Source organism: Panthera pardus, unplaced genomic scaffold (genome assembly GCF_024362965.1).
Source record: "Panthera pardus isolate Hobbes unplaced genomic scaffold, ASM2436296v1 HiC_scaffold_6, whole genome shotgun sequence".
Taxonomy (NCBI): Eukaryota; Metazoa; Chordata; class Mammalia; order Carnivora; family Felidae; genus Panthera; species Panthera pardus.
Window position 1 is genome coordinate 34,585,413 of NW_026526991.1, and position 72,089 is coordinate 34,657,501.

Here is a 72,089-nt window from a genome sequence, read left to right on the forward strand (position 1 = left end):
GGGTAGAACTGACTTCGGTGTAAGCAAAGAGCATAACTGGCTTAAACCGATTAGTTTATACTCTATCCTTGAATAAAGGTAATCTAACAAACAATACCTAATCAACCAAAGACAGTGAAATGGAAGATCTTTCCTTCTGATGCTTTGGGGGAAAGAGCAGCTTGCAATTTATTTCAGGTCAGGTGGCACAAAGGTATAAGATTTGAAGCTGCTGCCATTAGTGTAATGCCACAGGCTTGTACAGAAATTTAAGGCGCAGATAGAGGTAGACCCAAGATAGAACGACCATGTAAAATCCCATCATGTGAATAACTGATTCAAAGATTCTTTGAACTGGTTCTTCTCCTGGACTTTCAGCTTTTAATAAACATAGTGAATTGCATTTCCTGTGATTTGCAATTGAAAATAATATATTCCAATCACCAAATCTTCGAATTTTCTTTTATTTGCTTCTATTTGTTCTATTTTAACCTCTATTGTATGGAATATTCTTTCTTCTATCAGACAACAAAGCCTGCAATTTTCTCTGGGTCACACCTCTCTCAGTTTCTCAAGAAGTTTTTCAATTTTTCCCTCACTCAGTTACAACCTTGATTTTTGTCTTCTTCTATAATTCCTGTGACTAAAACCTTCCAGTATCTTCACTCTGAAGACCAACCCCCTAATACTAAATTTTCCTTTGTCCTTACATTATCCCCCAAATGCCATTACATAGCTCTGCTGTGTCTTAGCAAAAAGGTGAAGTATTGTCTACACTGCAGCTAATCACTTATTCTCTTTTCAGAACTCTCTAATCCTGCTGTCATCATTTCCACTTTACCCAGAAGCCCCCATTTTCCAAATTGAAATCACTCTCCTCTGTTGCCTCATTTCCCTGTTTCAGTAAAGTACTTTTCATAAAGTATTATGCACAAGTTTTTCTTCCTCTTACCTTACAGGCTTTCCTTTTTTATTGTATTTTGTTCTACATTTTAACATGCTTCTGGGATTCAATTCTAGTCCACTTTTCCTCACCTTCTTTTTATCATTTCTTCTTTTACATCTATTCTTTTCTCTCTTCTCTCTTTCTTTTCATTAACATGATTTTTTTAGGCAATTTTATTTAATCCTACAATTTCAAATGATGACCATGCTGCTGTTCTCAAAATGTATATCTCAATGCAAGACCTGCTCTCTGACCTCCAAGTTTATAAGCCTGAGTGCACAGTAGACATTTATTCCTACAACACATATTTATTAAGTACATATAAAATGTCAGATACTGTGGGTTTTTTTTTTTTTTTTGTACTTGGGATATATCTGTGAAAAAAATGTGAATCTATAAGAGGTTCAGTAAACTTTTTCTGTAAATGGCCAGACAGAAAATATTTCGGCTTTGCAGACCATATGCTCCCTTTTGCAATTCTGTTGTTGTAGAGTGGAAGAAACCAGAGACAATATGTAAATGAATAGGAGTGTCTGTGTTCTAATACTTTACTTATAAAAACAAACAGTGGCGCATACTTGGCCCATGGTCCATAATCAACTGACCCTGGTCTATAACATCTCTTGATAAATTAGCTATGGGTATCTCAGATGTTTCTTATCTGAGACCAGAACTCTTGATTTTTCCTGTCATATCTTTTTCTTTAGTCTTTACAAACTCAACAACAAATGGTATCACCTTTACTGAGTCTACTCAAACAAACAAAAAGTAGCATTAAATTCTACTTTATTTTTTTAATTTAAAATTTTTTAACACTAAATGTTATATATCTTTCATCACCAACATCCAATGTCTCAACAAGTCATGTGAATTGTATCCACAAGATTGACTTCATATCCACCCGTTTCTTTACATCTCCAGATCACCATTATTTTTCACAGGCCTGGCGCAAGCAGGATCTTGTTTTACTCCCTACTGTATCTCCTTTCCTCTCCATGCATTCTCCACACAACAGCTAGAATATTTAAAACTATAAGTCAAATCATGTTATGCTTCTACTGCAAACCACTGAATAAATTCCCTTTGCCTTTTGAAATAATTTTGAAATGATCCAACTCTACTGGAATCCTTTAAGTTTCCTGAATATACCAAGGTCTTTCCTGTCTACTGGAGTTTGCATCCACTATTTCTACACCTGGAATAGTCTCCCTACAGTTCTTTGCATGACTGGCTCCTTATGAAAATACTTCCAACGTTTATCTCCTGTGCCAGTTTCTATCATATCATGCTGGTTATTTGCTAACACTTATCACAATCCACTGATTTACCAGTTTGTTATCTTTCTCTTCCTTTGATATATAAGATCCTCGAGTACAGGATGCCGGTTTAGTGTAGAATCCTCCCCCTCTCCACCAAACACAATGTCTAAAAGTCAATAAACACTTAATAATTGAGTGAATAAATGAATCTTTTTGTTAAAGGAATTATAAAGGAAAATAATAAACTAATAGAATAAAACCTTTTGTCTATTCACATTCTTGAAGACTGTATTATTTCATAATACAAAAATAGTTCATTCATTAGTTATTGACTTATTCATTCAGTAAATATTAACATGTAAAGCAAAGTTGCTCAGCTCAGCACTATTAGCATTTTGGCCTGTGTAGTTTTTCTTGTGGGTGCTGGCAGTGAATTGTAGGACATGTAGCAGTATCTTTAGTCTCTATCCACCAGACAGTAACAGCACCTTCCTTTTTTCCCCACCTCATACCCAGTTGTGACAAACCAAAATATCTCCAAACATTGCCAGGAATGCCCTGAGAGAGAAAAATCACCCTCCACACAATTGAGCACCATTGATGAAATGATATCTGTAGCAGCCTACATATGTTGCTAGATGCCGAGATTACAAAATAAATGAGATACTTTCTTGCTGTCCTCAAAAACCTAAAATCTAGTAGCAAACAGAGATATTAAACTAGTAATTTCAAATACGTGCTATGAAGAAGTATAGGGTAAAATTAAAGTATGTAACAGGGAAATTTAACCTAAACCAGGGATTGGGAAAAACTTCCCTTTAAGAAGTCATTGTAAGCTGAGATATTAGTGTTCTAAAAGAATAGGTTAATTAAAGAAGATTGAGAATGGAGGTGGGTATAGAAGACAAGAGCACCCCAGACAGAGGAAGAAGCATGTAGAAGAACAGAGTATGGCCCATTTGAAGAAGTAAAAACAAAATGCCAATCTATCTAAAGTATAGAGGGCAATCCATCATATGAAACCTAGAGAGGTCAGCAGGTGCCATGTTATATTTACACAGGTGCATTCCATTAGAGATTTGTGACATTATTCTACAAAAGCCGTAAAAAGGGTAGGCATATGATCAGACATGGATTTTAAAAATTCACTCTAGAGTCCCTGAATAAAATGGAACAGAGGGAGAAAAAGGGCCTATAGACTGAACACAGAGGGCATGACGTAGTGTTTCAGATGCCAGGTAATGGTGAAAGCAGTAGAGAAGCAGAGGAGTCGTGGAGATAAGAAAGTTTCTGAGTGTGAATTAACAGGGCTTAGTGATTAAATAGATGTTAGGGGCCAGGAATAAAAGAACCATGATGTAAGAAACTGAGCAGATGGTGGTATTTTGTTATTATTAATGCTAAGTCCACACCCAAATAATACAGAGAATATTTCAGAAGATATAAATATACTTTTGGAGACAGAGAAACTCTTCATATTCACAATTTATGACATTTTAAATTTTGCTTTTTTAAATTTATTTTCATTGTTATATTATTACATGCATTCATTATATGTTATGACCTAACAAATTACTATAAATTCAGTTATTTCAAACTATGGATATATATTTCTTCATAGTTCCTGTTGGGCAGGAATCGGCGCATGGCTTAATTGGGTCCTCTGATCCAGAGTTTCTCAGGCTGGAAACAAGGTATCAGTCAGGGCTGGAGAATTATCTGAAGGCTTGAGTGCAATAGGATCTGTATTCAAGCTCATCAGTGGTTGTTTACGGGACTCATTCAGTTCTTTTTGGGCTGTTAAACTGAGGCCCTTGGTTCCTTCCCAGGTGTTGGCTGTAATGTTTCCTTAGTTCCTTATTGCAGAGGACTTTCCACAGGGCATCTGGCTTCATCAAAGCCAAAAAGAGGGAGAATCTGCTAACACGACAGCATCATAATCTTTTGTAGCCTTATCATGGAAGGAACACCCTCTGGGTATTTCCATATTCTTTTGATTAGAACAAATTAGGGGAAGAGATGACAAAGGCCATGAACACCATGAACTATGGGCTCTCGGTGGCATCTTGAAAGTCTGCCTACCACAATTTCTGTATTATATCAAGCATATAGATTAAAATAAAATAAACATAATATAAACTGGCTGGCTTTTAGACACAGTGAGTCTAAAATCAATATATACTTGAAATTAGGTCTTCCCAGAAATAAATTTACACACATTTTAGAAGCTAATATGTGGCATGGACAAAGAAATATAGGTTCAGTAAAGAACATGCAAGTTGAGGGGCACCTGCGTGGCTCAGTCAGTTAAGCGTCCAACTTTAGCTCAAGTCATGATCTCACAGTTTGTGGGTTTGAGCCCAGCAACTATGCTATGCACTGACAGCTCAAAGTCTGGAGTCTGCTTCAGATCCCATCTTCCTCTCTCGCTCTCTGCCCCTCCCTGCTCATGCTCTCTCAAAAATAAATAAATATTAAGCAAAATTAAAAAAAATAATATGCAAGTTGAATGGAAATAATAAATTGGGAAAATATTTATAGCATGGGATTAGACTAAGTAGGTGCTATGGAGAAGAGACCTAATGATAATTGCCAGTGACTATAAACTTAAAAGCATACATTGTTTTAATTTCCTTTAAGAATGTCACATTATTCCTTTTAAGAAATAGCTGTTTTTGACAATTCTAGAGCTTGATGTCCCAATGTCTTTATAAAAGTTGGGAAACTCAGCACAACATCTTTTTTGCCAAGTATCTTATTTTACATAACCTCCTGCACATTGTTTGGAATTGATCTAGACATACTTTAATCAGGTTCATGGAACTCTGTAAATTGTCAAGCATAAAAACGTAACGTTTGGTCTACCCATTTTAGAAGACTCTTATAATGAACATAATTCATCTGTGGCAGTAGGAACAAATGTTCAAGAATGGCTTTTTCTTTTTTCTACATTATCCTCAGAGTTAGGTGGTTTCCAGAGAATGAAAACTTCCAGATATTTTGTTTATCTTAACATGACATCTTATAATGGAGATATTTGCAGTTTATTGATGCTGTAAGCATGTATGATTTAATTTTTTTCATTAATATTTCCCATTTATTTCAAGATGATGCATGAGTGCTCTAAATATTGTTTTTATCATTTCCAGCACACATTTTTAAGCTTTAAAAATAAGTCAGTTCTATTTCATAATTCATTTTAGTAAGAATTTTCCATGTAACTAACTCAGGAAAAGACTATTATTTTTAAATATCAGTTTCTATGTTCTGTATTATTCCTGAATGTCAGGTCAGCACTGCCAATTTTATGATTTAATTATTTGATCCATGATGTCAGACACTTATTATAAATAATGAACAGTACTTCCTTTCATCTAGAGCAAATGTTATTCATGTGGAAATTGGCCAATTTGGAATTTAACAAGAAGGGAAGTAAGATAATTTATTAGATTTCTTCTAACTTTGTTCACGTCCAATAATGGGCAATGTGTACAATTAATACTGTCTGCTGTAAGTCAGTAAGATAGTAGTCTCAGGTAAAGACTCGGTGAGTTCCGAGACACTGAGTTCCCAGACTATCTCTCTATTTACATTTCTACAAACTAAAATATTAACAGATCAAACCTCCTATTTAAAAAAATTTTGCTAGTGTTGAACTGTGTATGTTATCATGTAACAAGAGGACCTAGAAAGAAAAACAACAACAACAACAACAACAACAACAACAACTTGGATTTCAGCATTTTTAACCTGCTTTCAAACAATGGGGGACAAAAGAGACCAATGTTGGATTTCTAAGGTTTCTTTGAAGGGGAAATTGTGAGATATTCAGACTTTCATCACCAAAGAGAGAAGATATGGAGGAAAGGACATATAGGAAATAAATGGAAGCTACCAATGCTGGTGGTGGGGGGGTGGCGGAAATGAAAACATTCCTAATGCTGAGAAGGGGATGATGGTTTACTCCTTACAGCCGGACGTGAGCCCAGCAGAATAGTGCCACTATAGAATGGTAGTAAGACCTCAGAACAGAGTGAATCCATGGACCATGGTGAACTTGGGAAGGTTGGCTGTGTAACATGAACTTCCTCTTATGGCAGTGATTCCCAGTGGACACTAATACAGTGGAAATGTCCATCACTTGGGGACAGTATAAACTTACATAATTCATTGATCAAATTAGGGAAACTAGCTTCACCTGTGTTAACATGGGAAGGAGCTTCAAGACCTTCTCAGGAAACTGGTAAAGAGAGGGAGAGTCAAGGACAGAGTTGTGGTTTGCTTTTTTTTTAAAGGGATCTAGGCTGAGGCGTGGCTACGTAGAGGTAGGTTTGACTGGATTTAGAGGAACAGTTGCTGGGAGGTTTTCCTTTTGGCTGTTCAAAATCTTTAATATTACTGTGAATGAATTTTGTTAGCACGCATTTGAGGAATATAAAGAAGTATAAAATGATCTTTGCCAATATGGAATATGTATGCTAAGAGAGAATATAATAGTAATGCATAAAATATATAGCTCCCTATAAAAGGTATTGTATCATAAAAGACAACCAAGTAATATTGAAAATTATTGCTGCAGTAGATGAAAGGAAAATACTTCAAACTGGTGAACTAAGAGAGCCTCCTAGAGGGTGAGGGAGATGCTATTTGAAATGAAATTTACAAGGTGGATCTTCTCTCTTCCAACTAAGAGAAATGGAAAGACATAACAGTGCTTGTAAACAATAAAGGCTAATAAGAATTGTTTTGACAACTTGTCTTCTCAGCAAACTTTCAATTCTAGTATAGCTTTGATACTTTAAGATTGTTTTAATTTCTGTATGTATATTAGATAAAAATAAATCTGAGAGAGGGAAAATCTATTAGATCATTTCATTAATCGGTCAATTAATTTAATTAGTTCAAATAAAAGTCTCTTGCCTTGATTAAAGATAATGGATGTGAATTCAAAAATAATGTGAATTCCACATTCACTCACAAATCAATGTGATTTATAAAAGTATTTATTTATTTATTTATTTATTTATTTATTTATTTATTTATTTATTTTTGAGAAAGAGGTAGAAAGTGTGTGTACTTGGGGGAAGGGGCAGAGGGAGAAGGAGAAAGAGAATCTTAAGCAGACACCACAACCAGAACACAGGTGGACATGGGGCTTGATCTCACAACTGTGAGATCATGACCTGAGCTAAAATCAAGTTGAGTGCTTAACCGACTGAGTCACCCAGGTGCCTTTATTTATTTATTTATTTATTTATTTATTTATTTTTTAACGTTTATTTATTTTTGAGACAGAGAGAGACAGAGCGTGAACAGGGGAGGGGCAGAGAGAGAGAGGGAGACACAGAATCTGAAACAGGCTCCAGGCTCTGAGCATTCAGCACAGAGCCCGACGCGGGGCTCGAACTCACAGACCGGGAGATCATGACCTGAGCTGAAGTCGGACGCTTAACCGACCGAGCCACCCAGGCACCCCTATTTTTTATTTTAAGTAGGCTTCATGCCCAATGTGGAACCCAACATGGGCTTTGAACTCATGAACCTGAGTTCAATACTTGAGCTGAGATAAAGAGTTGGATGCTCAACCAACTGAGCAACACAGGCACCTCTATAAAGGAGTTTTTTAAATGAACATTCTCTCCCCTCTCTTCGTAAAATCTCTTGCTTCAAACTTGTTTGTCAGTGAACTATTGTAAAAAAATTGCCCTGCCCATAGGGCCTGAAATAGAATTCCTTTTTTTTTTTTTAAGATAATTTGTTTTTAGAGTAGTTTTAGGTTCAGAGCAAAATTGAGAGGGAAGCTCAGAGATTTCCTATATACTCCCTGTCCCAACATATACACAGCCTCCCTCATTATCAACATCCCTCATCAGAGTGGAACATTTGGTACAACTGAAAGTATATGGACACATCATAGTCACTGAAAGTTCATAGTTGACATTAGAGTGCCCTAAAAATCCTTTGTGCTCTGCCTATTCCTTCTTCACCCTACCCCTTACCCCTAGCAATCACTGATTTTTTTTTTTTTTGCTATTTCAATAGTTTTGCCTTTTCGCCAGAATGTTAATTATACTCATATAGTATGCAACCTTTTTAGATTTACTTCTTTCACTTAGTAATATGCATTTACATTTTCTTCATGTCTTTTCATGGCTTGATAGCTCATTTCTTTCTAACTGATGAGGGACCATAATCAAGCTTAGGGCCAAACAAAAGCTAGCACCCAGCACTACCTGCCCCTACCCCCAGGTAGGATATGTGTGACATTGCTCAGGCACTCTGGGTTGCCTGAGAACAAAGGAAAGGACAGAAAACAAATGATTAAACTGATAGACTCTCCATCAGTTTACAATATTATGTAATATTAAGAAGAAAAGGGCAATCTTATCAATAGCCTAACATCCAGGAACTCTCTCCTGTCTTAATGCTTTGTTAGAGAGAAAAACAACCTTAAGGTCTCCAGTAATCTGTGAGTCCTTAGCATATGAAAATCTCTTTGGAACTTCCTTTTTAACTTTACCTCCCCCAAGTCCATAGTATATAACCAGTCATTCTTCACAACCCCAGTGCAGCTCTTTCTGCCCATGTGTCCTGTCCCCATGCTTTAATAAAAGCACCTTTTTGCACCAAAGTCTTCTTCAAGAATTTGACTTCTTGACCATCAGCTCCGAACTCCACCATCACCCCAAAACCCCATAATAACATTGAGTAATATTGTTTTCTGGATGTAATACAGTTTATTTATCCCTTTACCTGAAGGACACCTTTGTTGCTTCCAAATTGTAGGATTATAGGTAAAGCTGCTATAAACTTCCACAGGCAGGTTTTTGTATACACATCTTTTGGGCAAAAGGCAAGGAACACCATTGCTGGATCATGTAGTAAGAGTATGTTTAGTTTTATAAGAAACTGCCACACTGTCTTCCAAAGTGGCTATATTATTTTGCATTCCTGCCAGCAACGCATGAGAGTTCCTGTTGCTCCATATCTTCACAGCATTTGGTATTGTCAGAGTTTTGGATTTTGGTCATTTTAATAGGTATGCAGTGATATTTTGTTGTTTTAATTTACATTTCCCTGATGACACATGAAGTGGGGCATTTTTTCATATGCTTATTTGCCATTTGTATATCTTCTTTGATGTGTTGTCTGTTAAAGTCTTTGGCCCACTTTCTAATAGGAATGTCTGTTTTCTTATTGTTGAGTTTTAAGAGTTCTTTGTATGTATTGGATAACAATCCTTTATCAGATGTTAGGGACTTCCTTTCTCAATCCTGTGTCCTACTGGCAATAATTGTTTGAAACAACCAGGTCCAATCTACCAGCAATTAGCCACCTAGTGACTAAATAGATTCTCTTCCCTTCTCTTTATCTCTAAAAGACAAGGTTAGCCAGTAAGCTGACACAGAGTATGGATCAGCGTTAACACAATGGCTGTGCCAGGTCAGATTCAAGTCCAAGTTATACTGTGTGTAGAAAACTTGATTAAGCTGAGAATGACAGTTTTCAAAGAGAAATTTAGTAAATTTTATAGAGAATTCCCAACCACAGGAACCTCAGAAGTAAAGAAATACAGTGAGTAGCTTCTTTAGAAACGGGCACCTTCTTGGTTCCTTATTCTAGATTCTGAAGACCTAGCTAGGCTTATTTCCTCTCATGATTTCTGCCTGTTTTATATGAGTTAGCCTAAGCTAGTTATGTTTCCTACTATCAAAAGAACTTTGACTAGAATATGTCAGAGATGGATTCAGATTAAAAAAACATGGCTTACATATTTATGTGAGAAAAAGCACTAGGTTTTGGAGGAGAAGAGCCTTACAAAAGAAAAGAAATTCTAGCAAAATGTTCACCCATGCCTACAATTTTGCTTCAGGTTTCTTGCCCAAAATAGATGTTACTTTATCCAAATAACCATTCTCCTGGTCTGGTTTTAGACTTGAAATTTTCTACCAAGAGTTGAATTGTTTCATTGTTTGTTTAGATTAAAATTAACTATTGAATTAAGAAATAATGTTTATTGGAAAAGGTGCTATTGAGACACGGAAACTGAAGGGACCCCATAAAATGGCCCTTTTTTCCTTTGCTCCTTTTCCAGCTTCTATTCTTGCTATGACCTGTATCCCCACCTCACTCTACACATGCCTTGTAATGCAAATAGTGTATGTCCTCCTTGCAAGGGACAAAGAGATAAAGATATCTTTGGAATCTTCCAGTACAATAGATAACATCTAAGGAGTGACTGGGCAGGGTTCTCCAAGTCCACTGACTCCAAACACCTTGGTGCCCAGACCCCTGACTTAAGATAATGAATGACTTATGAAGGACACCTGAACCCTGTCCTTGTTCTGACCAGTTCCAGGGTGCCTAGGAGGACACATGCACCAGAATCCAAGCTACAACTAGACTCATGCTTGGGGTCTATGGGTGGCTCAGTAGGTTAAGAGTCTGATTCTTGGTTTGGGATGAGGTCATGATCTCAGGGTTTGTGAGTTCGGGTCCCGCATCAGGCTTAGCGCTGTCAGTAAGGAGCCTGCTTGGGATTCACTCTCTCTCCCTCTCTCTTTGCCCTCCCCGCTCTTGCTCTCTCAAAATAAATGAATAAACTTAAAAAAAAAAAAAAAGACTAGACTCATGCTCTTCTCCCAGATTCTCACTCTGTATCTATCTGTCTATGCATATATGTTCAATATCCTCTGTTTTCACCTCCTCCAGGCTCATGTCTGAATTTCATCCTTCGGGAAGCCAAGGACCCTCTCTGCTAGTCCTGTGTGACTCCTCTGAATCTTCTGACCAGGGCTGTCAGCATCAGTATGATATCTCAAGGAATTCAAGGTTGAGGATATGTGTCAGAAACAGAAGTAAGTGAACAGAATACTGGGGAGACCACATAAGTTCTCTCTCTCTCTCTCTCTCTCTCTCTCTCCCTTCCATCCTCACCTCTCCCTCTATTTCATAGTTTTCTTTCCTCCACTCCCCCCTCACTCAGATTCACTTACTTTACTTCCTTCTGTATATCTGTTCTAATCTTTTCTCTAATTGTCAACTACTTTCTCCTGCTTGTTATTCTGCATAGCAAAATGTGGCCAAGAATAGCTTTTGGATTTACCTATGCTCTGATTCAGCTACCTGAGGAGAGAACATCTCTTCATTAGTTCCCAGAGGAGACCAACTCAAATAAATGAACTGTCAGTACATATTTGTACCCACCCTCCAAGTTCCTTTATACCCAAAGGTTGTCAATGCAAATATTTCTTGTTTTGTGGTTTGTTTATGATATACCTCATGCGGTAATTGCTATATTCTAAATACATTACAAATGCAACTTCATCAAACAAGTTTTTGCATATTGCAGTTAAGGTTTTGAAGGCAGATTTTCTGTTGTATTAATCTTATTATCTGTTCAACCTAAAGTAAAATTGTAAAAGAATAGAAACCACTCAATTCATTAAAAAAATAGTATAATGAAAAAACACATACTAGTTAATTATGTAGTTCAAACCAGCTAATCTTGTTTCCTATCTTGTTTTTGCAAATGATTTCCTCCTCTTGAAGAATGAGGACAACTCTGAGAAACCAACTTCATGCCTAGGGTCACATTAGCTATGGGAAGATAGATGAGTTATGTCTATGAAAACAGACTGTAATCCTAAAAATGGTATTTTTGTGTAGTTACATTGTTTTATTTAAATATTTAGGGCACAGAAGCATTGGTTCAATGTTCTTCCCAATGCATTTCATCCCATGATACTTTTAATTATTCTAAGGGAAATGAGAGCACCATTAAATATATTTTCACATGTACCTGTATGTACATGTATATATACATATATAGTATATACATACATGATAATTTTTTTCTATAGGATTTGATATTGTGCTTGGAGTTTAATAGACTACAAAATTTTCTGGTGGAAAGAATGTAGTGGAAATCTGCTTTTGTTCGGTCAACAGACCTCCACTTTTCATCTAGGTGACCACCTCTTCTTTTTACCTGCAGCCATATGTTTACATAAAGCTGTCTGCCAGGACACATTTGTTTTAATCCGTATCATATGTTATCAAATAACTTGGCTTATTAAATATTTTAAACATTTGATAAACTGGAAATGCAGATGGCTTCTATTTATTGCTCCTTTATTCAGTGTTTAGGAAATATGGCTGGCATAGTCTTTCTTGTTTAAACTCAGTTTATTAGAACTAATGCAGCTGCACCAAAGATCTTCACAGTCAGTGTTTCAAAATTTATTTCAGTCTTTAGCTCTAAACAGCCACAAAGACCCAAAAGGAGGGTTGAACTCAGGGGAAAAGACAAAAATACAGGATCATTAATGACGTGAGGTTTCTTGTTCCAACAATACCTGGGGCAATTAGTTAGCTACTTCAGACTGTGCTCAGGCAGAGAAAGAGAAGCTAAAAGCAAAGGTTTGTGACAACCTTGCAGCTTGTTGAGCTCAGCCAAGCTCTGTCTGCTGTCTTTTGTGCTGAGATCCTTGTAAATCTTACAACTGTTTTACTACCTAGCTGAGCCATGTCAGAAGTGCACATGGACTCTTATTTCAAATTCTCAGCTACCTAGCACCAGTGGAGGCTTTTCTAACCTTCTTTTGAGATGAAAAATAGTTTGAGATGTTCACTTAGATATAACAATGGTGAAAAAGAAAAAAAAAAGTTTCAAGAGTCAAAATTGTTTTAACAAAGGGAAAGAGCACAAGGTTGTCTTAGGCATTTGTGAGGTATACATACAGAACTTTGATATTATTACTTATAGGTTAAAAGAGGCAGTGAGGGTCATTACATAATGCCGAAAACCAGGTTCACACTCTTGGAACCAGTCCAAATGCTCCTTTAATTGACCTGTAAAACTAAGACAGGGAAACTGAAGGGACCCTGTAAAAGACTATTTTTTTTTGATGTTTCTATTCTTGCTAGGACTTGCACCCCTTCCTTGCAGCCTATGGTACTGATAATGTATGTTCTCCTTATAAAGGTCAAGGAGTTAATGATTTCTTTGCAGTCTTCCAGCACAATAGATAACATTTAAAGAGTAACCAGGCAGGGTCCTCATGTACGTTTTTTAGACCACTGACTCCCCAAGACACTAGGCTCTAGGTCATAAGTGACTTATGGAGGACACCTAAACAGTCCTCTTGGTCTTAACAAGTTCCTGGATGCCTGAGAAGACATGTACACCAGACCACAATCTTCAACAAAAACCCCAGACCCCAGGCCAAGCAAAGACAAGAGTCATTCTCCTTTCCTTTCTGAATCTCCCAAATGCTCTGTATCAAGACTCTTTCTATGTCTTAAATAAATTCTGCTTTTACTTCTTTTTGGCTTGTATTTGATTTCCATCCTGCATGGAGATGAGGACCCTCTTGGCTGGTCCTACAGGACCCCTTCTGGATCCTTGACCCAGCCAGCCTGCATCAAAATAAAAAATGGAAAAATGTGGTTTTTTTGTTTGTTTTTATTTTTATTTTTTTAATGTTTATTTAATTTTGAGAGAGAGAGAGACAGAGCACAAGCAGGGGAGGGTCAGAGAGAGAAGGAGACACAGAATCCTGTGTCAGCACAGAGCCTGACATGGGGCTCAAACTCATGAACCATAATAAGATCATCACCTAAGCTGAAGTAGGACGCTTAACCAACTCAGCTACGCAGGCACCACAGGAATGGAAAATGTTTTGTTGACTCATCCCTCTTCCCCCACAATGCCTTCTATAGTACTAGAAGTTCCATCTCTATGGACGTTAAGATAATTATTAGCTTGCAGGTGCCTGGGTGGCTCAGTTGGTTAAATGTCCAACTTCGCCTCAGGTCATGATCTTGCTATTCATGGGTTCAAGCCCTGCTTTGAGCTTTGTGCTGACAGCTTGGAGTCCAGAGCCTGCTGCAGATTCTGTGTCTCCCTCTCTCTCTCTCTGCCCCTCCCCCACTCGCACTCTCTCTCCCTCTGCCTCTCAAAAATAAGTAAACATAAAAATTTTTTTAAAAGATAATTATTAGCTTGTGTTAACTATTATTTCAAACACTTATAGTTCTAATTCGTCACAAGTGTTTAATATTTTATCACAAATGTATTGTTTACATTCACGTAGGGGAAAAAGTAAATTTTTTGTTTTGTTTTGTTTTTTTGTTTTACGTTAACTTATGTAGGGGGACAATAATTTTCCCTTTACCCTTCTAGGTTCTTGGCTGAGACTGCCATGTGATAAAAGATAGATTAACACGATAAAAACAAACAGAAGTTTAATAACACATATACCTCTTGTATAAATGGGAGATATCCAGGAAAACTCAGTAATTTCCTAAAATGGACAAAGCTACCACCTTAAATATTATCTCCTGCTCAAGACAAAAGAAGATGTTGGGGTTGGAAAGAACCAGTTAATGGAGGTTATCAGACAAAACACAGTAAACAAGAATATGGTTGTTACGCAAATTTAAGTCTGTCTTCTCCATTGATAAATTTCTAGAGATTTAATGATCCTTCTCTCCCTGTACAGAAAGGGAGAACCCCTTACAAATGGAGGTTTCCCTTATAAATATAAATATCTCCTACAAAAGAGTACCTTTTACTCAGTTTTCAGAGCTTCACCTGTGTCTCTGTTTCTTGAAAATAATCAGCTCAAGATAATCCTTATCCAAAAAAGGCATATTTGGGCACATCACATTTGCTTCTCTTCACTTACTAAACATAATAATTAAAAACAAAACAAGCAAATGGTTGTTAGTAACATGGTATGTTAGTAACTAACCAAAAATGAAATCAAACTGATTGTTTAAGTGATGTAGGGAATTTCTTAGTTAATTCTCACCCTCCTCAGTCCATGGGCAGAAAAATTTGGAAGTAAGCAAATAAAAGCTTAAAGGTATAAAGTTAATACATAGAATGTATTACCCATTATACTAGGTATAATGATATAGAAAGCTATTCAAAATAAATCCACTAATTCTCTGATTTTATACAAAGAAAATGTAGAAAATGGCATTAACTGTAAAAGGAATACGTTATGTTAGAACATGTAGCCTGATGTAAGGAAAGTTAATGTGGTTGGTGGTAAATAGTCTTGTGATCAAGCTTAATTCAAAGGCGGGCTTTTTACAAAATTATATGGGGCTCATATGGGGTCAATACAATAGGATGAAGGGAAATACTGCTGTTATTGTTGTTGTTGTTGTTCTTTCCTATATAGAGCTATCATATTGAGTTAAAATGTTAGCTACCATTTATTAAGAAGTTACTACATGCTCAGGCTCCTGGGTGGCTCAGTCAGGTAAGCATCTGATTCTTGATCTCAAGCTCAGGTCCTGATCTCAGGGTTGTGAGTTCAAGCCCTGAATTGGGGTCTGTGCTGGGCAAGAAGCCTACTTTAAAAAAAAAAAAAAAAAGAAGAAGAATTTACTTTATGCCAAACACTGTTATAAATGTGAAATGTTTAACATGCATTTTCTTGTTCATAGTAAACTATACTATGAGCCACGGGGAAATTCAGGAGTTTTAGAAGATGATAGAGTATGTCACTATTTAGTAGAAAGGGGGATTTCAAATATAACCCTGGTTTGGAAATTTGTGCTAATATTTTTGGCAGGTGTTTTTAGATACTTATTAACCATTCAACTTCTAGGGATTCCTGGTAACTCTGACTTTTTGGCAACAATTAGATAGCTGTTGAGAGCTCTCCGTTTGCCTTGGGAGAGAAAAATATATCCAAGAATCAAGACATCACTGCACAGTTTTGTAATTCAAATCAAACTTCTCCTAAAACCCATAAACTAAGCAATACTTCTGAAAGCCAAAATTACAATTATAGAATTAGGGGCTCTCTGAGAGAAAAATATGTGCTAGAGCTTCAAAGGACTAAGAAACTTAAAGAATCTAGAGTTGAATTTAATTACTACCACAAAATAAGGGAAAAATCAGGTATGTTGTCTTAACTATAGAAAAATGTTAATATTTTTCCAGACCCTGACTTTATGTTTTGAATTTTAATTAATTAATTAGTTAATTTTTATTTGAGAGATAAAGAGAGAGAGAGAGAGCATGAGTGGAGGAGAGGGAGAGAGAATCCCAAGTAGGCTCAATGCTTAGCACAACATCTGACCCCATGACCCTGGCATCACAACCCAATAATAAATCAAGAGCTGGATGCTCTACCAACTGAGCCACCCAGGCACGCCTATCGTTTGAATTGTGTACTAGAGTCTGAAGAACACCTGAACACTCCTGAGAATTTGAACATGGATTCCCTTTTGGCAAAGGTACCAATGAAAGTTACCCGGATAGGAAAGAAATGATCCAGTTATCAGTGGTCACTACCAAGCATCATGGACACTGTTATTGGAGTCTATTATATGGTCATGAAATCCAAGCACCTGGGAAAATGCTAGTTTTTATTTTTTACACACTCAACTCTTTCAGAAGAAAGCCATAGAGTTTTCTTCCCTTTAATATTCTTTCAACTAAAGAAGAGACCTTCACAAGACTGGACACTTACTCCTTACAAGTCCTATAGATTAGATATTATTCTCTACATCTATAATTGAAATTCAAATGTAAAATGCTTGATTAATTTCCCCAAAGTTCCACACAGTTTGCAGTAGAAACAGAATTCCAACAAATCTATGTTTTTCTGGTTTTCCAACTCAAGTTTTTGCCACTATGGAATACCAACCTTGCCATAACTTAATACATGAAACTCATCTTAACACATGGTGGGCAATGAATACCACCTATATTTTGTAGCCATTGTGAAAAGCCATTGGCACAATCATTTTATTTTTAGATGTACTCTGAGCATGTGCCTCTCTTCATCTTGAAAATACACAGTACTTTGACTTTCTTTTTTTAAGCAAAACTACTTTGTCTATTTAAATGGAAAAGGAGGGATGCACTTTTGGTTTTATTTGGGTTGAGAAGAAGAAAGAAGGTCTCACATTAGTCTATAATATCAGGGCTTATTATAAGTAAAATTACTGCTAAGAGACAGCTCTTATCAGGAGCAAATGTTTTTTCTGACATACGAAAGGATTCTTTTTTAATGAAAAAAGTTTTGTGTTTGTAAATGTAAGGATTTCAGTTGTCTAATGTAAGGATTTCAACTTCTTTCCGTTGTGTCTCTCCAAAATCTATTTGAACATTTAATAAAACATGTATTGAATATATATCATATTCTTGGCTTTGTAATAGGCATTGGAAATAAAAAGTTTAATAAGACACTATTCTTGTTCATAAAATGATAATTGCATGTGGAAACAGACAAGTTCATATCCCATGACTAAGGACATGCTATGTAACTCATACATTTCATACTATAACTGTTTATCGCTGACATACTTTATATCCAACATTTTGCCAGTTGATGTGGTTCGTGTCCTCATGGACATTTTATAAGGAATAAAGACAAGCAATAAGCAAATGCAGTGTGTATGATAAGATCTCAGAATGAGAAAAGGAAGGGTCTGCAGAATATTTAAGGGATATAACTAACCTATATCTGAGGATCTTTTCCTGGAGGAAGTCATATCTACATGGAGAGCCAAATTACAAGTAGAAATTCTGGCAGAAATATTTGTAGAATTTCATGCATTAGGAAGATTAAGGGCATTTGAGAAATATAGTCTGTTTGAGAACTGAAAAAGACATTAGCTTAGACTGAAAAAATAGAAGCTTCATTTCCCAATTTTAAAATCTCGATTAACAAAAAACTGTAGAAAAAAATTTGATGTCATTAATTTATATTGATCCTTTTTGCAAAGTAATTCAAAGCTATAGTAACTGCTCCTAAATATAAACCAAAACTTGAATTCCATTCTCTTCCTAAAGCTGTATGACAATACCAGTTTCAGAAGTGATGACATTCTCTCAGCAGTCTTCATTGTTTTATGTCAACATTTTATGTCCTAACTTGCCACCATAGAACTCAGGTTGTGACACATTTCTCTCAAGAAGTTCCAATAGAATTTTATTTAATTTTTCATCATATAATTGGATTCCTTTTTCTAAATGAAACTTAATAGCACTTATAAGACTCACATTAAAAGAAAGGATAATACTCATACTTGCAATGCAGTAAATGAAAAGTGGTTGAAAAGATTCTGTAATTTCCTGACATTATGATTGGCTCACTTTCAAATTTCTTTCTTCCTGTTGTATTCTCAACATTTTCAAAGTTAATTTATGTCACTATTTGCATAAGCATGCAATCTGCTAAAGTTTTTTTCTCTTTCTGAAGTTCAAGGAGTTCATGTGCCAATTTTCATTCCCACTGTCATCAGGGAAGCAATATTATATATCAGTGAATATGCTTTGCTAAACTTCTATCAATCTTAAACTGCAGGAAATAAGCCTAGTCACCCTTAAACTCATGCTGTCAATCAGAAAATCAGAAAGCAGGATACAAATAACATATGCTTGTAGCATTGTAGAATCCACATGTGGTTGACATACTGAATGATTCATAAATATATATCTTTTATCCCCCAGAAAGAAAGAGAATTTGAATGAATAATAAGAGGCCAAAGTGAACCCTAAACGTTCAAGTTATTCCAGAAATCAGAAAAGGAAAAATGAATTTTTCATTAAGGGAAACAGTGAATAAAGTATAGGCAATTTTTAATAAATGGCTTTAGGATAAGCAAGGTAAATTTTACATTAAACGTGAAATATAAATGCTGATTTCATATATATATTTAATCTTTTTTCTAAAGGGAAAAATGGGTATAACCTATGAATCAAGACTGTATAAAAGTCTACTTTAACAATTGGTTACCAGTTTTAGCCTGTTTATAATTGGAAGGAAACCTTTTATTTTAATATTAATCGTCCATATGTTAGATCTCTCTTGTTTCTGAATGAATATTATGTACTTTAATTATTACTTTGGTAGACATTGATTCTGGCATTAGCTTGTTGGACAGATATATTTGTTTCATGACAAATTCTTACAGCAACACTTAAATAATATCTTTATTTAAGATGTCAGAGTTTAAAAACAATTTAATATCACTTAAAGTATTTAACAACACTTAAATAATATCTTTATTTAAGATGTCAGAGTTTAAAAACAATTTCAAACATTATCAATATTGTTCTGATTCAAAGTTGGAGAACTCTTACAGCTATCTGACATTAATTTTAGCAGTTTTGGTTAAAATTCAAAGTTTTCTTCAGTCTCATTAAGCTCTTTTTAGAAATCTTCTTATTCTCTTTTCTTAACAATTAGTGATTACCTCAAATAACTAATTTACATCAACTAGCCCCATGGCTAAGTATATTATCCTTAAAGAAACAGATTAATTTTTTTTTTTTTTTTTAGTATGCCAGGTGGTATGTTATCTATGGACTCTGGAAGGGTGCTCATTAATGAGATAAATATCTCATAGAGCAATTCATGGACTTTTTGGAGGGCATGGGTACATGCTACAAACAATATGTCCAAGTGGCTAGGAAGCATGGCTGTGAAGTTATTTTCTTTGGTATTTCTTGTATACTTAACAAGTATTATTTATTCATATTACTGAATAATATAATATATTCTGCATAATCAGATATCATTGTCACATGGGCAAGAAATCTCAAAGGTTAATAAATATAGAGTTTTTCCACATGGATAGAATCACAGCGAAATCAGAAGTTTATGTTTTTATTTAATTTTTAAATTTTTTCTTAGTAAGGACTCAGAATAAGGGGTATTATATGCCTCGAAGATTCCATCTATCATTGGAAGACAAAATATCTGAAATTATTTAGCTATACTTTACAGTCCAAATTTCTATATTTCAAATAAATTACCATGCGGATCAGAAATATTCATAGTTCGATGATTAATACCATCTCCAAAACAATGCTTATGTTAAATACTCAATCATTCCACATATATTTGCTGAGCACTAAGTGTGACTATGTGTGATGCTCAGTGATAAACTCATGGCCCTCAAAAAGATGTTCTGAGTAAAGAAATAAAGAAGTGAAAAACTTGGTCTTATGTAAGGACTTCTGAGTTATTAAATGAGTGCATGTCAAAACAAAAGGATATTTGGACAAGATAGGTAAACAGATTTGTAAGTTTGAAGACTGTTTAGTTTTTGCTGTTAGGTATCTGGAATAAAGTTACCTTATCTTATATTAATATTGTATTATATATAATAGATATATAATATCCTCTATAATGATGACTTTAATAGTATGCAACTTATGTAAGATTGCATGTCCTACTATAAAATTCTACATGGTTGCATTTCCATTTCTCAAATTAAATAATACCTGAAACTTTTGGAATATTTAAAATTAAAAACGAATTCTTGGGATACCTGGGTGATTCAGTAGGTTAACTAAATGTCTGGCTCTCAGTTTTGGCTCAGGTCATGATCTCACAGTTTTGTGGGTTCAAGCCCTGCATTGGGCTCTGTGTTGACATCACAGAGCCTGCTTGGGATTCTCCCTCTCTTCCTCTCCCTTTGCCCCTCCCCGACTTGTGCTGTCTGTCTCTCTCAAAATAAATAATAAAATTTAAAAAGAAGTGAATTCTCTTTTCCTTATTTCTGATATTAAAGAAAAATTCAGTTTTTTTAAAAGCTTACATTTCTTCCTATGTCTTTTATATTTTAGAGAAAGAGAGAGAGAGAGAGAGAGAGAGAATGCACACGTGAGTGGGGGATGGGCAGAGGGAGAGAGAGAATCTCAAGCAGGCTCCAGACTCAGTGTGGAGCCTGAAGTGGGGCTCGATCCCACAACCTTAGGATCATGATCTGAGCCAAAATCAATAGTCAGATGCTCAACCTACTGCACCACCCAGGTGCCTCAAATTCCAGTTTTTCATAAACATGTTATTGTTTGCTCCATTATATTGTACACTGAATGCTTCTCATTAAAATGTTTTTAAAATATTGATAAGTTTCAACCTTAATATGGCGACTCAGGTCACCAAAACATCACAAGTCTAAAATCATCTAAGGTTCATAAATATTTATGAATCTCAATTTTATGATTTCATTTTAATAGGTTATTAAACATACAGAAAAAGTATGTGTGTTTTTATAAATAAAATCAAGAGACTATATGTCTCCTGTTTTTGTTGTTTAAAATCAACTTTTTCAGTTCTAATGTGTTTCTTGTGCTCTGTCAATCACAACTGTTTTGGACTTTCTGTAATTGGTGAAGTAATTACTTTTCATGCTTTTAAATCATGTGTGCATTTTGTAGCTATTAATCAATTTCCTGCTGTGCCCTGAGTTAAATTAAATTATAATACTAATACCAGAAGGGTCTCCAGTAGTTCGTTTCTGTACTTTAGTAAGGCAATCATCAATGTAGAAGCAGGATTTTATTTTTTATATATAGAATATAAAGAACAACTGTTTTGCTAGAGCTGACCGCTGACACCTACTATCCTTTAGTGCTTATTGTTCTGCAACAGCAAAACTGCAGAATAATATGTTATAAACGATTGATGTGCTACAATTGTTTAGTGAATCCAAACAGCAGCATTTGCTTTGTGCTTCTGCAGCTACCTGGCCCTTGCTCTCCCATTTGATGAAAATGAATGTAGACTGAATGTAAATACATTTCTGCTCTATTCTCACTTTCATGGCTATATTGCTCTAGTCAAGCAGTTAATTTAAACCAGTACATTCAGAACTTCTAGGTTATAGTAAGGTGGATTTGTCTCAAGCAGTTTCAGTTTGAGCTATACCCAAAACTTGAACCAACAGACTGAGCTTCATGATAACTATATGGATATATCCTGGTTGCATTATAGGGAAAGATGATTATGCAGGGATCCAATGCTTATAGTTCAAAGTTGGCAGGCAACTCTTCAAGCTATTAATTCATCAGATCTTAGCATTAATAATGTTACGATTGGGCACCTTTGAAACTTAAACCGTGATGAAATTTGACATGAAATATAGATCATAAAACATAAGTAGGAATAAATTTAATGTCTAACAAGGGAAAATACTTGTTACATTTCACTATTGAAGAGAATTTCAATACAACTTGCCTATGACTTTTTGCAATTAAATAGAATTTAGCCTTGCATTTTGTTTAAAAATGACTCTTGCAACAGGACCATAAAATAAAATGTATATGATTAGATTGCCTAAAATACTGTAGGTAAAGTGTAATAGGAAAATATAATTTTTAGAAGAATTAGACTATACCTTTTAGGTTGAGGTTTTTGGAATGTTTTCTGCTAAATGCATTCTTATGGAGGTATAAAATTAGTCATTATGTGAGTTGTTGCAATTTTACGTGTTATTGAGCTATTAAGAGACATTTTTAAGAAGATGTTTATAGCAATTATAACATAAAGCAAAAGTTATATTAAAATAGAATATGAACTGAAATGAAAAATAAAACAGAAGATTAGAGAATAAATGTAGATGTAAATGCTATAATAAATGCCAATGCTTGAAAATATCAAATGAAATGGCACAATTAAAGATGCTATTACAAAAGCTTATGAGTTTAGGAAATATTTCTACTCATTTCCCTATAATTCTTGTGCTGTAGGAGACTTGCTACATTATTTTTTTCAATTTATTTTTTAATAACTGAAAGTTTGCTTCTCTTACCAGTTATATACAGTATCATATCATTTTTATTTTTTTTTAAAGAAATTCTGTCGTTTTCCACCATAGCAATTGAAACAAAAATGAGTGAAAGTCGGAGAACAATGCCTCAGACCTCATTTTAGTACTATTCTTTTTGCTCACAAACTGTTTCTAGAGTTGAGGGCTGTTAAGGAAGACAGATATCATACAGGCATGTCAATCACATTTAATAGGCAGTGGTGGAAGGTAATCTCTGTCTCCCCATCAGTCTCCAGCAGACTAGTAGACAGAACTCATTACTGTGCAAATGAACCTGCCAGACACTTCAGCCATTTGCCTTGCTAGAGGTCACAAAGAGTTGACACCAGTTAAAACTGGTTAAATGTGGCCAGGGAAGGAACAAGGAGACAGAGCAGCTCCATAGGTTGAAATAAACAGTATCATATTAACAATGACCTTAAGAGAGTTGAAAAAAGACCTGGTAGAATTGCGGGGGGAAACGTTGCATCAAAGTGGTTCATGTGTTTAAAATTAGTTCCTCCCATTATTTAATACATATGAAAAATGTGCATTTAAGTTTTCCAATATGATGGCATAATGAAATGTCAGCTCAGCATCCTCCTTTAGCCTATAAAGACCTAGATTTTTAAAAGGTTAATCTCACTTTCAGTGGACTACAGTTTCTTACTGGATCACCCTTTCACTTAAAAACACTCAAAAAGCACCATCTTATTAATAATCATGGCAATGCTAATTATTATTGTTAGTACCATTGACTGTTAGTTACTCTCTTTGAAGTGCTCTGCCAAGCATCTTCTTGTTTAATTTTCAAAGGCTCTCAATGAGATAGGAATCATTATCTTTATTTTACAATTAAGGAAACTGGAGATACATGAAATTGGAATTTGCCTTAAGTCGTCAGCTTAAAAGCAGAAAAGTTCTAATCTGGACTCAGGTGTGTCTGATTCAAAGTCCAATCTACTAGAGTCTCATTGGTTTCTCATGATTTCACACTTTATACATTTCTCTTCAATGGTGTGTATAGGTAAGGACGAGAAGAAAATACATATTTAAATATAAAGCATTCTAAAATACCTCTCTTTGAAAAATGAAATAAAATACCTCTCCTTAGGAAGCCAATTATAACTTATAAATATAATTTTAGGTAATGTAATACTTTGATTTTTGTAATAAATACTTCATAGATCAATAATCTCAGGGCAATAGATTAATATTCAATTTCAGGAAAGAAAAATGAACAGATAATTTGTAATATTACTCTCAATAATGGCTAATATTATTGAATACAGTTTTTTAGGTACGTTCTTCAGTAGTGCTCTACTTGTATTTACTAACCCTAACACACAATAATTATGTAAGGTAGATACTATTTTTTCCCATTACACTGATGGGAAAATTAAGTTTTAAGGGTTAATTTATTTGCCCAAATCTAGAAGGTTAGGAAGAGCTAGAGATTTGAACCTCTTTGAATTTCTAAATCTTATTCCATAAACTGAGACATTTATTTTTTAAATTAGTTTATTTATTTATTTTTGAGAGAGAGATCCAGAGTGAGTGAGCAGGGGAGGGGCAGAAAGAATTTCAAGCAGGCTCTGAGCTGTCAGCGCAGAGCCCACGGTGGGGTTCTAACCCACAAACTGTGAGATCATGACCTCAGCGGAAACAGAGTTGGATGATTAACCAACTGAGCCACCCAGGCGTCCCTAAACTGAGACACTTCTATAGCCAGCCTTTCCAATATGCACTAGCCATAGTGCCTAAAGCAGGAACAGTTCTTAAGATTAAGATTAGGTAAACAAAAAGCCTACATAATATCAGTCCAGGTTTTGTTATACATTCTAAAATATCTCTAATAGTAAGTGATCTAGACTGGAACTCATTTAATGAAAGGTTGAATATTACTATGTCATGAGGATAAAAAGTACTAGGACAGTAACTAGGAAGCACTTTTATTTCTCCAATATCCTCTTCGGTGGTTCCTATATAACCCTTCTCCCCAAATCTCAGATTCTCTGGTAAAATGGTAAATTAAATTCATAGCATTTGAATGTCTCTACTTTCCTCCCTGTTATTTCTAGGTTCACAGATCTAAGAAATTTAAATAAAGCCAATGAAGCCAATAATGGCTTCAATTTCTTGCTCTAATAAAATACTGTATTTTAAAAATAATGTTTTTGGCTATTTCATTTTAATTAGGAAAATATTTATATGAGAGTTAGTTTAAAACTTCTTAACTGTATCCATTGTACAATAAAGCCAATGATATTAACTACTTGACAGTGACCAATGTGTGTTCAGTGCTACCTCCACTGTAATATCTATACACATAACTGAATGTTGAACTGATATTTTTTAAAAGAGAAAATTCATAAAATGAACTAAATCCCTATCTAATATATTTTCCTAGTGGACTTTCCAGTGTTTCTCTAGCCATGATTCCAAAGTTAACCTTTCAAAGATGAAAGAACTGAAAATAAACAAAACAATGTGAGAGGAAAACTGGAGAGATTTTATCTTTGGAAGACAGAGGAAGAAACAGAGTAAGACAGAGACAGAGGGAAAGATCAGAGGTACATTAATCATAACAAATATTCTAGCCCAGAAGGGAATACTGGAAATTAAGAACTAGTGATGGGTAAGCCTTTCAAGGTTTAAAGATGGGGTCCAGATAAGAAACTCAACATTCTTGTGATTATCCTAACCTTTCTCATAGAGGCTGAAATCAGATTCGAAATATGAGAACAAAGTTTCTTGTAATATATTGCTTCTTCCAGAGTCAGTCCAGCTGGAAATGCATGGAAGCATGAAAATGAAAAAGAAAACAAATAGAAATGTTAACGAAATTTTGAGCCATAGGAAAGGTTCACTTGAGTTTGGGTAGGCACAGGTCACTTCTTTTTTCATGAACTGATTATTCCCTTGTTTCTAATAAGAGCACTTTGTTGTTTTTTGTAAATGAGCCTTCATGGAAATAGTTCATCATGTCTTCACAAAGATCTAGGATTATTATCTTTTCCTTGAGAAAGAGTTTAAAACATCATGGCAAAAGTGTGGAAGAAAAGGACATAGTTTTGGATTAGGGCATAATGGTTGAAACAGAGTAATTAATGAGAACATTCTTGCAAATGGTGCAGATAGCAAAATGGATAAATTATGCTATATTGTAATAGACTCAGGAAACCTTTGAAGGCCAGGAGTCTGACAGAATGATATAAAGGGATCAATGTACAAATTGCAGTATTAGTGCTCTGATTCCATTTCTCTAAAGAGAAACATTGTAATTATGGAGCCAAATTATCTCAATCTGTAATAATGCATTGAATAAGTGTCTACATATTCATATCTAAACTTATTTTATGGTTCAGAGAACAAAACGACAAGCTAGAGAAGCAAAACTGTTGAGTTTTTTAACTTGATGGTGTGCTAGAGAGGAAGAAGAAATTCCATATGGCAAAAAGTCTCTCGATGTTAAAAAACAAAGTAAAAGCCAAACTCTGTTTTCTCAAAGTCCAAATCTGACATACAAAACACATACACGCACATGCATGCTGGTGCACCCACATTTGTCCCTTATTAAATAAAAAAAACACTCAATCATGCTTTTTTTTTTTTTTTAAAGTTTTTTTAATGTTTACTTTTTGAGAGAGAGAGACAGAGTGTGAGTGGGGGAGGGGCAGAGAGAGAGGGAGACACAGAATCCGAAGCAGGCTCCAGGCTCTGAGCTGTCAGCACAGAGCCCGACGCGGGGCTCAAACTCACAGACTGTGAGATCATGACCTGAGCCGAAGTCGGTCGCTCAACCGACTGAGCCACCCAGGTGCCCCTCAATCATGCTTTTAAAATGGAAAAGATCAAGTGGCTTATGTAGCTGAAAAGCCCAGAGGTAATCTGGTGGCAGACCTGACCCAAGCAGGACTTCAGCTCCATTTTTCTGTGACTCAGCAATGCCCTCTTCCCTGGACTGGCAGAAGCCCCAGCCTTTCTTACTTAGTGTAGAGAATGACTACCACTAACAACCAGGACTACAAGTTCTCCAGTTCACATTAAGGATGAAGAAGAGGATCCACTTTGATCATCATCATCACATAACCCCCTGAATTTGGCCAGGGAATGCTAGCTCTTACTTATTGAGGCTATTAGTCATTTCTAAATCAAACCTTCAGCAAAGAGACAAGATTATGGTGATTGGATTATGCTACAGAGGGCCTATCCATGGAGCTTGGTGTGGGTTTAATATTATTGAAATCATAAAGATAAATAAATCTGGAGGAAGGCTAGTTCCCCAAAGGAAAATCTGGATGCTATCAGAAAAAAAGAGATAGCTGGTGAATAGTAAAGTGATGACTACTCCATACTGTAATAAATGTAATGGATATAGAAATAAAAGTCCATGTACGAGAAATACCAAAAATTTAAAAAAAATGGGACTCCATATTAATGTTAGTTTATTTCTATGTAATTGCTATTGATTGAATCATTATAAATCAAATTTGATGCCTTACACAAGGATTTTATCCTTATAAAAGTAACTTTTATCTGTGTATTATTTACATTATAGGTAAGTCAAGGCATCTGACTTTAATACCACTTTTTTTTAATGTTTTATTTTTATTTTTGAGGGAGGGGTAGAGAGATATAGAGACAGACAGAGAACAAGTGGGGTAGGGGCAGACAGAGAGGGAGAGACAGAATCTAAAGCAAGTTCTGAGCTATCAGCACAGAGCCTTGATGTGGGGCTTGAACCCACGAACCATGAGATCATGACCTGAGTCAAAGTCAGACACTTAACCAACTGAGCCACCTAGGCGCCCCGTAATACCACCTTTTAACAATTTTGCCTCACCCCTACCTTTTCAGTCCCCGTTGCCCAAATCAACTTCCAAAGAGCATCCTCAAGCAAAGCACAATGAAAAAAAACAAAATATGCAATTAAAGAGGTAATTTTATTTTAAGAATGATAGTTTATATCTTCACATAAAATATTCAGATCAGTTGTTTTTCCTGCACCTATCCACTGTAAATGTTATGTGATGTTATTCTGTAGGTACTAAATGTTGAAAATATCATTCCTATATTTTCATAAAGAATAATCAAATTTCATCTAACTCCTATTCAATTTCATTGAACTCCTATTTCTACAAAGTTGTAAATTTTTTTCAAATTTTTATCTTCTGTATGTTTTTAACTGTTTTTTTTTGTTTTAAAAATTCATTTTACTTTTATTTATTCAGGTGTTTATTAAACAACTATTTATAAGTACTTATTATGTACTAGATAATCACTTCTACATTTTGGGGGTATGTACAGTGAACAACTAAATAAGATCTCTAGCCTCATTGAATTTATAGAGGCAGTGAATAAAAAGCAGAATATTATATCTCTCATGATGGAAAAATTACGGAAGAAAAAATAAAACAGAGCAGAGAAATAGGGTACCAAGGGTTGGTTTCAATGTTAAATACTGTCATCAAGAGAGATCTTAAGGGAAAGAAATAACAAACTCTTATATTGAAGATATGTATGCGGATATGTGCTGAAAAAGATTTCTAAGCAAAGGAAAAGCAGATGTAAAGTCCCAAGGCAGAACATAGCTGGAATTTTCCAGGTGCAACAGCGAATAGTGCTTTTGGGGCAGATGGGGGTTAAATTAGGAGAGTTAGTGGGAAATTAAGTCAGAGAGGGAACTAGAAGTCAGAATGGCTCTCTCCATCTCTATCAGTCATAAGTACAAAAGCATGATCTAATTGATAAATCTTTCCATGAATCAGTCTTTATTGATTAACTCTACTTTGGTTTTCTCTTTGAGTTGTAGCTTTACTAATATATTTTGTATTTGTTGTTATTTAGTTGTCCTTTTTCTAGATTTTTGGGAGGATAAATGATCTCATTTATTTAAATTGTCGTATTTGATGGTAATGAGCATGAGGAATATTGTTCATTTGAGTATCACTTTAGCTCTACCTCGAAGCTTTTGATGCACTGTGTTCTCAATGTTATGCATTTATCATTAGGTAGTCATTTCCATTTCAGTGTTGTTTTTAATTCCTCTGCATAGTGTTTTATTATGAGGCCTATGAATTTCTAGATCTATAAATATTTTTAGGTACTCTTGTTATTATATCTAATCTTATTTGATTGTACTCTGACAAAATGGCCTGTATTATTCATGCATTTTGGTAGTTCAGTATTGTCTTTATTATCATTTTTTATTTTTTATTTATTTAAAACTTTTTAATGTTTATTTACTTTTGAGAGAGAGAGAGAGAGAGAGAGAGAGAGAGAGTGGGTGAGGGGAAGACAGAGGGGACACAGAATCCGAAGCAGGCTCCAGGCTCTGAGCTGACAGCCCAGAGCTCTACGCATCGGGTTTGAATTCACAAACTGTGACATCATGACCTGAGGTGAAGTCAGACGCTTAACCCACTGAGCCACCCAGGCGACCCTATGATCATTTTTTTGAGGACTTCCCACATGGGTTTGAAAGCAATGTTATTCTTACTCTTGAAGTTTCAATATTTAACTCTATCTGTACCAGGCAGATTAATGGCCCACAGAAGATGTCTATCCCCTAATCCCTATAATCTGTGAATTTGTTACTTTACATAAGAAAGGCAATTTGCAGATGTGATTAAGGTTAAGAACCATGAGATGGGAAGATTAGTTTAAACTATATGGGTGGGCCTAATCTAAACATATGAGTCCTAATGCAGAGAAACTTTCCTGGTTGTGGTCAAAGAGAAAGAGAGAGAGCTGTGACCATGGAAATTTGAGACATGTGATTTTGCTGGCTTTGAAGATGGCAGAAAGAGCAATGACCTAAGGGTTAGGAGCAACCTCTAGAAGTTAGAAAAGGCAAGAAAACAGATTGTTCCTAATAGCCTCCAGAAAGGACTGTAGCCTCATTCATATGATGATTTTAGCTCAGTGAGAAGTGTGCCAAACTTCTGACCTAAAGAATAGTAAGATAACAGGAGGCCCAGTCCTGCATCAGGCTATGTGCTGACAGCTCTATGTCTCCCTCTCTCTCTGCCCCTCCTCCGCTCACGCTTGATCGATCTCTCTCTCTCAAAAATAAGTAAGCACATTTAAAAAAATTTAAAAAAAATAAAAGAAAAAAGAAAAAATATAACACTTGTAAATATGTTTCTGCATTTTCTTCTATTTTTTTCTATGCTTTTTTCTTTATTTTGTACAGTTATGATCATAGAAAATCTTATGCTTAACTTTTCATGCCTAACAGTTGCTTAACCCTTTGGTCTTTACTTAACACTTCTTTTATAGTGATTGCTTACTTTTTAATCCCCCAATTTATATATAGTACATTATAATGGTATTAAGTTTTAGATTGCTTCTTTATGTAAGACTATTGGAAAAGAAAATTGTAAATTAAAATACACAAACTTTTAAGACTTCTTCAAGCTCCTAGTGGTGAGTTTTGTTTGTGTCATATTATTTTGAGTGAGTGTTGTGATGAAACTCCAAAATATGCCAGAAAGACAATAATAAGAGATACTTTTATATCTTCTTTTAAAAGGTGGCTTGGGGATATTTTGGATAGAAATTCCAAGATCATTTTAATATATACAATAACTAGTGATCTCCTCTTGCCAAGGAGTTTTAAGTATAGAGTTTGAATACCATTTAAGAATCTCAATGTATAATCAACAAAGATTGGTCAGGAGGCATTTTGCAAACAGATATAAGCAGGGAGTGAGAATTCATATATATAAATATATATGTAATGAAATGATTTGATTTCTCTGTATTCAAGTAACTACAACTACATTTGATAAAATAGTATATTGAAAAACAAAAGTTGTCCCCTATTGCTAACACAATCCTATTAATATACATACAAAATCTATGCATAAATTAGTGTATTTAAAAAACAAAACTATGAGTATTTAAAAAACAAAACTATGGGGGCACCTGGGTGGCTCAGTCGGTTAAGTGTCTGGCTTCAGCTCAGGTCACGATCTCACGGTCCGTGAGTTCAAGCCCCGCATCGGGCTCTGGGCTGATGGCCCAGAGCCTGGAGCCTGCTTCTGATTCTGTGTCTCCCTCTCTCTCTGCCCCTCCCCCATTCATACTCTGTCTCTCTCTCTGTCTCAAAAATAAATAAACGTTAAAAAAAAAATTTAGGGGTGCCTGGGTGGCTCAGTCGGTTAAGCGGCTGCCTTTGGCTCAGGTCATGATCTCGCGGTCCATGAGTTCGAGCCCCGCGTCGGGCTCCGTGCTGACAGCTCAGAGCCTGGAGCCTGTTTCAGATTCTGTGTCTCCCTCTCTCTGACCCTCCCCCGTTCATGCTCTGTCTCTCTCTGTCTCAAAAAATGAATAAACGTTAAAAAAAAATTAAAAAAAAAAACAAACAAAACTATGACTTAAGTTTTCCTTTTCATATTTGCAGTTATTTCAAGCAGTCTTGCAATATCAATAGGGTAACAAAACTGGGAGCTGAGGACAAAACTCAGAAAATGATTCACACCCTCGGAATGTGAAAATTGTGAAAGATATGTTAATATGATAAAAGTATGGGTAGTGATTACTAAAGGAAAGCTTCCATAACTGGTTTTATTGGGCCTACTGAAAAGAAGATGGAGAAGATAGAATATAGCCCTTTAAACAAGAAGAGATGCAAGACAATGAATCATCTTCTGTCTCCAAGACAGCAAGGCTCTATATTAGAGCAAATTTAATTATCCTAGACCAAAACAAAACCAACCAAACAAGCAAGCAAGCAAGCAAGCAAACAAACAAACAAACCCTATTTTTGGAATTAAAAGAAAACCTTTTTTTTTAATGTTTATTTATTTTTGAGAGAGACAGACAGACAGACAAAGTCTGAGCATGGGAGAGGCAGAGAGAGGGGGAGACACAGAATCCAAAGCAGGCTCCAGGCTCTGAGCTGTCAGCACAGAGCCTGACGTGGGGCCTGAACCCACGAGCTGAGAGATCATGACCTGAGCCGAAGTCAGATGCTTAACCGACCGAGCCACCTGGGTGCCCCTCTATTTTTGGAATTTTAAAGATTCCAGATGCACTTCACATTTATTCTACTGAGAATTTAAATTTAATTTGGAGAACCTGGTTGTCTGTAAGTTTGCTGATAAGATCCTACCTTTAAGGCAGACTTTAGTCCTGTATGGATATCCTATCCACCTTTCTACTTAGTGCCCTTCAGCCAGAACCTATGAGGAGCACGCCTGTAGTTAAACAAATTGGGTTTATTATTGGTTGCAGCGAGGTAGAACGCGCATCATGGGAACCGTGGTGCATCTCAGTAAGAGGGTGTTAGTAACAGTTTGTACAATTTGGGTATTGGTTGAGTAATTTGGTGAAAGGTGTAGAGAAGTAGAGGAGGTTTGCTGTCCACTGGGTATCATCAGAAAGTGGGGACAATTTTGTGATTGGGAAAGTCAATAAACCTTATCTATAGAGCCCACAGAATAGAGTGACGATGAAAATATTATAAGTGAAGAAGTGGTAGTCACTCAGCAAGAGTCAGAGAATGTGTGATATTTTGTGGGTTGCTGAATGACTGTCTACAGTGGATGTTTTGTGAGATTATGTATGATAGAAACACGACATGGTTTAATTTTAAGCATCAGATTAATGTGTAATAATATGGAAATTTAGTTGTGAGTGTCAGATTTGTTGCCGAAGGTCCAACTGAGATAGGAAAACTAAAGGGACTTCATTTTTAGAGAGGCTCCATCTCCATTATTTTTCTGCTAGGCCCATTTACTCATTTACCCATTTTTCTGCTAGGCCCATTTACTTCACCTCGCATTTGAATAAACCAAAGAAGTTATGTTTCTACTCCAAGGGAGGAACAAGAAAGTTAATCATCTTCTGAGTTTTGTCCTTGGCCTCCAAACACCTGATAACATCTAAGAAGAACTGGATCCCAAACATGTTCCAGGACGTTAGCTTCTAACAAACATTAGCCAGCACTGGCAGCAATTTCCTACCTTTGATGATTCATGAAATACTTCCTATTATTCACCTGTCACTTGCATTTGATCCAACCCTACCTGGATTCCTGAAGGAACACATACCCTGGACTTCTTGCCAACATAAACCCCTAACCCCAAACCATGATGAGACTCCCTTCCCTTCCCTTCCCTTCCCTTCCTTTCCCTTCCCTTCCCTTCCCTTGTCTTCCTTCTCTACTCAAAAAGTCTTCCAGATACTCCATCTTCTATACTCTACCTGTCACGCTATTCAATAAACTCTGCTTTCACTTCCTCCTGGCTTGCATTTGATTCCTATCTTGTGTGAGGCCAAGAGTCTTCTTGGCTGGACCTGCTGGACACTCTCTAGTTCCTTAAATCCAGCCTGCATGTGTCACAATGTCCAGGGCTGCCTTTTTTTTTTTTTTCTACACTAAATGTTTAGCACTAAATAGAATTTAAAAAAAAGGGGGGGAGGGATTGTTGTCTCTTTGGTTTATAAAAAAAACAAAAAACAAAAAACAAAAACAAAAAACAAAAAACTTCCTAGGAAGACCAGTGTGTTATTGAGTAGTTTTGCACATTTTTGAGAAAATTTTATAATTGTTACATTTTATTACCTAAAATATTAAGCAATATGTTTTTCTGAAGCCAATTAAAAGATTTCTTCACTTGAAATTAAAAAATGTTTTCTTCCCTTGTATGGACTGTATGATTACATTAAAATTGTTTTCCAATAATTCTTCAGTATTGCATACCATTTCAAAAGTACCTAGACAATTTACTCTGAAGACTCATCAGGAAGTTGGGCCAACCTACTTAAACTGATTTATTTGTATATTACCTTGCATGAAGGGGATTTATGGCTGGATGAAACAGAGCATGAAAAAAGGTAAAGATTCATTGGAATTAAATAAGAGCAAAAAAGTCAGTGCTTGAGGACATTCCTTAAGGAAATTGTTATCAACTCTGACCTTTGGGGAACTATTATAAGAACAATAAGGAATATCAAATGGATTTGATTTTAAAAACAACTCATCTTTGATTTTACAATGTAGAGAATAGTTATAAAGGGTTATGTTCCTTCAATTTATACTAGGATAAGGCAGAGTAAGAAATTTTGCTTTGTTAGCAAAAAGTGAAGCCAAAGTAATTCAATTTAATTACCTTGTGATATACTTTATGTGTGCTTTTACTTAAGCAATGCTTCAGAAACTTTGATTCTATAAGGCGAGTGAGTGTGGCCATTTTCAATATAGTAGTCAGGTTTTCATTGCTTTTTATTTTTATTTTTTGAGACTAGAGTTATGATCTTAATTTATAATCAAGATTTATTATTTAAATTACCAAAATGTCATCTGAATCTAGGCTAACTTAAGTGGAGATACTTAAAATCCCTTTATTTCTACCTCACTGAGACAAGATCTCTCTTCAAATCTATTATATTAAAAAAATCTCTGACATCTCAGATTAATCAGAAATCACTCCCAAAGATTTTTCTAAACTTCTGAATTTATGATAGATTTAACTTTAAACAAAATTATTATTCTCATGTTGTGTGGGATTAGTGCCATTTACAGTGACTGAATTAGTTTGTAAGATTTTGGCAGTTTTTCTTTAGAATTAGAAATTTTAAAAAAGAATACACTGGCATATTTAAACCAAAGAATTCATGTGTTTGTAAGGAATACTTTGATTTCCACTTTGGAAAATGCCAAATTTATTTTCAAATATCATCATCAAAATCATCATTAAAAAAAAGGAGAAAGAGAGAGAGAGAAAGGAATGAGAAAGAAAGAAAGAAAGAAAGAAAGAAAGAAAGAAAGAAAGAAAGGAAGAAAACTGTTTCAAAACTAGCCAAGTCACCTGAGTGACTCAGTTGGTTGATCTCAGCTCAGGTCTTGAGCTCAGGATTGTGAGGCATGAAGCCTACTTAAAATAAAAAAGTAGGGGTGCCAGAGTGGCTCTAAGTGGCTGACTCTTCATTTTAGATCAGGTCATGATCCCAGGGTTGTGGGATCAAGCACCACATCAGGCTCCATGATGAGTGTGGAGTCTGTTTGAGATATTCTCTTTCTCTCTCTCTCTCCCCGCCTCTGCTTCCTTCCTGCTCATGCTCTCTTTCAAATTAAAAAAAATAATAAGAAAATAAAAATAATTTTAAAAAGCTGACCAAGCCTTTTCTAGGACATAAGGCCTTTAAAACTCTTCCTGTTGTCCTAGCCTGTGTCATCACATCCACTTCCTTCAGAGTGGCACTCAGTGAGCTGCACTTTTTTGAAGCTTACCCTATCAGATTTAGGTACTAAGCTGCCCACTTAATTGTGAATTTTGTTATCAGTTTAATTGTTCCTTTCGATGTGCTGTGATTTTACTGTCCTCTACACGCTTCTAGAGGCGGAGCTGTTTGAGGAGAACAAAAAACCCAAACCAAAACAAAACAAAAAACAGAAGAATATTTTCCTAGGCTGGGTTCCCTGAACACCAACCATCTCCTGAGATGGAGAGGAATGTGCAGGTTATCAAGGAGCTTTTCCCTTTTGAGGGGAAGTCATGAAGCAATAGTGAATAAGTGAGGAGATGAACTTTGATGAGGTCTCAGTGGAGGTCAAGGCTGGGCTATTCCTTCCAAGTTTTCTATAGTAGAGATGAGGGGGCCTCGCTTTGACACCCTCATACTGAACAGGCATTGTTTGTAGTTTGCACTGACAAGGGCATGTGACCTTTTGTATGGTTGCACTCCTGACCTGAGGAAGTTCTTAAAGCTGGAAGTCCTTACTTCCGGAAGGGATTCTGGGTGGCCCATCACAGTGTACATTCCCAAAACTAAGCAGCTACCTTTTATACTCTGTTCTGCAGACATAAAAGATCTTCTGGCCTTTGATCAAAATTGCTTCTCTAAAGAGAAAAAAAAAAAATCTCTGCTTTTTTAAAAATTAAGTTGTTTAAAACTTCATTTTATAGTAAATAGATACATCTATATTTTATTGACTTCTATGGAAGTTTAAAGTATGTATGCTTCCTGTGTAATTTTGCCATTACCAAGCTTAAAAAATTGAATAAATTATCCTCATATAAATAAACCAGGTATTTGTGGATCCAAGGCATTCCATTTTTCTATTCTCTCAAATTGTATAAAACTTATGTGCTCCAGATTATAGAAGGTTTTAGAATTGTAGAAGTTAAAAAATAGTTTTTGTGGGTGGTGAAAAAAAAAATGATAATCATCTTGGAAAACAAAAGGAGCACCATTGGAAAATACGGAATACCTTGAGGTGTAAATTATACAGCAAAAGTTACTTTGCACTGCTAAATGCTTTAGGATTCTATAATGAAAAACTATTACCATCAATGTAAAAATCCCAAGCTGTATATGGCATGCCATGTAATGGATGAATATTTTATTGATCTCAAAAATAGGTAGAAATTAGTTTTTAAATATGGACTTGGAAAACTTTTTAATATTTTTTTACACGAAATAGTGTCTACCATTTCCATAAGCGAGAATGATTTTTCTCATTTGTAAAATGAGAGCATTAGTAAAATGTCACACTGGGTTATTATAAGATTCAATTAATATAATGCATGTAAAAGTGCTAAACACAAAGCCTGATAATTATAACTATTCAATAAATGTTAATGTTTATTGTCGTTGTTTTTAATGTGAAATTTTTATCACAGCATTACAAAAATAACTAGTTTGCATTGAGGCATTCTATGACATATTTAGTAATAACTTAAAAAAATTTTTTTTAATGTTTATTTATTTTTGACAGAGAGAGAGACAGAACATGAGTGGGGGAGGGGCAGAGAGAGAGACACACACACACACACACACAGAATTTGAAGCAAGCTCCAGGCTGACACGGGGCTCGAACTCACAGACCGCAAGATAATGACCTGAGTGGAGGTCAGACACTTAACCGACTGAGCCACCCAGGCACCCCTTTAGTAATAACTTTTAAAGTTTATATCCTCCAGTACTAAAGTGTTAGTTCAAAATGCATTTTAAAATGTTTGCATTTACTTTTATTTCTGGATATGGATAAATCTCACAAAATGTGAGAAATTTTAGCCATTACAATTCATTGATGATATTATAGATTATAACACTGCAGTATTTTCTGATGTAACCAGATTTATGTTTTTTTGGTCACTATTTTTTGGCTAAGATTACCTATTGAAATAACCAAGAAGTTTGTTTGTTAATAAAATTAGAGCTTACCTAAATACAGTTTAGAAAGTGAGTGTATTGGGGTACCTGGATGGCTCAGTTGGTACAGCATCTGACTCTTGGTTTCTGCTCAGGTCATGATCTCACAGTTCGTGGGTTTGAGCCCCACAAAGGGCTCTGTGCTGACAATAAAGAGCCTGCCTGGGATTCTCCCTCCTACCCCCGCCCCTCCCCTACTCACTCTCTCTGTCTCTCTTTACATATCAACCTGAATAAATAAACTTAAGAAAAAAGAGAGAGTGTATTATTTCCTAACTATGTGTTTTTGACTGAAAAATAATTGAGCATGTCACTTTAAGGAGTGAGGAGTAAGAACAGAATCTAAGTTAAATAAATAAATTTATTTTATAATACAATATGGCTGTTTGGGTCAAAGTGAATATAATTTTTAATTATACACCTCAGAATCAAGAACTGTGAAATGTCTGCATTGGCTCTGTAAGTTGCACTATTTGTATACAAATTCCTTCTCTTAATAGGTATTAGCTATGCTGTGCCCTCAGCTTTCTTATACAAATTCTTTTGTGGAATAATGTTTCTGCTCATATTAATATTTTTGTATTAAGCTTTATGTTATTAGGTCACTGAGTTCAGGCAAGGACCTCTCTGCAGATTAGATACCCAAAGTGAAATGTGAATGGTCATCACCATCAGGAAACTAGCTGAGTCAGATACACTGACTGAAATTTACTTAGAATCTAAACAAATAAGTCTGGGCCAGGCAATAATATAAGTAAATGTAGAAAGATTGTCTACTAATGAGACTGAAGTATAATTAGATGCTCAAGACATTTCCCTAAGTAAATAAGAAACTCAAATTCATGAGAAATGACTGACCATGGAGTGGAGGTCTTGACACACATTTGCAGAACATAAACAATTTGGTGAAAAGTTTATATGTCTGTTCATATCCTGGAAAAGGAGGACTTGACTTGCTAGGTTTCTTTTTCTTTGGGTCAATGTTCAGGCAGAAGGAGCTCGACCTTTGAAATGTCATTTTGAGTTGTCAATAGAAATCTAATTCTTTATGATGCATGCATACCTTCTATGGAAAATAGGGTAATGAAGATCCTTTAAGAAGAGAACTTCTGTTTATTGAATCATGTGTGTGGTGGTTTATCTCAGTGTAAATACCTTACCAGTGAGTGACAGACTGCCCCATTACTTGGCATTGTTTATTGCTTTGTTATGTTCTATCACCCGTCTATTGTTCTATCCAGTTTGAACTCACATATAATTAGATTTTGCCTTCCCTCTCAAATTCATCAAATATCCTCATATGGGATATGAGATTAGCTTGATTGGGAACTGTTTTGTGTCAAATCTGTGGCTGTGAAAATACTAGATAAATTGTTTATGGCTGCATGAGTTGCTCTTCCTGAAGCCTGCATTTTTCCTAATTGGTTTATCTTAGAAACACTAGCTATTTTTGTAAAACTTATCCATCAGCAATAGTTAGCTGTGAATTGACAATGGAGCAGATGGTATGTATTTTATATACTTTTCAGTTGGTCTCTACAGTGGGGGTTAAGGAAAAGAATGAAGCCACTTGTCAAATGGAAACTGAGAGACAGAGGGATGGAGATTCATGAAAGAAAAAGAGACAAACAAAGAAATCCTGCTAAAGTTTTGTCCTTAGTTCCCTCACTTTCATCTTTCCTCTCCCAGGATAGATGTCTTTTAATTTTGTCCTTATATCCCTACCCCCACAATTTTCTGGAAGAACAAAGCTAAGGTGGTAAGATTATGTATATAGAAAAATCAATTTCATATGGATGTTCCCCTTGGCATAATTATAATGATGAGTCCAGGAATACCTGTGATATTTCTTCTTTAATATTAGAAAGGATAAATTTGGGGGCACCTGTGTGGCTCAGTCAGTTAAGGGTCCCACTTTGGCTCAAGTCATGATCTCAGGGCTCATGGGTTCAAGCCTGACAGCTCAGAGCCTTGAGCCTGCTTCAGATTCTGTGTGTGTCTCCCTCTTTGCCCCTCCTTCGCTCACGCTCTGTCTCTCGGTCTCTCAAAAATAAATAAAAAAAACATTTAAAGAGGGAATAAATTCATGCCATATACAGATTTTTAGTTTTTGCTTTTGCTTTTGTGTTTTTATTGTTGTTATAATTTGTTTGATTATATTCTAAAAATTTGTTTTGCTTCTGTTTTCCAGTATTTGGGAGAATCTAGAACATATGACTAACACTGTCTTTTCCCAAAGGTGTATGTTTATTCCCAAAGGTATAATGCTTCAGATTTGACCTTAGGCCATTTTATTGTACAGAAAGAGTCATGTAGGAAATAATTTCCAATGTCCTGAGAATAAGATAGATTGGCTGCTAAAGGATGCCTGAAGAAAACACTCTTCTTGAGGAACTAGAAAAATTTTAACTTCAGTAAATTAGAATTTTCTGTGATTAGTATCCCTTTTCTTTGCTTGTTGCCTTTGTTTCTATTTCTTTGAAGAGTAGACTTAAAATCAGGCTTTTATCTTTTCATTGTGTGTCATTCCTAATTCCCCAAATCCCAGTAACTCTAGGACAGAAAGTAACTTAAGAGCAACAATTTGTAATTTAATTCTGCTGGCGAGAGCAATTTCTTGCTTTTGTGAAATGCTTCCATGTAGGAAACACTTTGGTATTATGCCTGTTGTTTTGTTTCAAAGCTGACATGCTGCCAATACACAGAAGATGGAACTCTATTTTGTGAATATAGTTGATCTTGAATGGGGTCAAACTATTTATTTCATTCTAATATGATGCTAAATTAAGTTGTTAATACATTTACAGGGCATAAACAAACATCTCAAATACACTGTTTATGCTTATAAATGGATGTGTTAATGAATTTTCCTCAATAGGGTTCCATCACCCACGTCCCTCTGAGCTTTTTATCTGAAACTCCTAATCTGTTAGAAATTGCTTGGGGGTGCAGGATCCACAGGTTAGAAATACTCAATTCCTCAATACTGCCCCTTTGTGTGTTAGTATCTTTCCTCTAAGGCACAAAGCATTTTGCCTGAAAATGTGCTTAAAGATTACTTTCAGACAAATCTAGGACAAGGACTTCTTTTAAGAATTAGATTACCTATAGGGCACCTGCGTGCCTCAGTCAATTAAACGCCTGACTTTGGCTCAGGTCCGACCTCATGGTTCATGGGTTCAAACCCCACTCTCTGCTGACAGCTGGAGCCTGGAGCCTGCTTCAGATTCAGATTGTGCCTCCTCTTTCTGCCCCTCCCCCCCACTCCCTTTCTCTTTCAAAAATAGATAAACATTAAGAATTAGATTACTTTTGAGGATAAGGCAAAATAAAAGGCTAGTTAATTCAGTGCAAATCAATAGTATAAAAATCTATTTCATTAAATAAAAATGTAAATGTTTAAATAAAAACTCTACAGAAATATTTTGATGTTTTTGTACAAAAAACATAAAAATAAAACTGAGCTAGAAAATAATCAATAGTCATATTTAATTATTGTTTTAATAACTTACACTTTAAAAAATATCCTCAACACTTAACATTTGGATTATTTACTAGTACTCAATATCTTTTCATATGAGAGAAAATCTACTTGCATTTTCACTAAAATTTGCATGGGATTTAACACATTTCCCCCCATGTCAACATTTCTTATAGTGTCAGCTAAATTTATGCCTGGAGAATTATTTATTCACTGGAATAATTTGGATGAATAAAGGAGCAGGAAGAGTTTAAGGCAATGGAATTGATCAGTTGCTCAGTATAATTCAGGACAGATCATGCAAATCAGAAAGCTTATTAAGAAAAATAAAACCTATATACAAAAATAATCTCCTGGGGGCTTTAACTGTAAACATGGAAAAGATTAATATTTCAGAAACTGTTATTGACTTTGCTCTGTAGTTTCTCCTCCTTCCTACCAGTTGGCAGACTCTCTTAATGCCATCTCAGTCTGATTCTATAATTTGTATTCATGTTTGTTGCAACTGTCAGTTGTTACCCATTTTGTAGGTGGGGAAGAGGAAGGAGCACGGCCTCACTGATTTCCTCTGCCTCTTCCAGTCTGTACCTATCGACAAAACTTCTTCATCCTATTCAGCACTGAAGAACAGAACCTCTGCTTTTCTTCAAAACTGTTTTGGTAAATCTATAAAACATTTGTCTCTTCTCCTCTCCAGAGGCAGAAGAGGCATATTAGTAACTTTGATGAACAGCATGCTCACTGTGTCCCCCATAACCTGTATTCTCTGGCAAGCTCTGGAGACAGGGCCGTATGTCAATCAGTATTTCATATAAGCTGTACCTCATAAATTCATTACACCTGGAGGAATGTATGGTGAAGGAGAGTGGTTGTTAATAAGTGTAAAACTGTATGGCAGCCAAATAAAGGCAATGCATTTGAAAGTAATTTGAAAGAGCATTTCTGAGTCAGAAAGCCTAGATTCAAACGCATTCATTCATTTATCTAAACATATGTTCACTTGTTCATTCAACAAATAATTTTTGAGCTCCTACTATATGCAAGGCATCATGGCAGAAACATGGAACTTCTAACACACAGCTTTTTAAATCAACAAACAATAGGTTCAGTGAAAGGATGGGGAAAAAAAAAAGGTGGTATAGCCAGACAAAGTAGACTTTAGGTTAACACTTTTTTCTTTAAGAGACAAGAGGAATCATTATTGCACTATATGCTAACTAACTTGGATATAAATTAAAAAGAAAACAATTAATTAAATTAAAAAATAATGCTGTTCTAAAAAAAGAGACAAGAGGAATCTTTCCTAATGATAAAATAGCCTCCAGATATCCTAAATCTGCATGCAATGAACTACATAGCCTTAAATTATTTAGAAACAAACAAAAATGAGTACCACTAGAAGGAAAAATACATGAATCCACAATCATAGTAGAATACGCCTGATAGCTGATAGAACAGGCAGAAAACAATCAGTAGAAATTCAAAGGGCATGAAATCTCAAAAACAAATTTTTTTTCCCAGTTAGCAAATTTGACCTAGTTGACATTATTTACAGGCATATCTGCAGCCAACTATGACAGAGTACAGATTCTTTCTCTCCATGAAACGTTTCATGGAGCATGATGGAACATTGCACATACAACATTTATTGACTTTGTAAGCAAGTCTCATCAAATTTCATAGGATTGCAAATTTCACAGGATTGAAATATGTTCTCTGACCACAGTTAAATGCAGCTACTAATAAGTAAAAGATAACCAAAAAAAGAATAAAACTTTTAAAGACCTGAATTAAGCCATATGCAATTTAAAGGAGCTTATTTTCAAGACATCAGGTTAAATTTAAATTTTAAGCTTGTTATATATAATATTTTCTAAACTATTTTAACACTTACGTTAAAACATTCATGTTAATAATTAAGAAGTAACTTGATTTGGGGCGCCTGGGTGGCTCAGTCGGTTAAGCGTCCGACTTTGGCTCAGGTCATGATCTCATGGTCTGTGAGTTCGAGCCCCGCGTCGGGCTCTGTGCTGACAGCTGGGAGCCTGGAACCTGTTTCAGATTCTGTGTCTCCCTCTCTCTCTGCCCCTCCCCTGTTCACGCTCTGTCTCTCTCTGTCTCAAAAATAAATAAACGTTAAAAAAAAAAAATTTTAAAAAGAAGTAACTTGATTTAACTTGAAGATGTTCAGGTCCTCCTATTTGATCACGGAGGCCGCACTGGGCAATGGCTAAGCAAAGGAGACCAGATTGCCTAATTGAGATCCTGACTCAGCCTCTTGGTGGGTTTGTGATCTTAGATAAGGTATTTAATCCCACTAAACTCCAGTTCGCTCATCAGCAACACAAGAGTGTTTATGGTATTTACTTTATAGTCTGGTTATAAAGATTAAAAAGATAATGCAGATGAAGTACTTTGCACACAGCAGAAAAAAAAATATTTCCAGAAAATTTAGTGAAGTATATCTGACACATATTATCTTCATGTTATTCAGTTTGTCCAATTCCACAGACTGCAATGGACAAGATGTTTTTTGGAACTCAGGAGACATGCTTTAGGCAAATATTTTTTGAAAAACACTGCAGTGGTTCTTTAATCTCCTATCTAATATGCTTGTTTGCCTTCAGGAAAAGATACATTTATGAATCTATAGCAGAACTAATATACCACAATACTGAACATGGTCCACTTGGCAGTAAAAGTGGCTCAATAATTATCTTCTTTTTTGCCTTTTTGTTTCTCGTTCTGAAACAAGCATCATGATAGCTGGGTACGACTCAGTCTTCTGTTTCTTGGGCAACGATTCAAAAATGAAAGTATTAGAAATATTCCAGATAAGCTATAGTGTTTTTGGGGATGGAACCACTTGACCATAATGTAATCTTCTAAAATAAGTTGAATTATTTTTATATATTATATATATTATAATATACATATTATATGTATATATAAAATATAATATATATTATATTTTTGCAAGAATTTTTACCGACCTCACCTATGAACTTATTTTTACCACTTCATACTATCATTACTATGAAATTGAAAAGATAGAAAATTTAATAAACAGTTATGAAATCATAGGTGTGTCTATCATTTCTCTGAGAAATTCTGAAATCTGTTAAGAATACTCTATTTTAAGTGTTTATTATTTTTATTTATTTAAGTTATTTATTTTGAGAGAGACAGAAAGCGTGAGAAGGGGAGGGGCAAAGGGAGGGGGAGAAAGAATCCTGAACAGGCCCTGCACTGCCAGCACAAAGTCCTATGTGGGGATCGAACCCACAAAACCAGGAGATAATGACCTGAGCTGAAACCGAGAGTCGGAAGCTTAACTGATTGAACCACCCAGGCGACCAAAAATGATCTCTTTTTTTATTGTATTATTTTTTTTAATTTTATTATTTTTTAAGAACAATCTATTTTAAATGTAACATGATCTCTGTTCAATTATACTAAGTCTCTGTTGACCTGACATGATGTGAATGAATTGACAAACTTAAAAACTTCTAAATAATAAAAGTACCCAAATATGAGAAATTTAACACTTTGAAAATGTTAGTTTATATTAGTTTTCTATTGCTGAACAACAATGACCCTACTGTAGTAGCTTAAAACAACATTCATTAGCTCACAATAGGTCAGAAATCTATGCATACTATGTGTTCTCTGCTTGGGGTCTCACAGGCTAAAATCAAACTGTCAGATGGGCTGAGTTCTAAGCTAGAGGTTCTGGGGAAGAATCTACTTCCAACTTTATTAAAGTTTTTGGCAGAACTTGATTCTCTGTGGTTGAATGACTAAGGCTCTGTTTCCTTTCAAAGCTGTCAAGGGCCAATCTGAGCTCCCATTTGCCACCCACATTCCTTATCTCCTGAATTCACCATCTTTAAAGACAGAAGAATTTCTCATCTGTAGAACCTACTCATTTTGAATTTCTGACTTCCTCTGTATCTGACTTCAGGTGATTATGTCAGACTTCCTGGATAATCTTCCTATTTTACAGTCAAGTAATTTGGGACCTTATTTACATACAGTGCCTATTATTTGTTTTTGACCAAGTAACTAGGAGGATGTATGTATACATCAGGCTGGGGATCTTCAGGGTCACCTTAGAATTCTGCCTAAGGTGCACTTCAGATAATATGTTTAGTTACACAAATTTAGTTTTTTTTTTTTTTGTTTTTGTTTTTTTTAAATTTTTTTTTTCAACGTTTTTTATTTATTTTTGGGACAGAGAGAGACAGAGCATGAACGGGGGAGGGGCAGAGAGAGAGGGAGACACAGAATCGGAAACAGGCTCCAGGCTCCGAGCCATCAGCCCAGAGCCTGACGCGGGGCTCGAACTCACGGACCGCGAGATCGTGACCTGGCTGAAGTCGGACGCTTAACCGACTGCGCCACCCAGGCGCCCCCACAAATTTAGTTTTTAAAAATTTATTATTTCCAAGAAAGAAACAACCCCCCCCCCCACCAAACAGCAGAAATGGAGAGATTATTATAGCTAGCATCAATTTATTGTCAAGTCAATCACTTCAATTAATTGACAAAATTAATTCCTGTAATTTTCTCTTGGTTTTGTTGAGCTTATGCTCAATCAAATTGGCCATTTATGACCATTTGTGAACTATTCTATTATTAATTATGCTTTACATGATTGAGTGGAACTTTTAAAACTTTTGTAAAGCTGTATTTACTATATATAAATGGAAATTTCAACTATATTATCCAAAACATGGCTCTAAATTGATTCTTTTCTGTGTACTCTTTTCTATTTATTTAATTTGAATAATCTAATGAATTAATCAAACTTAAGGTTATTATCTGGTTATTGAGTTATTTTCTTTATTTTTCAGGTAGATAGAGGGCAGCTAAATATTGATTAAATACAAAATTAAATACACACATTTACTGCATATAACTCAGTAACAGGCCAGTACCCTTTCCTGTCAAGGCAGATGGCAAATATTTTGGGTTTTGCAGGCCATAAGATCTTTGATCTTCTTTGCTTTTGTTTCTTTCTTTTTTTTCTTTTTTCTTTTCTTTCTTTTCTTCCCTTCCCTTTCCTTCTCTTTTCTTTCTTTCTTTCTTTCTTTCTTTCTTTCTTTCTTTCTTTCTTTCTTTCTTTCTTTTTTCAGCCCTTAAAAATGTAAAAGACATTTTTGTTTCATGGGCCATACCAAATCCTCCCATGAATTGAATTTGTCGGAGGGTGCAATAGGGAAGAAGGTAAAAGAACAAATTGAATATTCAGCAGACAGTGTTTCTGTTTTTATTATTATTTTTATTATTAAAAATTGATTTAGTATTTTTATGTGCCAGATTTTGACATACATGTATTATGTCAAGAAGGCATAATTTTTAAGTTCACATTACAGATGAGGAAATTTAGGCTTATAGAGATTCAGTAAGTTGGCTAAGGTCACAACACTCTTCAAGATAGTATGCCAATACTTGACAACTGACTATACTCTGAGTCTCTATTCTGTCACTGAAATTATAATCTACATAAGGAGACAAATTATACAGCTATACACCTTAAGCATATGTAATAAAATAAGTAGTAAAGTAATAAAGTAATTCCAGAAACCATATTACTTGTACAAACCCTGAAGATGAATTATTAAACTTCTTAGAACTTTTGATTATATGAGGTTTTCATTTCTGTGAGACAAGAAACAAATTCTCCTATTTCAACAATGAAAAAATACAGAATTCCAAAGAATAAATATTGGAGGTCATTAATAATTGGTTATTTTTGTTCTATTCTGAAATCCACTTCCTCTTTGAAAAATAGTAATAAATTCTTTTTGATACTTTGAAAACAACTAGTGCCTATAATTTACTTTTAAAGCAGTGAAACTTGGAGCTGTTTATGTGTGGATACTAAAAAACTTTAGTTTTCTTTTTCCTCAGGATTTTCCAAATAATATTTTTTAATAAAACTAATGAAAAATCTATATATTCTAAATACTTATTTACATAAAGTATTACTTAAATTATTGGTGAAATGAGTATAAAGTCATCATATTTTTTCTACATAAATTTTCTACATAGTCATAAATTTCCAACAAGGACAATTATAGTCTACTTATTGAAACTATTCTGAAAGTTCCAAGGACAACCTTGTTCAGTGAGGCACAAGATATATACTTTTTGGTGTTCTAAAATAGCATAGTACAAACTCAGTCAATTTTTTTTTCTTATAAGTTCCTGAGTGTTAAATTGCAAAGATTTGAGTGGAGCTTGTCCAGGACATTTATAAATTTATAAATTATACAACTTATACAACAATAAGTTATGCAACTTAGATTAAGTGGACAAATTACATTAAAGAGACACTCACTATCAAAATTCACACAAAAATAAATAGAAAATCCAGGAGCGCCTGGGTGGCTCAGTCAGTTGAGTGTCTGACTCTTGATTTTGGCTCAGGTCATGATCCCATGGTTGTGGGATTGAGCCTTACATTGGGTTCCATGCTCAGCGTGGGGATTCTCTCTCTCTCTCTCTCTCTCTCTCTCTCTCTCTCTCTCTCTCTCTCTCTCTCTCCCCCTTCCCTTCTCCCCCACTCACTCTCTCTGTCTCTCTCAAATACAATTTAAAAATGATTAAAAATAAATAGGAAATCCAAAAGCTGAAGGAAATTCAAATTTTAATTGAAATTCCATCCTACAAAGGAAAACTCCAGTTATAGATGGCTTTATTTGTGGGTTCTATTAAGTGTTTAATATTACACAATCTTGTTCATAAAATAAAGGATGTTACAAATATTTCCCAACTCATTTTATGAGGTTACTTGATATTAAAACCTTATAAAGTCATTCTTTTTTTTAAAAAAAAATTACAGACCAATATTCTGAAATATAGAAGTAAAAATTTCCCAAATATATCAGAAAGTAGAATCCAGCTATAACTAAGAATAAAACAGTACAAGTATGTGCAATTCATCCCAGAAATGCAAAGGTGGTATAAAATGTATTTATCAGGCAACATGATTTATTGTAATAACAACATAAAGCAGAAAACAATAGATACCCAGAAATAAATTTGTAAAATTCAACACCAGTCATGGTGAAAACTCTTGGCAAAATAGGAATACAAGAATTTTCTCAAACTTTTAAAGGACATTATAAGAAATCTTTAGCTATAATCAGACAATGATATCCACCTTAGTTAGATCAGAAAGAAAGACATGGATTTTAAATCTCACTACTTCTTTTTAACATTTTATTTGGATGTCTATTGCATATAATATGGCAAGAAAAATAAGTAAAAGGCAGATAAATAAGAAGACAGATAAATAAGATGACTGTATATGTAGAAAATCTTAAAGAATCTCCCAAATAACTACCAGCATTGAAATGCTGGTGGAAATGTGGTGGAAAACAAGGTAAACATAGAAAATTAATTGTTTGTTCATGAAATATTACTCAGCCATCAAAAAGAATGAAATGTTGCCATTTGTAACAATGTGAATGGAACTACAGTGTATTATGCTAAGCAAAATAGAGAAAGACAGATATGTGATTTCACTCATATATAGAATTTGAGAAACAAAACATATGAACATAGGGGAAGGAAGAAAACAAAAGGGAGGCAAATCATAAGAGATTCCTTTTAACTATAGAGAACAAATTGAGGGTTGCTGGAGGGGAGGTGGGCAGGGCATTGGCTAAATGGGTTATGGGGATTAAGAAGGGCACTTTTTGTGATGAACACTGGGTGTTATAGATAAGTCATGAGTCACTAAATTCTACTCCTGAAACCAATATTACAGTATATGTTAATGAACTAGAATTTAAATAAAAACCTGTAAAAATTAATTGAACATTGGTACACCAGGGATCAAAAGCAGGGAAATGAAATTAAAATAGACTATTTAAAATAATATTCAAAACTATGAAGTACTTAAGAATAAGTTTAACTACCATGTGTACAGAAAGGCACAAAAGTTAAAGAACTAAAATGAACAGAAAGACATAGTTATGCCTTTAAAGACTCAATATTGCTGAAAGTCAATTCTCCCTGAATTGATCTATAGAACCAACGCATTCCTAATCAAAATCCCATCAGACTTTTTTTGGCAGGATAGGGGATTGATAAACTGCATCTCAACTTTAAAAGAATAAACAAAGGTGTAGAATAGCCAAAACAATTTTGTCAAAGAACAATTATAGAGGATGTACATGACCTGATATTAGAATTTATTGCAAAGCTACAGTAATTGAGAAAGTGTGGTGAAACTATAAGGATAGATGATTGGACCAAATGAACAGAATAGTGAGTCCAGAAATAGAATTACACTTACCAGTTACTTAATAAAAATGTAAACATATGTCCTATATATAACTGACCCTCTCACAACATTAATAAACTCCTCATGACATTAACATCAGTAGCAGCTTTATTTCTATTAGCCCCAAATTGGAAATGATACAAATGTTTATCACCAGTGAACAGATAAACGAATTGTGGTATGTCCATACCCTGGAATTCTACTCAGAAATAGAAAGGTGTAAAAATTGATTCATAATAACAATAACAAACTAAATATGAAAAATATGCTGAGCAAAAGAAGTCAGACACAAAGAGTATTTATTGTATGATTCTATCCACATGAAGTTCTACTAAAGGTGAAGTTAGCATCTAAGGACATAAAGCAGATCAGCTGATGTTCAGCTGATGGTAAAGGATCACAAGGAACTTTGGGGGTTAAAGTAATTTTCTTCATTTTAATTGTGATGGTTTTTAATTTAATTAAATTAATTTAATTTAATTTTCTTGATTTTAAATCTGATCAAATGGTATACTTATCATGCACATTTTGTTGTATGTAAATTTTACTTCAGTAAAGTTGGAATAAGAGCAAATTGCAAAAAATAAGAGTATAGCCTAGCCTTATTGGTTACTCTGCACTTCATTTAATTTTTTTTATTATATTGGTATTTTTCTCTATGCTTTCCCAAATTTTTAGTGCCATTCTTTTATCATAGTTTTTCTTGTCATGCTGATCAGATCAGTCTTTTACTTTTGATATTTAACATATTGTATCTTTATTCTCTAGAACAAAGTTTATAAATAAATCTGATGCTCCTTACATAAGCCCTGTTCATTTATATTTAGCTGTCTGTATGCATTATTCAGTATAGATGATTATGACTTCTACTGCCATAGTTCAATTTATAGTATGACAAGTTCCAGGGAACACAAAAATCAGAGTGTAATGATACCTATCCATGTGCACTGAAACCTGCATTCAAACAATTGTATTAGTATTTTTTTTTTAACTCTACTTTCTGAAAGATGATTAAACCAGTTGGTATTCTATCTTTTTCCCTACTAAATATAAATTTCCTAACTAGGCACAAATTTGTTTTCTCATTTCCTTTTAGATAGGTGACCTTAATAATGACTATAACAATCACCACCATTACCACCATTATAGCTAATATCAACATCAGGCTATCCCAGTCCCTGTGCAAGTGCATTCTTTTTGCGTTCCTCAGTGCTTTCACATTAGCTCTGTATTTGTCCATCATCATCATTCAAACTAGTGAGACTTATCTCATTTTTTCTTTTATGTAACAATTTCCTTGCAGGGCTAAAGAAATTCCTTAGAGTTAACCATGATAAAAATAAGACGTTCTGGTCTAAATCCTTATACCATATTTGAATATAGTTGGTTTCTACAGTATGGAGTAAGAGGTTTTTTTTTTTTTTTTCCCTGGGCCCGAGAAAGCTTTTTGTAGAGAAGACACATTTGTACAAAATTTTGACTTAAAATACGAGTAAATCGCGTTCTTTAAGAGCCTCTCGTGACATGCCTTTCTATAATTTTTCCAATATCGTTCTTCTCTAAGTTGACTTATAAGGCATGTTGGGGAAATGCTGGGAAATTCATCTTAGACTCAAAGCAATGCTTTTGATATATAAGCTTTCACAAAAGCATTTATGCGTTTGTGCCCCAGGCTCAAAAACTCATCTAAAAAACCAGCCAAAGTTCTTGTTAGCCAGCAAAATAAAATGTAAGTTTTGTTTACAGTTATCATAGTAGACAGTTGGTGCTGATTTTCAATGCCTCTCTAAAAGTGGGAGAGTATGTGTATCCTAATGTATGTCAAGAGAGCTTAGAGAGGAGTAGCCACTTTATCAGAGGAGACACTGTTGACCCTGTAAAGCTGGAAGCTGGGGGGAGAAAAAAGGAGAAATAGGCTGTTTGCTCAGGAAAATAGATGCAAGTGGGTAAGCATCAAAATACATAGATGCAAAAGGGTTCTGGCATATCCAAAATAAATTCAGATCTATGCCTAAAAGTAAGAATGCACATATAGAGCTACATCCACAGGCTTTTACATCTTCAGTCCTTCAAGTCGGTTAAAAATCAACTTGAATTGAGCTACCCAAAGCTGATTTACTCTAAACCCAATTTAATTTCGCTGGGATTCTATCAGGGACTGTCTGTAAAACATATTGCACACAATTCATGATTTTCTGCATAAAATATGGTAGTCACCATAAGGGAAATATGTTTGGCTTGTATTGCAATTTTCACTGATTCATTTAAATAATAATAGCCTCTGACAGTGGACAAATAAGAGTTTTATAATATGTCTTGAAAAATCTTGAATTTGTTCTTTACCTATGAAAGCCAGATTATTGACTGAATTATTGTACTACTGTTGTCTCAATCTCAGCTGTGAGTCCAGGAATCAATGAAAATACAATTATTTCCATCCTGGTAAGTTGGAATTGCCAGGGGGCATAATTAAGGGAAGCATCAAGCTAATTGCTTCCTCAAAAAAAAGTAAAAGGATATGAGTGGGGTCAAGAGTGCACCATGGGCCTCCAGAGAGAACCATCTCTTCTTAAAAAAACCAAAAAAACAAGAAAATAAAAAAGAAAAGAAAGCAAAAAAACTATGGTACTTTATGGTGCACTCAGACATGGGGCAAAATGGTGGGCTGAAGGAAGTGAGGGAGAGATAGGAATGAAAAGAGTATTTGACATAGGAAGTAACCCCTGAATACCACTTGTCAAAGTATTTTCTTTGAAACGCATTCCCTGATACATGTTATTTGAACAGAGTTTTCCCTAGTAAATGTGTTTGGTAAAATACTTCACCATATATCCCTCTTGTAATTAAAAATATCTTTAGAATACATATGCCATTGAAAAGTTGTAAAGAAGTTTGTTGAACACTTTGTATTCTAACATTGGGACCCCGAACAAAAGAGTATTTCCTATTTGAGCAATGAGTTCTTTGAGGGAATCTTTAGCCTGAAGGCTTTAATATTTTTGCTATTTAAGAACTCTGCTGCAAGAGAGTGCGTAAATAAATAAAATAGTCTTACAAGGGAATGTTACCTATCTGTAAAAATAAATTATTGCTGCACACACTAATATGAACACAGCTTACAAGCAAAATTAAGCTCTATAGCCACAACACTTACATAGTGTAAGTTTATTTATATAAAGTTAAAATAGGCAAAACTAGCAATTATATTATTTAAAGATATAAATAGATAATGCATATTAAAAAAAGTGGAATCGCTATCACAAAAGTCTGAATAATCATCTGTTGGGGGTAGGGGGAAATGTGATCTGCTACAGGCACCCTTCCTGGAGGACAGAGGAATTCTAAAATACTGGCAATGTTCCATTTCTCAACCAGGACGGTAGTTATATGGGTTAATTCTCCTTTATACTGTACATATATATTTTATACAGCTTTAGTTCATACAGATGCACATGAGTTCGTGTGCGTATCAGCAATAAGCAATAAGCAGCAATGAGCTGTAAAAGGTGGATTTGCTGAGTATATAACGGAGAAGAGTGAACTTCCTGAGAAATATATTCTGGATATCTATAGTAGGTATTAAGAATAAGTGGAGATGACATTATTGAAATATAAAATGATGTAATTTAGAGCCTAAATTTGGACAATTATAGAAATTGAATATATCTGGTTACTAGTTATGGCAAGAGACATACAGAGTGAATCCCATGGAAGAGTATAGAACACAGAGCAGCATGTGACAAATCACGCTATGAAATAGATGCAGGATAATGACAGAAAAATACTTAGACTGAAATTAGGGCAGAGATGTGAAGCTTTTTGTTAATCATATAATGAGGAAAGATTTAATTTAATACTGGAGATTCCCTATCAGGATATGAATATTATTATTCTTATGCACCTAAGTTGATATAATTAGTTACGACTTTTCTGTACCAAATAATAGGAGTTCAATCCAAATTTGTGCAAAATGGGGGCATTTTTGTCTTCTGTAATTAATACGTGGGAAGAAAGGGGTAGAGCCGATCTTAGGGGTTCTTGAGTGAGGAACTCAACTATTTTTTTTTTATAAGTTTATTGATTTATTTTGAAAGATAGATAGATAGAGAGAGAGAGAGAGAGAGAGAGAGCAGGCAGGGGAGGGGCAGAGAGAGACATACACACAGAATCTGAAGCAGGCTCGAGGCTCCAAGCTGTCAGCACAGAGCCTGATGCGGGGTTTGAACCCACGAACTGTGAGATCATGACCTGGGTCGAACAAAGTCAGATGCTTAACTGACTGAGCTACCCAGGCACCCCCAAACTCAACTAATATCAAGTCTCTCCGTATCTATTTTCTCTCTCTCTTTCACTGCACTCCTCTACCAAATATCTTTTGTTATTCAGGAAATAGAGGCAGAGTTGACAATTCATATGTAATAAGTATTACACAGAATACCTGTAATGTAAGAAATATGTATATTACATGTACTTATTACCAATCCCTGGCTCTGCCTCTCTTTCCCAACTAACACAAGACAGTTGAAGTTTATGATGTCCTACGAAAACCTGTAAACTGACTTCTGTGTGCCTCATCTGCTCATAAGCTCTGCCTCCCACATGACCGCTTGGCAATATCCATTTAGAGGATACCGCATCTATTATATGTTGTGCTTCTGTGTTTTCCATTTAGAATGTCCATCCTTCACGTGTATTGCGTGTTTAGCTTATGCCAAGCAATGTGTTGAAGATTTTATCTGGGTCTCTGAAAACTCCATTCTTTCATTTGCCCAAACCAGTAATTTTGGTAGTGTCCTTTTAATTTTTTTTCCCTTCTCTTTATTTGACACTTTAGTCCATCAGCAAATTCTTGTAGTTTTACCTCTTCACCAAGTCTCCCGCACTTTACTGTGCACCAAGAACGTGATGAAGTTTATCATCTTGTCTCACCTAGATTATTTAATAGCTTCCTAACTTGACTTTCTATTTCTGCAGTCCTTGCCCCTTGATAAACTGAAGTGATCATTTATTTTTTTAAATTTTTTTTTTTTAATATTTTTTTCAACGTTTTTTATTTATTTTTGGGACAGAGAGAGACATAGCATGAACGGGGAAGGGGCAGAGAGAGAGGGAGACACAGAATCGGAAACAGGCTCCAGGCTCCGAGCCATCAGCCCAGAGCCTGAGGCGGGGCTCGAACTCACGGACCGCGAGATCGTGACCTGGCTGAAGTCGGACGCTTAACCGACTGCACCACCCAGGCGCCCCTGAAGTGATCATTTAAAAGTGTAAGTCAGGGACACTGTGGTAGCTCTCTCAGTTAAACATCCGACTCTTGATTTTGGCCCAGGTCATGATCTCAGGGTTTGTGGGTTTGAGCCCTGCACTGGGCTCTGCACTGATAGCACGGAACCTGCTTGGGATTCTCCCTCTCCTTCTCTCCCTACCCTCTCCCCAACTTCTCAAAAATAAATAAACATTTAAAAAAATGTAAGTCAGCAAAAAAAGTCAGTCAGATCACGTCATTCTTCTCAAAACTGTCCATGTTTTTCCATCTGTCTCCAAGTAAGGTCAAAGCCTTTACTAGGCCTACAAAACCTATGTGATCTAGAAGCTCACTTTTTCTCTCAACTCAGTGCCTAGTTGTCCTCCTCATGTAGATTTCCAAATCACATGTAGATTTCCAAATCACAAATACAAGTATATGAGGTTATGCATTTCTAGATAATCTATTCTCACATTCTTAATTTTCCCATTGAAGCTTTACTCTTTTTATTATTTTTTCCACAATAAGTATCAGAAGTTTCCAAAACAACTGAATTCGAAAACAAGCCATAGGCTATGAGAAACTATTTATAAAAAAAAATACATCTGTTAAGACTGTTGTGCAAAACATATTTAAAACAATCTCTTAAAACTGAACCATAAGAAAACAAAGAACCCAATTAAGACAGACACCTCATTAAAGTAGACATACAGAAAAGATGCTCCACATTATATATTATCAGAGAAATGCAGATTAAAACAACAATGAGACACCACTGCACACCTGTTAGACTGGCCCAAATCTGGAACACTGATAACACCAAATTTTGGCAAGGATATGGACCAACAAGAACTCTCATTCCTTGCTGGTGGGAATGCAAAATGGTACAGCCACTTTGGAAGACAGTTTTGTGGTTTTTCAGAAAATTAAATGTACTCTTATTATATGATCTGGCATTTGTGCTCCCTGGTTTTTTTTGTTTTTTTTTTTTTTAACATTTATTTATTTTTGAGACAGAGAGAAACAGAGCATGAATGGGGGAGGGTCAGAGAGAGGGAGACACAGAATCCGAAACAGGCTGCAGGCTCTGAGCTGTCAGCCCAGAGCCTGACGCGGGGCTCGAACTCACGAACCGCGAGATCATGACCTGAGCCGAGGTCGGCCGCTTAACCGACCGAGCCACCCAGGCGCCCCTGTGCTCCCTGGTTTTTATTCAAGGGAGTTGAAAACTCATGTCTACACAAGCACCTGTATAAAGATGTTTATAGAAGCTCTTTTTATAATTGCCAAAACTTGAAAGCAACCAAGATGTCCTTTAGGTGAATGGAAAAGTAAACTGCAGTATATCCAGACAATGGGATATTAGTCTGCAGTAAAAAGAAATGAGACATTGAACTATAAAAAGACATGGAGAAATTTTAAGTGCACATTAATAACTAGAAAATCCAATATGAAAAGATTATTATACGATTATTACTACATGAGATTCTGGAAAAGGCAAAACTATGGAGACAATAAAAAGATTCATGATTGGCAGAGATTGGGGGAGGAGGGAAGATGAATAAATAGAACATGAAAGATTTTTAGGCCAGTCAAAATATTCTGTATGGCATTACAATGATGGCTGTATGTTATTATACATTATCCAAATCTATAGAATGTAGAACACCAAGAGTGCACCTTAAAGTAAACTGTGGACTTTGGTGATTATGATGTGTCAATATAGATTTATCCTTGGTACAAAACGTACCATTCTGGTGAGTGATATTGATAACGGGGACGCCATGCCTGTGTGGAGCAGGAGGTGTATGGGAAATCTTTGTATCTCCTTCACCCCAGTTTTGTTATAAACCTAAACCTGTTTAAAAAAATAAAGTCTTAAAAATGTTTCCAAAACATGTAAACTTCTTTGATGACTCAATACAGTTTGGTGAGTGCATAGAGAAATATTGTGATAGGAGGAAGACAAGTATTATCAAGAGAGACTTTTGGTTAAGGTGGAAGAAATGAAAGCATGTTTTTATCCTGATAGAAAGGTTGATAATTGAAGATGGATAAAGAATTACTGTATGCTTGGATAGTTACTAATGAAAACACACACCGAATTATTAGTATTATCTGTATGACCACCTTTAAGAATCCATCCGCAAGAACTTAAAATGCAATCTTAAATAAATGCAAAATAAAGACAATGGCTCTTCCTATTTCCTCTAATGTCTATCTTAGTAAGACCTATGCCAAATTACTTCTCTTGGAAGTGGAATTCAGGGAGCTGTCTCTGGGGGAAGAACAAACAAATTCCGAAGACCATCATTCTTGAACTCAGAGGAACTAGTATGCTATTCCAGTACGTTCTGCTTCCGAAGGTATGCTTGATGCCAATGACTGATCTCAGGGAATTGGAGGGAAATAACTATGATTAATCAGTAAGAAGTATGAATTCTAGAAGGGCCAAAATTGGAAGAGTCTTCAGAGTGCTAACTGGTTTACATGCATTATCTCATTCAGTCAGCACAAAACCCTTATGAAGTAATTATTATTCCTGTCTTACTGATGTGGAAATAGAACTTTAGATGAGCAATTGACTGGTTTGGGCTCACAAAGATTAAGCCAACGGTAAAAGAGATGCCCTTAATCCCTGTGCTGCTGAACTTAAGTCCTAAAGAATGCCTTTGCTACCTTGACCTTTTAACATCAGTTATATGCTATATATATGATCCTTTTAATTCCTTTCTCCACCCACCAACCCCCTCGCCTCTCTATTTTTTTTCTTTCTGTCTCTAGCCACTCATTTTATCTTCAAGTTTTTCCAAGTTTAGCCTCAGTGCACAAAACTTGGCTGTCTCTTCTAATTGTGGCCCTTGTGAATATTTTCAATAATGGGCTTCAGGGCTACTTTTGTGTTAGTAGTAATGGGAGTATTTACATTCTCTTTATTTACTTATTTATTTTTAACTTTTTTTTTTTTCCTCGAGACAGAGAGACACAGAGCATGAACGGGGGAGGGTCAGAGAGAGAGAGGGAGACACAGAATCTGAAACAGGCTCCAGGCTCTGAGCTGTCAGCACAGAGCCCGACGCGGGGCTTGAACTCACAAACCGTGAGATCATGACCTGAGCCGAAGTCAGACGCTTAACTGACTGAGCCACCCAGGCGCCCCTACATTCTCTTTATTTAAACTGCGTATCAACACAAAGATGCCTATGTGGCCATTCTGTAGCTTAATATATGCAGGTGATAACTTTAAGTTTTTATCTATACCATTGTATTGGCAGGAAAGAATAGATACATTTTGCTGCACTGTGCTATAACAAATCCAGCTGTTACCAAGGGCTAGACCACCAATATAAATATGGATGGAATAGGGTACTTAGAAGTGAGATTTTAGAGCAGGTGCACTTAATGTTAATGAAAAAATATAGAGGGACTATAGAAATAGAGGACAAGATCATTGGAAGGGATCAAGTCACTCAGAAACCTATTCTATGCTGATATTGGGATTACCAGAAAGTAAAACAAAGTTAATAATGGAGAAATTGATGGTAGTTCAGAAACAATGATCTTCACAGAATGAGAGAGCAGTTGATGGATTATTTCCGCATGGACAGATAATGATGGATAAGTTAAGTGTTTGTAGGGAGGAGGGATGGTAGTGCATTTAGAGAGGACAATTTTGTCATTGGCACAGGCGTGTAATGGACAACACAACCACACCTGGGAAGGCTGTAGAGAAAGCACTATCCTCAAGAGAGAGCAGGTTTCTAGCAAACAAGAAGGTGAAGAAAATGGAATTTCACAAAACTCTTCCATGGAGAAGGAGTTCCTTTTTCTTCAGTAAAAACAGCGATTGTGAGGATCTTTTTCATAAAATCTATGATTCTGTGATCCTGAAAGTCAGATGACCTGTTTGCTTCTCCCCGCCTCCCTCCCCAGGCTTATTAATTGGGTGATTTTCCTAATGGTTATGGATGAGTACTTCTTCTCTCTCAGACCTCATATACAGTTAAACCTAAGACTGGTTAAAGCTACTTTAATCTCCTCTTCTGCCCAAATCCAAGTACCTGTCACTATCATCTCTAATATAGGACATCTGTTGTGCCTCAATCTCCTTTTTTAGTTGATATACCCTTGAAGCTAGAGTGGTATTTTAGGAACACAAATTTGATTGTCATTTCCCAATTTAAAACCCTTTAATAGTTCTCCATTGCCTTTTAACGAAAATTAAACCTTTAATATATGTATATATATATTAGAGAAAGCTTTAAGTAGTATGGCTGCTACTTATTTCTTCAGCCTATATCTTGGTACCCTTCTTATTCTTGATACTTTGTTTACAAAAGTATTCTTCCTTTCTTTGAATATGCTGTAAGTGTTCTTCCTTTAGTGCCTTCAGACATGCTGTTTTCACTTTTGCCATGCTCCTGTTCTCTAGTCATTCCCTATTCTCTGCTTATACATAATTTTTTAAGAAGTCTTCTCTGATCTAGACAGTTACAGCTACATAAATAATTTCAGAGCATCCCCTACTCTGTCTCATTGTTACTTTACATGTTCAATAGCTTTTAGATTGAAAACTCCATAGGCAATATTGTTTATCTGTTGGTTAAATAAACCGACAGGAAGGATGGAATTATTACAATGACATGAATGTAAGCTTGACCTGAGCTGATTTTCTAGAACTTGATTTAAGTATCACAACTGACTGTAAAAGTGAAAATCTGCCTCAGAATCAAATAAGACATAATGGTCCAGAACAACAGCAGCAACAGCCATAACAAATGTAGCAAATATTTTATACTGAAAAATGTCCTGGAAGACCACCAATGCAGAACTAGTGATCAACATAAGACAAGGCAGAGCCTCACACACCTTGCCTATATATACTGATCAAAGTGGAAGTGACCGGCATGTTGGAAACGGAGAGCAAGGATTTGGAGGACATGTGCTCTGTATCACAACACAGAGGTATTGCTTCCTCTTTAGCTCAAGCCAGATGAGAAATGGTTTAAGAAGCCCACATGTTGCTCGGGGAGAGGTATAGACTGGTCTTAGGATTGAATGGAAAGAAAGAAAATGGGAGAGGTGGTGGGTATTGATCTGAGGCAGTAGCAGAAGAAAGTTTTTTGATTTGCTCTGGGAGCTTCTTTTCTACTGACAGTAGCAGCAAGGGTGTTTGTGTTTTCTTGAGGGTCTACTGCACAGTAGAGGAAGCTGCCCAGGAGTTAATTCAAATCCTTCCTGAGGCGTTGTCCAGAGAAAGAATGTGATCCCAGTAAAATGATGAACAATGCAAATCCCAAGAACAAAGAAGTATGAAGGGCCTAGCAAAAATTATGCATCATCTTTCAATGGGAATGTATGAAATGTTTCTAATGTGACTTCCAAAGCCCCGAAAAAGCATCTACAAGAGCATGAGTGGAGACCAGAATGGATTAGCTTTGACAAATCCCCAGAGGTCAAGATGAGAAATGCCAAAACACAAGGAAAATCCCTTTCTTCTCCTTTCTCACCCTTCATCCGGGAGGAACCAGAGGCCCCATGGAGGAGGAGAAGGGGAGTAGAAGTCAAACTGAGGAAGAGAGAGAAAGTAATGGCTCACAACTTTCCTATCTCAGGCTTCCCACTGATAGCAGGTACAAAGAGGAAAAAGGGAGAAGCATTGACTTTAAAAGAATTTTGTTATGACTGTTGTCTTCCAAGAAATTGTTATTATTTTTTAATGAACAGAATTTCAATCTCTACCACGTCTGATGATCAGAATAAGTAGCTGGCAGTAGGGGAGGTGATGATTCAAATGAACGAATGAATCAATGAATCAATGAATGCATACATAAATAGTAATATAAGAATCTGCCAGGGTTAAACTCTGGACAGAGCGGTGTTTCCCCATTAATAAAAATTAGCAAAAGTAGGCAATTGCTTATTTTGATTTATTGAGATATTTATACTTTTGAGAGTAGGTTGTTGGGTTTACTTCTTAGTTGATAAATAAAAAAAAAAAGAATCCAACTTTGAAACAGTTTCACTCTTCCTTCCTGAAGTTTGTGGGTTGTTTTCATCTTTCTCAAATGCTGAGAACTATATTTAGCCTGCTTAAATGTGAGCATAATGAAAGTGTTATTTGATTTTTAAATACACAAACTATTTCTGACTCAATTTATATTAAGCCCCAGTTGAAATTTTTTATTATGTGCATATTGCCAGTAAGTGATTTCTTCAGTTAGGGCTGTGGTTTAATTTAATCCTTTAGAATGTAAACCTTTTCTGAAAGAGTGCATAAAAATCTAATTAAATTGTAGGGGAATGCAAAGTTAGTGGGTAAAATAAAGAAGGAGGACACAAATAGGAAATAAAGAGTGGCTGGAATACCATTTGCTTAGTTAAACCAAGTTCACCATTAGTCGTCTTGTTCTTAGATAAAACACTTGAATCTTTTAAGTTATATTCTTGCTCACGTGGACCATTAGAAAAGTCTTTAGACTACATTTTGAGAGCATTCCAACAGAGTAAGATACAATACATTATTTAAAGTTTTGAGGGCCATTACCACCTTGACTTTACAGGCAGCTGTGTGAACAGATTTTTTTTTCTTTCTTCCTAGGACCTTTCATTACTCAGAGCCATATTATTTTGTTGCAGCACTAAGTGGAGAATAATTCCATATGTGTTTTTCAGTTTACTGTATTTCCAAGAGCTTTGGATGCCTTCAACAGATAAAATAGCAGACCTTCTCTACATTACTTAAATTGCCAAAGTTACACAGTGTCAGCCCTTACAGATGAGGGTGTATACTAAATGAATCAGAGGCATATTCCGCTTTCCCCAACACACAAAAATAAATGTAACCAGAATGCCCACAATGTATATTCTGTTAAATGAAAGCAAAATTCTAGAAGAAAGGGGCATTTAGACATAGGTTGCAGTTTCCAGAACCATTATCAGAAATATTACAATTTTGTTTGGCTGTTGTAAAAGGACATTATTCAAACCTACTGTTGATGCACAGAAGTACCTATGCCTTTTGAGATTTTCATTTGTTTCTCGCATTGTGCTTAGTAATAGCTTCAAGTTTAGCATGCTCTGACATGAAAGGAGGGCTGAACATAAAACATCACAGCACATTATGCTGCAGCAATCTATTTTCTTGTGGTCACAAGGTCTGAGAAATGAAAGCAGTTTTCTCATTAGGAAGGCATTTTTGCAAACTGTAAAACTAAACAAACACATTTTTTTTTTGTCAATAATGCCACCTAAGAAAGTAGCATCAGATATTTGAAGAGACTCGTGTTTGTTCTTGATGGCAAAGGGGAAACAGAACCTGTTTGTGGCTCTCATTGTTATTTCTTTATTATCTTCAGTTATAGAATTTAAGAAATAACTTCTGTTTTGTGTGGTACAAAGTCTGGCTAGAGTATCCCCAAAGTAAGAGATGTTAAGCAAGGATCCAATGTTAGTTATTTCTTCAAACGATTAGGATTCCTGCTTTAGGGAATTAGATTTTGCTTTCACTGCTGACTTTTAGGAAATACATTCTTCCCATTAGGTGATGTGAAAATGACAAAGTGTTCAAAGCAGAAAACTGCTTTGTAACACTTCTTTAAACTGACAATATTTGTGATTACCTCATTTGTATATCATTTCTATATCTCATTCCATGAACCTGTCCTGGGACCATTCTGGAAGTACAGACCAGTATAATGTGTTAGGAATTTTTCTATATGGCATTTCTGAGGCAAACATAATAAATAGCTATAGTTAATAAAAAGCAAAGATATTATGCACTTCATGTATACTTTTGAACTCAGAAAAGCAAAAACTGTATCATAATTTAGGCACAGTCTAAAAAATCATACAAAGACAGAAAAGTGTTATGACTCATTTGTTTATACATAAAGATATGGACGTTATATCACAGAGCAAGTGCTCTCAGATCAGGTAAACAGTGATGAAGAAAAGAGATACGATCTGTGCCCTCATGCAAATCACAGGTACTTGTGCAATGTGACAACACAGCAGACACTCTTGATTGATTGAGTCATTGATTGATTCATTCAAATAGACAACCCTTTGAGCAGGCATGTTGTGTACAAATGTTAAAAACACATATATCTGTTAATGAGTCTGCCACATTCCATTGGAAAAGACAGGCTAGTAAACACATATTACACTATCATGTACAATACAGTGAATGTTATTATCAGAGTTTTCTACGGGTACCTTAAATAATGCCAGTAACTTTCCTATTGGAATCAGACAGTTTTTTTCCCCCCAAAGTATGTAACATTTGACAGAGACTCAAAAATGTAAGTAGATTATTTTCAAATAGAGAAGAAAGGGTATTTGGGGATAAGAGTCACAAGATGAATGTTAGTTTAGGGAGTCCTGGGCCATGTAGGCCAGATGGCAGACAGTGAGCGCGAACGAGAAGGACGACAGGAGATAAGACTGCTTTAGGTCCACAGAGAGTGCCCTGAGAGAGAGTTACTATCTTTCTCCAACTCGATTTTTGATGTAGATAGCATTTAAAACACCATATTGCTAGATTTCATTTGAAATTTTATAAATGTTTGACCGATAGCCCGAGCTTTCTCTTTTTTGTTTTTTAGCTGTGTGTAGTTGACATGCAATGCTATGTTGGTTTCAGGTGCGACACACATGTTATATCAGTTTCAGGTGTACAGCTTAGAGACTTGACAGGCTTATCATAGTTGGCTGCGTTCACCACAAGTGCAGCTACCATCTGTCCAATTATGTTGCTATTAAAATATCACTGATTGCATTCCTTATGATTTGCTTTTTGTTCCCCTGAGTCACTCATTCTATAACTGGAGGCCTGTGTCTTCCTCTCCCCTTCAACCATTTTGGCCCAAACCCCACTCTCCTTTCCTCTGGCAACCGTCCGTTTATTCTCTGGATTTATTGTTCTGATTCAGCTCTTTGTTTGTCTATTTATTTATTTTAGATTACATTTATGGGTGGATTCATATATTATTTATCTTTCTCAGTCTGACTTATTTCATTTAGTATAATACCCTCCAGGTCCATCCATGTTGTCTCAAATGGCACATGCTCATCCTTTTGATGGCTCTGTAATATTCCTGTGTATGTGTGTTTGTGTGTGTGTGTGTGTGTGTGTGTGTGTGTGTGTGTATACACCATTTTCCTTATCCATTCTTCTATCGATGGACACTTAGATTGTTTTAATGTCTTGGCTATTGTAAATAATATTGCAATAAACATAGGGGTGCATGTATCTTTTTGAGTTAATGTTTTCATTTTCCCTGGGTAAATACCCAATAGTGGAATTATTGGATCATATGATATTTTTATTTTTAATTTTTTGAGGAACCTCCATACTGTTTTCCAGAGTGGCTACACCAGTTTACATTCCCATTAACAGTTCATTTGGGGTTTTATTGCATTGCATTCCCAGTCCTGAGCAATGCTTACATCACATTTTTATGATGTTGTTTTCTTTTTTAATTTTTTTTAAATTTAATGTTTATTTTTGAAAGAGAGAGAAAGAGAAAGAGAGAGAGATAGATAGATAGGGAGAGAGAGAGAGAGAGAGAGAGAGAGAGAGAGAGAGAGAGAACATGAGCAGGGGAGGGTCAGAGAGAGAAACACAGAATCTGAAGCAGGCTCCAGGCTCTGAGCTGTCAGTGCAGAACTGGATGTGGGGTTCGAATTCACAAACTGTGAGATCATGACCTGAACTGAAGTTGGACACTTAACCTGACTGAGTCACCCAGGTGTCCCTTGTGATGTTTTATTGTAGTTGTCTTTGATAGAAAGACCATTTGAGCTGTTCTTGGTAAGCAAGGCTTCACTGTGCAGTTTTAAAGTTTTGTGAGATCACCTGATGTGAATCGTGTAACAATTTGTACATATTTGCATGTATGGGCTGAGAAATGGATGAAAGGTATAAGTTACTTAACTATTTATGAACAGGATTTTGCCCAGGAACACTCTTCAAAATGGTTTTGCTATTCTTTGCTCCTCACTAGATGAAACATAAATATAACTGTTCTAAAGAGAGGGAGGTCATGGTGAATTGGCAGTTATTTGGGTGGTATTGTTATTTTTATTACTATTATTGTTGTTGTTATCATCATCATTATGGTTTTGAAACTGTTGGGCACATTCTACAGAGTCTGAGTTGCAAAGGCAGTCTTCCAAAAGCTGCCCATCTCACTCCCTTAGTAGAGGAGCTGCCTTTTGGTAATCAGATAATTAACATATGTTGATGTCTTAACACTCACAATTGAGATCCTTTTCTTGTTTCAAAACCAATACAGAATTGAAGAATTTCTTCCTCTCTTTGTGTTAAGAAGGACCAACAAACAAAAGGTTTTATCCACATTCTGTGTAAACCAATGCTATCAATCATCCCTCAGGCAATGAGACTTGGTTTGCTCTTTTGCAAAAGATAAGATTGATAATAATGATATGCATTCACAGCATTTCCTTCTTTATTTGGGCACTCCATTTTCAAGTAGAAAGATCACAACTTACTAAGTAGCAAGCTATCAAGATTTAGAGCATGCCCTGCTGTTGAACCTTCTTTTTTTATGTAGCATAAGAATTGTATCTTGAGAGAAAAAGGTCCAAATTATGCTTTTCCAGTGACAGTTTATCAAGTCTGTAATTATTTTTCTAGACAATGAATCATCTAGAGAAAATGGACAAAAAGTGTCCTTGATCTAGGAGGCAGGAATGGCATATGTTCAGCTCACATAATGCTATTACAATCTCTTGATCTTGCTACATGGCCTATCTTTAGGCTTTGCTACATTGTGGAACATGTTAAATTCACTCTACATCAGGTAGCATGATTCTCCAGCTCCATGGTCTACCTTAGAGATAGAGCCATACCTAATCCATCCTTAGGGCAGAAAGAATACACTGTATACATGAATCATGACCTTGTGACACACCTCGTAGAGACTTGTGGTAAACCATTTGCTCCAGTCCACTGCCCTGAAGTGTCCATGTTGGGACTGACTGCACAGTAATTGATAAAGAGACACTGATGTAGTCAGCCTAGCTACATATTACACAGTGAAGAGTCATCAACCTTTCATACACCTGTTCAGTCGACATGCCTGAAAAGCTTAGAATCATTTTTGATACCTTTTCATTCCCATATATTCTTATACTCTTCACATATAATTCACTAACAAATTCTGCCTGTCTCTACTCTTCAAAATATATCTAGAATTTAATACTTTTTCATGATTTTTCTGCTACCATCTTCTTTCAAGTAGCTATCATATCTCATCTGCATTATTTTAATAGTTTCTCAGTGTACCCTCCCTGATTCTGGTGCTGCTCATCTTTGGTCTATTCTAAATCTGGCAGCAAATTATCTTATAAAATATTAGCATGAGCATCTTTATTCCTCAGCTCAAACTCTCCAAGAGCTTGCTGACTCACAATGAAAATGCAAGTGCTCATGACTTACCAGCCTTACATAATTTATTCCCTTAGATTCTCTCACATATCTACCTCATTTCCTCTTACTTCCATTTGCTACAGCAACACTGGTTGCCTTGCTTGTTTTTGAATAGACTAGTTGTTCTCTTTTCTAAATGCCTATAAATTTAGTAGTCCTTCTGCCTGGGATCTGCTTCCTCAGATATCAACACAATTTGTACCCAGATTTTATGTCTTTACTCACATGGTGTCCTCTCAGTGCCATCATCTCTGGCTGCCTTCACCTTTGTCTAATATTATATCTGGTGGGACACGTGGGTGGCTCAGTTGGTTAAGTACCCGACTTCAGCTCAGGTCATGATCTCGTGGTTCATGGGTTCGAGCCCCATGTCAGGCTCTGTGCTGACAGCTCAGAGCCTGGAGACTGCTTCAGATTCTGTGTCTCCCTCTCTCTCTGCCCCTCTCCCACTCTCACTCTGTCTCTCAAAAATAAATATACATTAAAAAAACTAAAAGAAATTCTATCTTGCTTTTCTACCCCTTTTTTCTTCCCTGCCTGCAAATCTCCTTATCCTTAATTATTGCTTTAATTTGTTTTCCTTAGTGCTTATTACCATCTAACATACTGTATGATTTAAGAATCCACTTATTCCTCTACTTTCACTAGAGTGTAAGCTCTAGAGGACATTTTCTGGTTCATTGTTGTATCCGTAGTACTTAGATGTAGTTCTTGACATATAGTAGGCATTCAATAATTGTATACTAAATAAATAACTAAACTTTAATGACCTATATTAAGGAATTCTACATTTATGTTTATATTTTTATTTATTTATTTATTTACTTATTTACTTACTTATTTATTTATTTATTTAATGTTTTTATTTGTTTTTAAGGGGGGGTAGACAGAGTGGGTGGGGGAGGGGCAGAGAGAAAGACACAGAATCCAAAGCAGACTCCAGGCTCTGACCTGACAGCACAGAGCCCGATGCTGGGCTCAAACTCACAAGCTGTGAGATCATGACCTGAGCCGAAGTTGGATGCTCAATCAACTGAGCCACCCAGACGCCCCATTTAAAATGTTATTTAGCACAATATCATATCCATAAGTTATTTTTCATGAAAAATTTTCAATGCTCATCTATTTATTTTGAGAGAGAAAGAGAGGGCATGAGCAGGGGAGGGGCAGAGAAAAGGCGGGAGAGAGAGAATCCCAAGCAGGCTCCCCACTGTCAGTGTGGAGTCCATTGTGGGACTTGCACTGATAAGCCATGAGATTATGACTTGAGCTGAAACCAAGAGTCAGAAACTTAACCAACTGAGCCATTCAGACACCCCAATGTCCATAAGTTATTTTTACCTATAAAACAGAAATAAACATTTTAAAGGTACACAAACAGACAGAGAGGCACAAGTAATAAACAGGCTAAATGGCTGCCTGTCAGAGGAGAGGGGCATGAGTGTGAGGTAACAGGATAATAGGACATAATGAGGAAGGATAAAAGAGGAATGATGTAGAATTTGATAATAGTGGTTAACTCATTCCTCGGCATCTGAAGATGTGTATATATATGAGAGAGAGAGAAGAGAAATGAGAGGAGATAGAGAGAGAGAGGAAATAAACTTGTGGCTAACACTAAAGTTTCATCAATGAGAACTTAGTGTTCAATTCCCTTCTCCATTGCCTGATTCTACCATGGAATCTGCGAGGCTGCAAATGTTAAAAACAAAACAAAACACTCTGAACTGAGCTTTTCTTGTACTTAGTAGTGAGATATGACAAAGTAAATAAATAAATAACAATCCATAAGAAGTGAAATTTCATGGGAGGACAACCCTTCCTAAAGAAAAAGGAAAAGCCAAATTGGGACAGTCTTTCATTTATGCACACTGACCTTTCTTTGTGAAGAATACAGTAATAATGCTTCGAGGTATGCAGCCAGATTGTAACCTTGAGGGCAAAACCCAGAAAATAAACATGATGTAGCAGAAAGATAGAAGGAGCACACAGGTCTTTTTTGACATTCTTGAACAGCTGTACAATCACTGGACTGCTTACGTGTGGAGTTCTTGTCACATGGAAAAATAAACTCTTATCTGTTTTTTATTTTCTATCACTTGATGCCTCTTCTATCCATCTAGTTAGTCTATTGAATATCAGTGCTTCCTATTATTAAGATCTGATACTTACATCATTCACTGTCAGTTAAAATGAGGATTTATTTTGGCTCAGAGTCTTAAAAATATTATCTGCATCCATAAGATGGTGAAGGGAAGCCTGATTGAATTTACTTGAATGACTTGGGTAATCAGGAAGAATAAAATATAGACAATAAGTTTAAAATGTAGAATAATACAATCAATTTCATTCTATTTCATGGCTGATGATTTATACATATAAATAGATACTGAATAAATTTTGCAAAATTGCTTTCATGGAGAATAAATTAGATTGGATCATTTCTCCATAGCAGACTAACATAGGCATGGATTCTTTTTGCTTTTGACAATCATAGATGCAAAAGTATTTTGAGAGCTCCAAAGTCAAAAAATACATCCTTTGAACTATTTTTTTTTCCAAAGTGTTTGAAAATGTCGCTGCTACAAACCTACTCAATTAAACTTGCCCAATATGTCTTCAATTGCAGTTAACTCACTCATTATGGAAAGCGTACTTTTTAAAAATCTTATTCTTATTGGGTATAACTTAGAGCATCCTTTAAGAGCATATGCCAATTTTATTAAGTTAGTCTAGCACAAATATTTAATCAGTATGTACCCTTAATATGCTCAATGTCAACCTTTGTGTTCTAAATGCTTTGCATATAGATGTTGATGTATTTGAATGAGTATTTGAATTGAATGTATTTGAATATATTTGAATGAGTAAGGACTGTAATATGTTTTTGACCATAACAAGAACATAAAGGGTAATAATAATTGATTTTTATTTGTAAAATATTAATGGAACAAATAAAGACACACTAGAACTCTTTGCTGTTGTTTTTTTTTTTTTCAAGTGACAAGGGCAATCTAGCCCTTACATACAGTCTGAATAAAACTGTATATTTATTTCATTCCATAATATTTTATAGCTATTTATGTTATTTCTTTAACTAGGCACTGAATGTTTATTTAAATGTAATATAATATGGTATGATATAATATAATATAATATAATATAATATAATATAATATAATATAATTTTATTTTTGAGAGAGAGAGAGCGCAAGTGGCAGAGAGAGAGGGAGAGAGAGAATCCCAAGCAGACTCTGTGCTGTCAGTATAGAGCCCGATGTGGGGCTTGATCCCACAAACCATGAGGTCATGACCTGAGCTGAGATCAAGAGTCAGATACTTAACTGACTGAGCCATCTAGGCACCCCTAGACTCTGAATGTTAAAAGAAAAAGGCCCTCTAGCTCATTTTCCTTCTGTATCCTCATGAGAAGTTCATAAATTCATAAGAACTTCTACTCATACTGAAATTGTAATTATGATACTCTGTGTACACCTAAAAGCTACAGATTAACATTCGTTCATCTTTTCAACAGTGTGTCAAATGCAGTGAAATGTTAGTAGATCAGACATGTAATATCTGTCTTCATGGAGCTTCCAGTGGTCAAGAGGCAGCCTTGTAAAGAGGAAATTATTAAGTACCTAATATTTAAGCAATTAGAGTAATAAGAGGGGGAGTTCAGGTATTTTAGGAAACTTAAGAGGTGGGACTTAATGTGGATTTGGGTAAGAGAAGGTTTCCTGGGGAACATGATCTTAAGTTAGAACCTGAAAAATGAGTAGGAATTGACAAGGCAAAGTGGGGGAAAACCTGTGAGGAAATGGACTCCATATAAAGGTGCTTCATAACTAAAGTGTCTGAGGCAAAAGAGAACATTGCTCTTTCTTGGAAGTGAAAGTAACCAAACGTGAATGGAAAGTAGAATAGGAGTTTGGATGTGGGCTGAGCAGTGGATAAAGTCTGATCCTTTCTCTAAGAAGCAAGATTTCTGTTGCTTGCCCTCCTTTCTCTTCACCATTCATTAATTTTCTTCTGTTTATGATGGTCTGACTCTTCTTTAAGACACTCACTTAGCATTTCCCTATTGGTCTGTAGTTCCTTTTTTTTAATGTTTTATTTATTTTTGAGAGAGAGAGAGAGAGTGTGTGCAAGCAGGGGAAGGGGACAGGAGGGACAGAGGATCTGAAGTGGGCTCTGTGCTGATAGCCGAGAGCCAATATGTGGGGCTTGAACTCATGAACCTCGAGATGGTGACCTGAACCAAAAACAGAGGCTTAAGCAGCTGAGCCACCCAGGTGCCCCCACCTCCCTGGGTCATTTTAAATTGGATAACATAACTCCATCCCAAATTTGGGCACATAAGCCTTTGTTAAGTCTGGAAGCCCAAGTCCTAGTGTTTAGCATGAAACTAAGGATTCCTGTCTGTTTTTCACAAACCTGGGCTGTCAGTTTGGTACCTCTTCCCAACCTGCCTTTAGATAAACAAAGAAAAGAAATGCTGTCTTGTTCCTGGGAATGAGAAGAAGGCAACAGTGCTGATATACCCCAACTGCTCCTACAAATTCATCCTGTTAACACTAGTCAGAGAACCAAGTTTCAAATCAGACTGATCAGAGATAAAGTCTCCGTTTTGCTACCTGAAAGCTGTATATACATAGTCAAGTTACTAATTTCTTCCAACTTTAGTTGTGTTATCTGTAACACAGGAAACTTTAAAAAACCTAAGTTTTTGTGTTGCCACCAGGATTAAAATAATTTTGTCTGGAAAGATTTTAGAAGAGTATTTGGCAACAAGAAGGAGTTCAATACAGGAGAGAAATTATTGTTAATTTTTCTCTGAACTTTGTTTTCTTTTTATCTTAAAAAAAAAAAAGTAATGTCCATATCAAATAACTCTTAAAAGAAGTTAAGGTCACAAAAGCACATAAAAGGTATCTAGTGCATGGTAGACCCTCAGTTAACATGAATTTCCCCCTCTTATTCTTGGGGCATAAAAAAGATGGCTGTATTCAAGGCTCTTCATATTTCTCATATGCATAATTAATTTTGGAGTAAGGGGAATGGTATACATAAATATACAAGAAAATGAAACGTATCCCAGGAAGTACACGTCAGGGAATACTGAATACTACCTTTCCGCTATTAATTATAATAGTAGGTATAGTTGTAATTCTGTATTTGTCCAAGCTTTTGAGTAAAATAACTAGAATGTGTAAGTCACTTGGTAACCCTGCAACTATTTGTGTGAATTTTTGTACAAAGTAGGGAAATTCAGTCTGTTCTGGCTAATTTATTATAAAATGTATAGTAATGTCTAGAGTGTTGTATTGGCTTAGGATAGTTACAAAATTGACTGAAGAACATGCTTATTAATATTTTATCTTAAAATATTAAAAATATCAACTCAAATTTCATTTAAATTCTAAGATGTATGGAAATGTTTAGTTTTCCTCCAATGCTATAATTCCCTAAACTTTATGATTTCATCCCCAAACTACACATAGGAAACACACAGGAGACTTGCCAAAACAGAGACAAAATAATTCTCTACTTTTCACAGAGATGATTGTCCATGCAATTTGGATCATATTAAGAAAACAGCATTGCCAAATAAAATATCATTATCTGGCATTTTGGATGTCTTCTAGATATTCAATAATGATTCGTGATCTTTACTGTCCCTGGTCTGATATTAAAAACCACAAAGCAATTTGTAATCACTCAATTTTACTGTTGTTCACTTTTTGGTAAAACATGATAAAGAAAGTGATGCAAGTCAGTTCTAAGAGGCATTTACAAAGACTTTCTAATAGTATGAACTGGGCTATGATCTCTATCTGAATGCATTTTAATTTAGAAGTCATGTGCTCACCATAGAAATTAAAAAAACAATTTTAATGTTTATTTTTGACAGAGACAGAACACAGTGGGGGAGGGGCAGAGAGAGAGAGGGAGACACAGAATCTGAAGCAGGCTCCAGGCTCTGAGCTGTCAGCACAGAGCCTGATGTGGGGTTCAAACTCACAGACCGCAAGATCATGACCTGAACTGAAGTCGGACGCTCAACTGACTGAGCCACCCAGGTGCCCCTTCACCATAGAAATTTTTACAAATGCTAGGAGATAGCCTCTATCATATCTTTTCAATGCAGGAGGTCTATTGATTAATATTGGCCATTGTCATTCAATCCTGTTGATGAATCCACCATTGTATTTAAAGTTAAACTACAAAAAGCCTCCCCCAAATTATTCTCCAAACTTAATTTAAACTGTGTTTTGGCTTATATCCTTTCTGTTGTTGCTGCACAGATCTTGCTGTTTTGTGTTTTTTTTCAATAGTTGCATCTCCTTAAATTCCCATCCTTGTTTGAAAAAAAAAAATCTGTGTGAATGGCAGGAGGCTTTGGATTATTAGGCTCCTTTTATGTGGCACTAACCAACTTTCCTAATCATAAATCAATGATTCAGTATAAGAGGCTAGTACATTCAGAAGAGGCACCCTTTTTACCCATATGCATACATCGTTCCGCACACTCATCAAGGACAAAGATGGATTTATGCAAATGAGAGTCCTATTTAGCAAAAAACAAACAAAAACAAAAACAAAACAAAAAACAGAGAGAGGGAGAGAAGAGAAACAGGGACTGTTTAATTTGAGTTGAATAAAAGTAGGAAAAAAGGTT